At 29.3% G+C, this 68,515-nt stretch overlaps 2 protein-coding genes across 4 annotated transcripts; one reads left to right on the plus strand and one right to left on the minus strand.

Annotated features, from left to right (window-relative positions):
• Positions 1-16,770: 16,770 nt before the first annotated feature.
• Positions 16,771-37,992, plus strand: LOC107454256 (junction-mediating and -regulatory protein). Of its 2 annotated transcripts, none has more exons than XM_043040834.2 (8): positions 16,771-17,613; positions 19,612-19,784; positions 22,941-23,106; positions 24,648-24,805; positions 26,280-26,360; positions 26,455-26,553; positions 29,019-29,652; positions 37,562-37,992. In XM_043040834.2, exons 1-8 carry the CDS (start codon positions 16,812-16,814, stop codon positions 37,696-37,698), a joined length of 2,250 nt encoding a protein of 749 aa, XP_042896768.2. In that variant the 5' UTR covers positions 16,771-16,811; the 3' UTR covers positions 37,699-37,992. The 2 variants fall into 2 exon arrangements, with proteins under 2 accessions (XP_042896768.2, XP_042896767.2); XM_043040833.2 differs by lacking the exon at positions 37,562-37,992 and adding an exon at positions 32,375-32,672.
• A 9,694-nt stretch (positions 37,993-47,686) lies between these two features.
• LOC107454257 (cytochrome P450 307a1) lies at positions 47,687-63,995 on the minus strand. 2 transcript variants are annotated; one of them, XM_016071383.3, is made up of 6 exons: positions 63,872-63,995; positions 53,023-53,216; positions 51,932-52,156; positions 49,396-50,190; positions 49,150-49,249; positions 47,687-48,180 (listed from the first exon to the last, which is right to left on the minus strand). In XM_016071383.3, exons 2-6 carry the CDS (start codon positions 53,180-53,182, stop codon positions 47,901-47,903), a joined length of 1,560 nt encoding a protein of 519 aa, XP_015926869.1. In that variant the 5' UTR covers positions 53,183-53,216; positions 63,872-63,995; the 3' UTR covers positions 47,687-47,900. The 2 variants fall into 2 exon arrangements, with proteins under 2 accessions (XP_015926869.1, XP_015926868.1); XM_016071382.3 differs by lacking the exon at positions 63,872-63,995 and adding an exon at positions 56,669-56,792.
• Between the last annotated feature and the right edge of the window lie 4,520 nt (positions 63,996-68,515).

The raw sequence follows: 68,515 nt of genomic DNA on the forward strand, positions 1-68,515 counted from the left end.
TGAGGGGGAAGAGAAACAGCAAAAGGTTTACGAAAGACAGTAGTATGGAATGAATTATCATTCCGAGTCACAAGCACATCTAAGAAAGGAAGTTTTTGATCAGACTCTAATTCAAAGGTGAACTGAATGCAAGAATCAATGCTGTTCATAACATTAAGGATTTGATCTAAATTACAATTATTATCCTCTAACAAAGCAAAACTGTCATCAACGTATCTTTTATAAAAGGGGAAAGTTAAGATTTTGAATAGTTTACTCTCAAAATAATGCATATAGATGTCACTAAGTATAGGGCTTAAAGGATTTCCCATGGCAAGACCATTGGTCATACGGTAAAATTTGTTGTCAAACGCGAAAGTATTTTGTTGCAAACAAACACGGGTAAGGTTAACATATTCAGCGACCTCATATTGGAAAAATGATATTCCGAAAGTCTAAGTTTTAGGCCCCCTCAACAGGAACATTAGTGAACAGTGATTTTACATCAAATGAGGCCGTCAAATAACCATTAGGTTTTAGATTTTTAACTTCTTTAACAAACTCAAGGGAATTTTTGGTAGTAAAAGAATTATTACCAAGGAGAGGGGCGAAGACAGAAACCAAAAATTTTGCGAGTTTGTAAGACGAGGTACCAATGTTGGAGACAATTGGTCTAAAAGGAGTGCCAACTTTATGTACCTTAGGTAAAGTATAAAATCTAGCGCAATGAGAAACAGAGGGAGTCAAAACAACCTTAAGTCTATTGGGAATTAACATAAAGGATTTAATAGTTGATTTTATAACATTTAATTCTTTAGTGCTCGGATCTTTGGGAATTTCTTTATAAGGACCTTCAAGAATAAGTTGTTTAGATTTCTCCAAATAGTCTGTTCTCCTGTTTGGAAATCTATGATAAAACCTCCCCCTCCCCCCTTTTTGTTCCTTGCTTCCTATTCGTCGTCTTCCATTCACCCTTCCCTCCTATTGGCCGTTGGTCTAAACCCTCTTGTGACGTCATCTTTCTATATATATTTACTCTGTTCTCTTATTGTTTTCTGTTGCACTGATGAAGGTTGCCCTTTGAGCATCCGAAACAGCTGTCTGCTTTTAATAATATTTTTGTGCTCTTTAACGTTGTCTACCTTATGTTCGTATTTTAGCACAAAGGTCGCCCACTTGTGTATTTATCTAGAATACAAGCTTAATAAAATTAAAAAGATCCTGAAACTAAACTTAAAAAGAATTATATTTTATCTGCAGACAAGCTTTTCTGATTGATGAGAACATTAAATAATCTCTTTCTCATAAGTAACTAAGCTCTTCGCGTATATATTAAGTTTCATTGAATAGCGATGAAATCTTTATTTATAAAATAAGTCCATACTGCGCAGTAAAATATCTTAATGAAGCCGAATTCCCATTAAAATCAAGAATTATATGATCTTGTGACGCCAATTCTAACAAAGAAGTCTGGATATTATAGATCACATGACATGAACGAATAATTATATGGTACACGTAAAAAAGTGCGCACTTATCTTTTGGAAATGGTACTGTAAACTTGTGTCCAGGAGCTCTGCTCCATGTATATAATTTGTAAATAGATTTTTCTTAACTGTTTTTCTCAATAAATGATTCATAAAGAGTATGGAATCAGATAATAACTGCTTTCAAAAAATGACTGCAAATTAATAATCAGAAGAACAACTGTTAGAAAATTAACTTTCATCTACTATGATTAAATAAAAGAATCGGTTCGAAAGTTATGCAAGAAATACGAGAGGATGTGTTACATATATATTACTGCAACGTCAATAAAGCACCTACCTACGCTACCTACCTAACGAAATTCAACTTTCGCATAGGTATACATATCAAATAACCAATCAGATTTAAGAATTTTGGTGGTGTGATCGGACGTTTAAAATTATCTCCGGAAACTTAGTTTGGTGCGATTTTAAAAACCTGCTTGGCAAGTTTTAAAAAAATCGCCACGGGGTGGACTATCCTAGGAACCATCCACAATAATATGCGTTTTATATATTGTCTTGACTTTTAACTGTACGATTTTAAATCTTGAAATGCTTGAGATTCTACATTTTTTTAATAAAGTGGGGAAGCTGGTTGCTGAAGGTGGCTAGTATTCAATAAAAGAGTTATTAAAACTTGTCGAAATTTTAACGTGGAAAGCGAGGTTAAAAGCATCGAAACGTGAAAAAGGTAAAAAGCAATTATTAGAAACACCTTTAAGTTATGACTAGAAATTTATAAAATTTTGTGCTTTTATTGCTTTGTTAGTGGTCTATGACATTTGATGATATTTTTTTTCCTCGCTTCAAATTCGAAACTGTCAAGATTTGCAACAGTCATTGTCCCAATTCTCGAACTTAATGGTTAGGCAATATTTATATAATCATTATGGTGATTTAAGAGTCATTGTACTCCTTATTTGTTTTTAAGCATTGCATGTTGATTAGACACTTAGAATAAAATTTTCTTTTCATTTTTTTATTATTTGCTGTGCTTACTGGTTAGTTTGCATTTTTAAATTCATCAGAACAGAGGTTTTCGAGATTCAACTCACCAAAAAAAAAAGATAAACTGTCCATCGAATTTTTTGGCATCAAAAATGATATTAATTGCGGCGAACATGTGATAATCATTTCACCACATCCACTGAATTTTCAAAAACTGGGTCTTCTTTGTTTTAAAGTTGCTCTGTCATAAAAACATAATCGTTCCGAAGAATTTCAAAAAAATAGAGAACAATATCTTGAGAAAAATGAAATACCTAATTAACGATCATAGTTTAAATGCTGCAGTGCTAGAGACAAATATGTAAGCTGACATACACAGAAGCATTGGCGATGTAATAAATTTGGCTGTAAAAATATCCTTCGCTAAAAATTATTTCAAAGATTATCCACACCCCAAATAGTGAATAATGACCCCTGAAAAAAATCAAAAAATATTTCTTAAATATCTAGTATAAAATTACAAAATTTTATAAAATATTTTTTAAAAAAAGTATTCCCTCAAAAACGACTATGGAACTTGCCCTCCTTGGCAACCAGATGTGATTAACCTTCTGTCACTGGCGTAACAATAAACAATTAGTAACAAACAAATAACTATCAAAATATTAAATCCGCGACGATATTCCAACATGTAATGAAAACTATCCGTATGATTTTTCTATTCTTGATCAAGTATAAATTTATTAAAATCAGCCAAATTCTAAATTGCAAAAGTTTAGGCACCAACAGTGATTAGATGCATTAAACGCATATAAATCATGTGTTTGTGTACTCACATTCAAAATCTAAACATTTAGCATAAGGAACCAAAGATGAATAATTATTAAAAACGTGCATATAACTTTAAATTCATTTTCGATTAAATAGGGCTGTCATACGCAGACCTCTTTTAAAATAGAGATTCATCTGCAGTAATGATAATCCTATGAGAAAATTCGTTTTTAACAGACAATGTTCGAACTGTTTGGTATAGAATGATCCAACATTGAAAGTGTCCTTCCCCGTAATTCAAACTATTTGAGTATGTGTCCAATTTTATTTCAATCGGATGAACAGCTTAGAAGATTATACGAGAGGCTGATTTACAATCCAACAGCCTTTAACGACTCGTTCTTATTTTTGGAGATTTTTCTCTTGGTTGTAGTCGGTCGCAATTGTAGTGCAAAGTTTTATTCCTTTTAATATTTGTTACCTGAACTAAAAAAAAGTTAGGAATCAAGTTTTTTTTTTTTTATTTGAAAAAAATGCCAAACAGGAGTGTAAGTCATTAAACGCCGCTGGATTGAAAAATCGCATACGGGCCATGCAAGCTAACAAACAGAAAAAATTCAGTTTTATATTAGATTAAATTTTTTTGATAGATGCATTTCGGATTATTAGGATTTTTGTTATTATTTAATCAACGCATATATTTGTAAATTATCCCAGAGATTTATCTAACTTTTTTATTTTTAACTTAGGGTTAAACCTTTTTGTTCTTATTTCATTCTTGTTTGTACTCATTTCATTTGCTAAGTCCTTCCTTTCTTGATAACTCATTTATTCTTTCGCCTTTATTTATCTAATAGCAGAGATCCTGGTGATAAACAACGCCCATCCTGACATCGGCAATAATTGCCAGTGATTTATCAAGATGTTTTATTTGTTCTTTAAGCTTATTCTCATGATATATCAATAATACCCTAATTTAACAATGAATAATGATAAGAAAATTTCTTACGTTAGCTTTATTTTATTTTTTAAGAAATCTTGGACAATTCAGGACACTTTCCAATCTTTTTCGATGCGTGATAATTTTCTTTTTTTTTGTATAATTTAATCTACATAGGCAGCACATTAAAAATTATGGACTTAAATAAATAACAAATTATTCTTACAATGATGCTATTGTCAGACTTTAAATTGTTGCATTTTCACAGTAAAATTTTAAGAAAATCAATTTATCATTAATAATTTTTTGTATGTGAAATAAAAGAAGAGAAATTCTGTAGTTTTTCTATAACTGATTCAATAACGTTAAAATATGGAAATTTTAAAATCGAACTTTATTATAAAAAATAAATAAATAATAAAAATTAATCGCTGTTGCTGTTTCTGAACATTTTCGCAGCGCACTTCTCATTTTAATTACGCAAAAACTATTGGATAAAAAATTATTAAATTTCGCACATTTCTTTAGAATAATGTTTAAAGGAACATTCTGTAATGAAAATTGAACTATAAGAGAAGTGTGACATTCTTGTAACAGCGTACTCTACTGTCTAGAGCAGAGGTTCCCAAAGGGTTCCACAGATGAGTAGGGCAATCGTAAAATTAGTTCTGCAAATTAGCTCTTTTTATAATCATAGTTGATTTTTGAATCATATGATTATATTTAGATCCGACCTATAATTCATAATTTAATGAATCCTTCCTTTAAGAAATTATTTAAAATAAAATGCCAATGAAATAGAAATGACATTTTAATATTTCTAATAATTATAAATAGAAAAAATTATGAAAGGAATAATCATTCATAAAATATTGCATTAATAATTCATATTGCACTTTTCAAATTAAAATAAAAGAACTAAATTCTGTAATAAAGAAACATGTTTCCTTAATAATCGTTTTCATCGTTGAAAGCAGTTCTTTTTAGTTTTCATGCCGAGATAAACCATAATTCTGCTTATTTTTATTTATTTTCAGATTATGTATATGCGCCGAAAACAAATTCATAACTAGACTAGATACAGCACAAGGACTGCAAATTTTACTGATGCACATAAAACCTACTGTACGATCATTTATGATATAACGATGAAAAATCTACATTCCTCAAATTAAATATTTTAAAAACAGTCTCTTTTATAGGTTAATGCTAACTATTATCTTAAGGTAATGTTTCCCAAAGTGTGGTACGCGTACCCCAGGGGTACGGGAACAGTTTAGCGGGGGTACGCTTTCTTATGCGAAAAATCTTGCAACAAACGAAAATTTCAAAAAATTTTATTTAAAAACAAAGCTAGGTATGAAAATTTAGGATTACGTATTTTTCTGTTGGCTATTTTTTGCAGAGTTAACAGTTAATAATTAGTGGTGTCAACAGCCAGTTGTGATTTTTAACTTTTGTGCAATTTTTTTATAGTAAAAAATTCATTATTTTTTTTATTAGTGGTACTCAGCATTACGAAAAATTTTGAAAGGGTACACAAAAGTCATAAGTTTGGGAAACACTACCTTAAGGGAAGTCGGTAGGGTTAATGTTAAAACTGACGTCAATAATGTTAAAAGTGACCTTTATAGATGTACTTTTTCTAAGAAACTACTAGTGTCATCACTTAGAATTTTTTTTTTTTTTTTGGGGGGGGGGGATATTTGAGATTGTATCAGTTGTAATCTATGATAATGTTTAGTGTTAACAGGAGTACTGTTTGAATTACGAAAGATTTTTGCTCAAATATGATTAAACTTTTTTCAAAAATCAAAATTTCCTAGTTCATAATTTTTTAAAAAATTTCTACTAAAGATACGTATTGACAGTTATCACAGTGTAAACATGTATATGCCAATACTCTGTGGGTAAAAAAAACTGAAGAAAGATCTTGTTTAGATGCTGAGAAAAGGTACACCGAAAAAGGTCAGTTTCAGCATTATTGGTATATGCCCTACTGACTTCCCTTAATAAAGTTGGGGTTTTACCGAAAGATAACTGATTATTTAGGGTTCTATACCCGAAAATAATTGTGAACCGCTGGTCTAGAGATCAGAAATGTGTGTTACTTCGTTCAAATATCGATTTTGTTTCGGAGTAATTAAATTAACTAGTGGGCTGCGCCCCCTGCTCGCTAACACTCGCCAACCCCCGAAAATTGCTACGCAATCTTCGCAAACCAAGCTCGCTTCGCTCGCTACTAACTTAGTTACATTGCAAATGCACAAAATTCTAAGAATTCAAAACAATCATTCAAATCCATATAACTACTTTTTTTTAAAAAAAANCCCGCACACTGACCGCAGCCAGTGATGCTTGACTTCGGTGATCTGCTGGGAACCGTGTCTTAACGATCAGTCCACTGCGGGACAAATAAATTCGTAATATATAAATTTATGACAAAAAGCGCTTTCGACAAAATACTGAAATAGAGATCTATCGACAAAGACTACTCACTTTTGTCTTGCTTATGCTCTCTCTGGTTATTTCAGTTTCCGCTTTTCGAAGTGCTATATGTTGAGCCACCTCATCTAGATTTGGCATGTGACATTTTTTAGCGGCAATCATTGGTCGATTTTCTAGCGTTGCCATTCGGGGAGTTGTAATGAGGCTTTTTTTGTCGCCGTGTAAGAGAAATATATCTATAGATTATTATCGTTTTTTAAATTTTGTGATGTAAAGGAAAAACTAACCGAAGTCAAATTAAATTTTTAAATTTTTTATCGCTTTATTATATTTAAATCCTTTTTACCGTCTCACTATTGGTTGGACAAAAAAAATGAGTGACTTAAGTTTTTTTTTAAGGCTTCGTAGTCATGTGTAATTATGCTTTTTTGCGAATAATATGCTTTTCATAACTGCTGTGAGTTTGCTTCAGTTACTAATAACTGTTAAGACAAGTTTAGCACCTATCTAAAGCTATCGATCTCTATATTTTTTCCTAAAATGGCTCAAAGCGTAAATATGGAGAAAAGCCACAGTTTTGTGGAAATGAAAAGCGTTTGTGGTCTAATTTTCTTAACACTCAAAAATTTACTACAATGCTGCATTATCTGGGCTCATAAAAATTAGCAAAAGCTGAGAATCAGGCAGTGAATTAGATAATTTTCATCTAAGTAGAAAAATGTCGCCAAATTGGCGATTTTTGAAAAAGTTTAATAACTTTCAAAATATTTAAGTTATTTGTCTGTTCTAAAGCCTAGATAATTCTTCACAGCAAAATGATATTTATAGTTTAAAATCATTGTTTTGCTTCATGTTTAAGACACTTAAAGTATGGTTCTTTTTGTATTTTCCTTGGCGACACAGCTTCGAAAAACCATGTTAAGCCAATACCTCCTAGAAGAGAGGCCTCTGCACAGCAAGAAATTTGATCCTTTAGTGGTCTAAACATAATGACATCTTTCGTATTATTGCCTACTGAGCAACTAAGTACCCCGAACGTCGTGACATATTTCTTATTTTTCCTCCAGTACGCAGTTCATGTTCGATAGGTCGGACTACTAAATTGATCAGTGCTGAAGCCTTCTATCTTCTATGGGTGTTACTTAAACAAACTGAAATCAATAGCAATCTGAAAATAATTTCAAGTTTCACAGGAAGTTCCGAGGCATGGAGAGATACAAATTATTTCTCGCGTCAAGGAAAAAAAAATGAAAGAGAGCAATTTATTTCTTAATTGATATATTTAGAGTAAAATTGTCTAAGCCTTAGACTCTTAAGGAATATGATTGTGGACTTTATTTCATAATTCATTGCTAAAGAAATAGCTACAAAATTTGAATGAAGTTAAATTTTCATGACAAATTAAAATTCATGTTTACAACCTTTTAGACTCGTAAATGCTTATAGTAATTGTAACTATGAAAATTGAGTATGAAATATCATTTAATACACAATCATAATACAGTATCATAAATTAACTAAAATACATGTTATAAAAATATAAATTTTTGCATATTTCTACAGTTTGAAATAAAATAAAATATTTTTATATAGCTAAGAGATAGACAAGATAGAGTAAAAAAAAATTCCCTGCTTTATCAGTCAAAAAAGTTGACAATCGTAGTTGAATAAGATTTTAAAATTAGATGCGAAAGTTTGCAAAATTGGCTAATAAAATTTTTATATTTCTGGTCGGCTTTAGCATATTTATCTTATTATAATACTACATTATTAGCCGATTTTATAGCTCAAAATTATTAGCCGTTTTTTCCGTTATTAAGCGGAAAAATGTAAAAAAATTAAGTTACATAAATGAGTATTTACTGCTAGTTCAAGGCTTTCCGTTTAACAAATTTGAAATTTGTTCGCAAAGAAGAAATATCAATCCACATCAATATCTATTTTTCTTCCTCATTCATGCTATGCACAGGTTGGAAAGCAGACTCTCTGATATGTTCAAAGTAATGTGTAATAGAAATTATAAAAGCTAAGATAGGAAACAAGACTAGGGGTTACCAAGCGAAAGCGAGCGTATTCTCAAAGTTATTAATCTAATTTATCTCTGTTATCAATTAAAATCCCCATCTCTTTTGTTGTGAAATCCAAATCAAAAGATAAAAATATTTTTTTCAAAATAAATCGGCACTGCCCTATTATTTTAGCATTCATTAGGCTATTCATGGATTTTACTCCTGCGGTATGATCACTTTATACGATGTACTTTTGATTATATACCGGTATGATTATATATGGAGAACAATTTTCACATTTTTGTTTCCCGTAAGTTCTGAATGAGCATTTTATTGAGATACTATTTCGTTACTCTTAGAATTCTCTAGGATTTTATTTCTTCTGCTAATTCTGAGAACTACGGCACAAGGACGATTTACAGTTACTATCATTCACTAATGAATCTTAATGAGGCTATTAAGTCAATATTTCTTGGAATTTAATTAGTTGCTGTGTAACACTAATAGCTGAGTTAAAAGTATTCTTGAAATTACAGAACTTATTTGGGTTAAGTTCTTTTATTTTACTTGTTGTGATTTTTAAATAAAAACTTTTTTTCTAGGTCAAGGTTTACAACTTAAGAACTATTTGATACAGTTTATTCCTTCAATTGCAAGTCTTTCTTTGCATGAAATTATATTTCCAAACAATCTTAAAATGCTTTTTTGAAAGTTTTTATAAAATGATCAGCAACAGTTAATAATATATGTACCACACAAAAACACACAGCAGGGATGAATCTCACACTCTTTTTTCAAACTTTCACACCACAATCAATAAGAGGACTTTCGGCACGGTGCCACTTGTTATATTTCATTTTTTAAAATCATCTACTACTTGCTTTGATTTTAAATTATCGAAACATTTTTCGTAATTATATTTGCTGTTTTTTATTAACTTGCATCAAATATAAAATAAATAAACAGTATTTTCATAATACTCAGTTATCAAAGCAGAAGCTCGAAGCAGGCACCTAAATGTTAGTGAAGGGTTAGTATTGCTAAAAGTTTTAATTTTTTAATAGTAAGAAAAATTATATGCACCAATACAATTCAAACTATAGTTATAATTCGTCTTTATTTTTTCTTCATTCAAAAAAAAACTGGTCCTCTTTAAGATGTTTTCTTAATGTAGTATGCATAAAATAAAAAACGTGCCACTCTGAATAACTTATAATGTAATGATCGGATCTTCACGCTTTATAACTCAATCTTAAGTTCGAGGGGGTGACCTCAAATATGCTAAATTAGTGCAGATGATATATTAAGTTACTAAACCAGACACAAAAACTTTGTCTGAATAAACATACCTTTTTTTCCGACAGACTAAGAGTTTTGGCCCCAGAATATGGGGGTAGCCGTAATCTGAAAAATACGGTCCCAATAGTTTGATCAGAAGAGCTTTTTAAAATTTGGACCCTTTATGTTAATTGTACTTTTTGCGTATTTCACCATGCGAAAAATAACATTTAGTAAACTTTTTATTATTTTGTTTAATTATAATCGAAAAACTTTTTAACTGTAAGATATACAGTTTTTACACCATTTTAAGGAAAATAATTTTACATAGAAAAATACAAAAATTGAAGGTAATCAGTCTAATAGTTCCTGAGAAATCGAGTTTCAAAAATAAATTTTTAAAATTTTTTCTTAGGAGATATTCGACCAATTGCACTCAAATTTTGTATTTTGTCATTTAAAATTGCATTCTTTGAAATGGTGTAAAAAACTGTATGTCTTACAATTAAAAAATTTTCGACCGTTATTAAATAAAATAATAAAAATTTATAAATTTTTTCTAAAAGTTATTTTTTGCATGAAATTATCTTTAGACAAATGAATTTTATAATCCAGTGCAAAAAATTTTCAATTCGCTTAAAAAATTCTCTAAACATGGTGAAATAAGGAAAAATAAAAAAACATTAAAGGGTCAAAACTTTTGACACCTCTACTAACGAAACTATTGGGACAATATTTTGGGAATCAAAAGTCCGTCGAAAAAAAGGTATGTTTATTCAGAGAAAATATATTTATTTCTGATTTCGTAACTTAAAATATCGTCTGCACTAATTAATTAGAAAATTTGAGGTCACCTTTTCGAACCATCAAGATTGAGCCCCAGAGCGTGAAACTCGATCATTAGATCGAAAATTATTCAGGATGATTCGTTTATTTTTTGTACTTTTTTTTTAAATTTCAAATACTTTTATTCAACATTGCAAATAAATATACATTGGAATAATCTAAAACAATTGGGTACTTAAATGAAGAAGATCACTGATACCCACACATGTGACCTATAGCCTCGCTGATTGTTTATAAGCAAAATAACGTGTTAAAGTTTAGCTAAGTTTTTCCAACTAAGTTAGAATGTTAAATAACATGAAGTTAATTAAATACAGCGCCGTATCAGACATCGAATTTGTTGAAATAGAATTCTTTTTCATCAGCGTCTTTTACTTGAATTAGATTTATTACTTGTTGGTGTATTTTATTGTAATCATGATATATTTTTGTTTTGAGTACCTGGCAACTTCGATGCATAATTAGTTTATGTTCTACATGGCTTCATGCCTGTCTGTGTGTTAAGTAAGAAATATATTGTGTAAGAATTGAAATCTTTGTGAAAGAATATATATTGTGAAAGAATNTTAAATCTTCGCCAAGACTGTGCTTAAAATTATAATTATTTAGAATCATTTACACTCAACAATGGCCGGGTTAGACTGGCAGGTAGGGTGTTTGGCCCATGTCCGAGAGGTCGGTAGATCAATATTTGCCAGCCGAAGACTCCCCGTGAATAGAATAGTGATTGGTACACGCTAAATCGGTTCAGGTTACAAAGTACTTCAAGTTCACATAACAAATAATTACCTCTAGGGGTACTGGGTCGGAGATTGATTGTGATCCTGTTCAGGTCAAAATTATGATCTGCGGATAGATAGTGTGTGAATGTGTTCTCCCTGTAAAACGGGATGTGACGTATGTATGTTGTCTCCGGGGATGTTTCCCAGACCGTCTCCAATAGCCCATTGTGCAGCTCTTGAGCGACGTAAATGAAAATACCGTACAGGAACATTAAATAACAAATTTACTTTCTTTGCATGCGCTCAAGCAACTGTTATTTCTAATGGAGGGTTACGGGTCACTGCACGCGATTCGCATATGTGATAGTACATAGATGCGATTCACACAGACACGAGCAATTCATCATACATGTAGTTGCGAAAAATTCCCACGTGCATCTAGAGCTGAGGTTGGCAATCTGCGGTTTTTCTGATGTAAAATTGCGGCTCTCCTGTTCCATACGAAAAAAATTAATAATTATCAAACAAAACCCTTCAAAATAAGAAAATATATTCATAAGTACCTAATTTCTCAGATATCATATACCACAATTTCAAATAATGAATTTTCTCACGAGAGTAGCTTTCACTTAATATAATAAGATCTTTTAAAATGTAAACTTAACAGCATTTGTAGTACATGCGATGGCACCTTTGAAATGCCTCTCATGGTCAGCCAAACAGATATGAAAATCTAATGTATAGACTATTTATTTCTGGATACATCTAAGTAAAAGCATAAATGTCAATGACAAACTGTCATAATAAGTTTAATATTTGACTGCTTGAATTTCGAAAAATTAATGCAGCTGCTATTTTGATAGAGATGGTATATGATGCTATCTTTATAACTTTAAATATGTAATAAATATATTTTCATCGCGAAATGTTTCATAAAGGAAAATTAGTTAATGATTTTAAAGTGAAATTTCCACAGTTATTCTTACAAAAATCGAAAATAACCGTGTGTTAGGTTAAATAAGACTGAAAATACCAAAATCCAGTTGTGAGATTTTTTTTTTTTTACTTAGCTCTAGCTTAAGCATTTATAAGGAAAAGAAGTTATGCCGTTCTTATTAGTGAACATATTGTAAGATATTTTTATACTAGCCGTTTTTGGCGACCAGCTCAGTCACTTTTCAAAATTATCGTGCACAATGTATAAACTTTAATGGTAATCAAGTCAAATGCGCAGCACAACAGTATTTAAATATTTTCATCCTTCAAACATAACTCCATAATTAGTTTCAAACAACATATTAACCAATTTTTTTCACCTTTCAGCTGTTGCCCCAGTGGAAGTATTTTGATTGTAATTTTAACTAAATACTTAACACAGAGAAAACTCTGGAAAAATTACTGTACTGTATGGTTATGACATTTCTGGTAAAAAAAAAAAGATTTTAAAAAAAAATCCTCCCATAATTCTGGTTAATAGTACTAAAATATACAGTATATTTATGTAATTCATCTTGTAATTTTCCCATTCATACGAAAACGATTTACCGGAAATTCTGGTTTTCAAAATTATACTTCTTATTACAACATATTTAGTAAAAAAACAATTAACTGAAAAATAATTTTAAGTGAGTAAATTAATTTTATGCCATGCTCTAAGGTATCACGATAAATTTTCAAATTTTACCACATTTACCAAACTTTATTACATATTATAAAGCGATATTTTATTTATTACATATTATATTTTATCTAAAATCATTACCAAAGTGCATTGGTAAAAATTACAGAGTTTCCTGGTGTTCCCATAGATCCAGAAACACATTTTTCCACCTGGTAGTATTGACCATACTTTATTCTCAGTGAAGAGATGTCTGCGATATTGTCAAAGCTATCTATGCATTAAATTTTCGTAATAATTCAAAATCTTTTCAGCAGCCATTAAATCACAAGGATCAAAATTGTGATGGCACGACTTCGGATAATCCTATTCCTCAGGCCATGGTAAATAGCACATGGCGCACGTCTAGTGCGAGGTAAATAAAGTATTACTCCCTCCTGACAATATTACGGAGTTTATGCTCCTTTAAATATTCTTATACATTCATTTATATATCTGAAATAAATATAAGTAGGTAGGTAGGTATTTTATTTACGTTGCACTTGAGCTGCACAATGGACTACCGACAACGGTCTGGGAAACAGCCCCGAGGATGATTCGAAGACATGCCAACACAATTTTGATCATCTACAGAGAAAATGGCTTCTCCGTTTTGGTAGGCTGACAACCTGCGCGCAAAGTCGAGCCCTTTACGGTTGAGCAATTTAACGAGGACCGATACCGCATACTTTCGGTCCCTATCCCAGAAATCATGTATACATGATACGTTGCAGTAAGGTTATAACCTTACTGCAACATTGTGTCGGAAATTTCTTTTTAATGTCACGAAAATGTTTGTACTAAAAACCTTTTTTCAATAAAGCAAAAATATTGTAGTTTCAAACCTTTCATCTTAAAAGGATTGAAAATTATTTTTAAATCTTTTTTAAAAAAGATTATCACTTAGGTAGCTGAGCATACAAGACGTTGCGAAACGAAACCTTATAATAACCTAGATTTATGATTTTTTTCACCTCAAGAATAGCTTCCTTCAAGGATTTTTTTTTCCACGCTTGAGAACCCTAAGACAACCTCGATTTATAGGTTTTTATACAAAAGGTTGCTTTCCAAAGTTTTGGATTAGTGCAATGTGTGTAGAATAGAGCAGATTGTCACAGATCTCGTTTAAAAGGTTAGAAGGCTTACACGTAAACTGCATAATTTTTTTTATTTTATGTTCACATTAAAAGGTTTCTGCTGAGTGAAAATAAACCTTAGATCGTTATCTGGGTATGTAGGCTGATCAAATTGCTCATCCACCATCTTTCTGACCGCAACCTGTGATGCTGGATTTCGAAGTTCCATTGGGGATCATGTCCTTACAATCAGTCAACTGAGGAACGAAATAAATATAGAGTGAATGAAATTGAAGTCTCCTGATTCGCAGAATTGTTATTCATGAATTGGGACTTTTGCATTGGAGTGAGTTGCAGTTCATTTACGTCACACTAGAGCTACACAATGGGCTATTGGTGACGGTCTGAGAAACATCCCCGAGGATGATCTGAAGATATGCCATCGCAATTTTGATCCTCTGCAGAGGGGATGGCACCCCCGCTTCGGTAGCCCAACGACCTGCACGCAAAGTCGACAACTTTACAGTAGAACAGTTAAGCGAGGACCAATACCGCACATCCTCGGTCCCTATCAGTCTAGCCCAAGTGGTCATCTACCCACACACTGATCGCAGCCAGTGATGCTTGATTTCGGTGATCTGAGACAGCTAGAGAAGGAATTTTCAGCATAAAAGGTCATGCTCACTGAATACAGTTCGCTCTCTTCCGATCACCGCAGAAAAAAGTGGGGAGTTCCACAGTGAACTGATCGTTTAGACACGGTTCCCTGCAGATCACCGAAGTCAAGCAACACTGGCTGCGGACAGTGTGCGGATGAGTGACCATTTGGATTAGTCTGCATAGGGATCGAGGGTGTGCGGTATTGGTCCTCGTTAAACTGTTCTACCGTAAAGTGCTCGATTTCGCGTACAGGTCGTCGAACTACCGAAGCGGGGGTGTCATCTCCTCTGTAGAGGATTAAAATTGCGATGGCAAGTCTTCGGATCATCCTAAAGGATGTTTCCCAGACAATCGCCAATAGCCCATTGTGCAGCTATAGTGCAACGTAAATGAACTACAACTACAACAACAAAAAATAGGGAACCTGATTAGTGAGTATTCCGCAAATCAGGTTTTTTAAAATCGAAAGTGCGGTAACTGTATTCAGTGAGAATGGCCCTGTGATGCAACTGCTTTTAAAAATGTAATGATCTAGACGGTTAAATTAAGTTTAACCGTAAGCTCAACTATTGTTATTTACAAAATGCAATCTTGAGAAATCACCTGACTATGAGAATGAGGAGTTAATGAGAATTATTTCAATTTTTAAAGAAATAAAATTGTTTACTGAAGTAAAATAGGCTCTGCAATATTTAAAACTTAGTTGCCGAAGTTTCTAAATTATGTGAACTTCTATTTAATGATAGAAAATATATTCTTAAGTACNTGTTATTTACAAAATGCAATCTTGAGAAATCACCTGACTATGAGAATGAGGAGTTAATGAGAATTATTTCAATTTTTAAAGAAATAAAATTGTTTACTGAAGTAAAATAGGCTCTGCAATATTTAAAACTTAGTTGCCGAAGTTTCTAAATTATGTGGACTTCTAGTTAATGATAGGTAATTTTTAGCATAATTATTTCTTGTCGAACATCACGAATTGCAAGAGATTTTCTGAAGTAATTTTAATAATGTAAATATACAGTCCTAAGCATCATATGTGTGGACCTTCTAGTAAACAAAATAAAAATTATTTTTCTGGTAGTAAGATAATCAATTATATTTTTCTATTTTAAGGTGTTATATGCATTTATAAAGTTGGTTATAAGACGTTTTATAAGTATTATGTTCGTTAACTTAGTCAATTTGTATTAGACTTAATTAATAATCTGTGTTATCAGATTATTATTTTTATTTGTTAGTTGAATACACGCGTGAAAAAAGATTTCTGATTAATATAGACAAATTTAATTTTTCAGATTCGGTGATTTTTGGATAAATTTTTAATTTAATGATTATTTTTTTATGAGTTAAAAATAAATTATTTATGGAACAAAATATTGTTATTTTTAATAAGTGGTTGGAAAAGAAAAACATTTTAGTAGTATATGAATTTCTTACTTAAAATGAACAAGGTTATGTTTAAATGAATTTTAATGAAATGAGTTAGCACTTTATATAGATTTTCGAAAAATTATCTCTTTTGATAACCAAGTTCCTTTTCTTTTTACTACTTTAAATAAATTTATACCACCTGAACGCAATTATGTTTTGGACAAAAGCATTATTTGGAGCAGCCTTATTTTTCAATTAACATAAATAAAGCGTCTTAAGACTACAGAGAAAGCTAGAAGTCTCTAATTTTTTCTTCAAAATTAATTAAAAAAACTTTAGAAAAGTTTCTTATTGTTATTAAAGTAAAGTACGAAACATTGTTCTGTCATTCCTATAACAGAAACCGACTGAAATAAATTGCAATATTTTTTATAAGGAACAAAGTTGTGAAAATTAACCAATAATTAAATTACTGTGAAGTTTAGCTCTCAAAATAGCTGTGGATACAAAACAAATATTAATCTTATTATTTTCTGATTCTGTAATACAATTCTCGTCATCTTTTACAGACATGGATTCTCCAGATTTAAGTGATTGGGTTGCAGTCAAAGCTGATATATTTTTGCCAGAAAGTGATTCAGACCGTCCTAAATTTATATGTGCCTGGAATGAAGAAGCCTCGAAAGTAGCCATTACACTTCATGAAGGATCTCGTAAAGCAAGTGATCAAAATAAGAAAAACAGAGTATGCTTACTCGCTTTAAAAGAGTTATACCACATACACAAACAATTTTGTTTAATTAGTGCTTCGTTGACAAATTATTTCCCTAAGGAAATTAGGTCGAAGAAGCCTAGCAATAAGCATGATATAATTTCTTCATCTGTTGAGTACTACCTCAGCAGTGCTGTTGATGCTGTTGGTAAAAAACTAGTAATTTCTACTATCTTTGGTGACGAGGACCCTCTTAGTGCCTATGAAGAGAACTGGAATGAATTTAAATTAGAAAATTTAGAGAATTCAGTAAATAAAACATACAAAGATTTAGAAGAAATTCTGACTTTGAGACAGCGGGCAGATTCCTTGCTCCAAATGAAAAGTATTTATGCCCTTGAGGATCAGGTGTGTCAAAATATATCCGATTGTCTTTCTGAGCTGTATAACTTTCATCTGCAGCCTTATTTGGAGCTCAGAGAAATGGCCCATATCCGTGTAAAGCAAGCTAAAGCTAAACTTTGTGAAGAAATTGGACCCACCATTAAAAAAAAAGCTGAAAAGGAGTTTGAAGAATGGACAGAGCAATCTTTAATTGCTACTGAAGCATTACAACAGTTATATCAAGAATTCTATCGTCGAACATTAAACCTTGTTTTAGGTGATAAAACTTTTCTAATTTATTAAAATATGTACTTTTAGTTGATATGGATGGTGTTTTCTACACTAGAGTGCAGTGCAAGCTCTTTAGTTATACTTCAGGATTCGAATATCATTATTAAATGATAAGATAATATATCATAAAATTAATTCCTCAGGTTTTTTTCTTCTTTCATTGAAAACTTTTGTAATGATAAAATAATTTGTGTTGCTTTATACCATAATTTAAATTTAGACCAGCAATTATATCTGTATCAAAAAACTTATGTATTTAAGAAAAAAAAATAGATCAGTGTAAGAAAAGGTATTCTGAAAATTTTTTTTTTAAGATGCTATATTAAGATTATTTCTGTTTATTTATATTTTGAGATTCAGAAAGAAGTTTACAACACTTATATAAAATGTGGTTTTGGAAATTGAATTCTAAACTGGAAATCAGTAGGTTTTTTGTCCCCAATATTTTAATTACTAATTTTTGTCAAATATAAATATGTTTTTATGAAGTGCACTAAATTTTCACTTTTTCTTAGTTTGTATTCTAAAAAATTTATTAGAAGTTATGATGAATTATTTACATTGTTATTTTAACTTTATTGTACACCAAGTATACTTACTATTCCTAAGATCATTTTTCAAATTGCAACTTTTTAACACACCAATACAATAAATTTTATAACCATTAAAATCAATAAAAGCTTTAAAAAAAACCTTATATTAAAATGTTTAAGTTGGTGATTTCTTTGAAATCAAATTCATTTGATTTTAATCAATATATATATATATATGTATATTTAAATAGCTGTTTTAAATCAATAAACTCAGAATTACTCTGTGTGCAAGAAATTTAAAATTGCAACTATTATGTTTAGCTTCAACCTGGGTTGCTAAAATAGTATATTATTTTGCTTAAAAATATATCCAAACACAATGAAATTTATTTTTAGTATCAACTATTTTTATAAAATGTTAGCAATTATTAAAGAGGTCATTCACATTGTTCATTCATTATTTCTGCATTATTTTTAAAGAAATTTGAGAAATTTTATTTCATTATTTTTAAGATTTAGGTACATAGTAAACATGTTAACGAGATAGCTATGTCCTGAATAAAATTTTAATTAGATTTTTTACATTGCAGTTGTTGTACAAAAAGTTGGCAGTAACTGAATTACGTTTAACTATAATTTATGTTATCTATTTTTAAAATATTCAATTGTAGAAAATTTTCCCTTTTTAAAACTCATTGATATATAACAATGTAATACAATTAGATGACTATAATAATGCAAATAGATTCATTTGTCTAATTAAATATGATCAAGTATAATTAATAAGCTTTTAAGTGTGTTACTTATTTTGATGGAAGTTTATCCTAGTTGCAACAAATAATAAATTTCAATTTTTAAAATGAATGTCTTTGGTTATGATGAATTAATAGTTAAACAGATTTTAATAAAAAATTATTATTTTAATCTAATATTCATTATTCATTCAAATATGAATAAATTTATTGAAAAAGGGAATATTGTTCATTTATTGTGCCAAAAATTGTATACAAAATTGACAAAATTTGCAAGATTAACTGTTCTGTAGGTAAAAAACTAGTAATGTTGATCGACAGTAGTTTTCAATTTTCACTGTGGCTGGTGCATTGCAAATGATTGAAATCTTTAAACTATTTCTGATCTAAAATATTTAGTTTGAAAATATGGAGGCCACATAGCAGAATATGTGCATGAGATCCTCCAAGAGCTGGCTCTATTCTAAATATTCACTGTGTTTCTTTCTTTTCTTCTTTTTCTTAAAAAGAAAAAACACCTTGTGTTATCGTTTTATCTAATTTGGCCTAAATTATGTAATTCAGCTCTTGCAGTTTTTATTATTGTAGTATTTTAAATTAAGAATTTTATTATTTCTTAAAATAAAAATTCTACTTTTGATATTTTTAAACAGAGTTGTTTTTCTTTAAAACTAATTTATTTTGATTAAAATATTTCAGGCCAGCGTGATCGCATGGTTATTGACAAAAAGAAATATGGCAGGGTTGCCTTTGGGCTACATGGTATGCCTCGTCTAATGAAACTGGAAGTTCAAGTTTGCCAAGAAGATTTGAAATTACAAAATGCCATGAAAGCTATTAAAGAGTATCAAAGAGATAAAATCAAAAGTCAGGTTTGTTCCTTTTTCTGTACATCTTTATTTACTTGTCCCTAGTCTTACAACATGTTGAAATTTTGTTTTTATTTTTAATATAAACATTTGTTTTAGCACCTGTACTTTTACTCACATTTAGCACTTTTTTTTGCCAAATACTTTAAATTTTTCTCTTGAAATATTTTTATATGTTTAAAATTCCCATTTTTCTGCAAAAAATTTGAATTAAACTTCCATTAAATTCATATATGTATATATTTTTTGGTGTATCATTTTTAATAAGTGCTTATTTTCAATTTTCGTTTTTTAAAAACCCTTAATGATGCTTTTTTCATGTTTTTTTTTGTTTTGTTTTTTAAGTGCTTAATTCTAATAAAATCTAATCTTCGAAAAATCTTAAAATCTAATTTTTGAAAAGGGAATGTCGATTTTCTCTGTATATTATGTAAAAGCGTGCTCTTCACATTGTTCTATTTAGTATTTTCGCAATTCATTCAACCATCATCTATTTCGGTGTACCGTCGGTCGTTAGAATATGAAAGCACCAATCATTTTACATGTTTGATGAAATACTCACAAGTTCGCATGCGCATCTACTAAACTAGGTTTGGTGAGATTATTGCACTATCATGTGCAACTCTACTGCATTTTGCAAGTTATTGTCTACTTCGGGCTTCATTTTCCACCCTCTGAAATCGAACCGAAAAATCTTTCTACCTTCTGAAATCAGAAAAATAAAATAATAATGATAAATAAAAATCTCTCTATTTATGGTGGCTAATATAATCAGGAAAAGAGTTTTTTTTGTCAGAAACTAGTTATTTTTATCATGATCATGTAAAGTCTTTGAAAATTATTTTGCATTTTGTTAATGTATATAGTACTTAAAAATATTTTTTAGTGCTTAAAAAGTACTTAAAAGGTGCTTATTTTTTGTTAAAAGATTTGGCTACGCACCCTGATGTATAATNATATATATATATATAATTTTCTAACATATTTTTAATATATATGTATCTATGTATACAGGATGATAATACTCATCCAGATGAGCAATATACATGACACTACAATAAAGGAAGAGACACTTTCAGTTTTTGACATTTTTTTAAATTTCTCAGGAAATATTTAAGGGATTATTTTGTAACTTTAGTGGACTTTAGTTCTTGTGATTTTTCATACTTAGCAATATGATTTAATGTTTTCAGAGGTTTAGGAGAACTTGAATAAATTATGAAAGAAGACAAGTCTTTTTGAATACCCTATGCCAAAAAAGTCTAGCAATAAGCTTGTTACTTGTATCGATTACTTTAGCTGTTATTTTTAATAACTGCATTAAGTGCTGGAATAGTTGCCTTTAATAGGCTTATTAACTTACAAAAGCTTTAATAAGCTTTTTAAACTTAAAGCGGAGAATGCTAAGCAAGCGTATTGAAAAACTCATCTTTGAACTTACAAAGAACTTTTATTTAGCAAGAAAAAAATATATAATGTAGTTTAAACATTGCATGACTTTTTAAAAAGAAAACACAATCCACGAGAGTATTTTACTCTACACAACAAAACACATCTAAAGTCGCTCCATACATTCTTATATATAAATCTAATCTGGATCTGTCTTATATATACAAACATATATTTAACATAGAATCAAAAAGATTTGCCTAAGGAGGGTGAAAGAAAAAGTAATAATACACTTTCTATTAATATGTAAATTTATCTTTAAATTTTTTTTAAATGTTAGATATAAATTTAAAAATAAAGAAATAAAAAGTCCAGAAAAGAATGAAACTTCCCTTTCTGAATCAATTTAGTCTTTCTCCCTCTTCCAGTGGTTTTTCAAACTTGTGATTTCTGACTCGCTTGTTTCTTGAAATTCTTTAGTCTTTCATAAAGTTCCATAAACCTAGAGTAAATGTTTATGGGAATATGGACATTTTTATAAAAAATTAATTTTTTCGCCTTACATTATTTTTGCTATAACTTTAGAAATATTCAATGTATTTAAACAAAAATTTTTGGAGCAATTTAGAACAAACTACAAAATAATTACTACTTAATTTAAAATATTAAATTTTTTTTTTTGAAAACTGTGCAAGATATGAGTATTTAAGATAGTTCTTTTATACTGCGCATGCAAAGAAAAAATTTTAAAAAGTTTTTTCATAATTTTGTTGTGAATTGTATTTGACCTTTTCCCCTTTCTATAAAAAATACTTTTTTCAACTTAATGTTCATCAGGAGTTTCTGTGTTCTTTCTCAATATTTTTGAGAAATGTCAATAGCCTTTCTGAATGATACATGCAGAAATATGCAAGTTTCAAAAACTAATGTATTATTAACATTATAAGAATATAATTTTTGACGGGACTGTTAAAACAAGATCATACATGCGGAAATGGTGAATCGATGTTCAATTGTGGTAGCTTTTTTGTTACATTTTAAGATAAGAATTAATTTTTTTTTTTAAAATTACAGTTGGCATATGTGAGTTATAACATTGGAGCGGTAAATGAATTACAGTGAATTGCCGTCGGTCCTTACTGTATGAAGGCACCAATCATTTTACATGTTTAATGAAATGCTTGCGGGTCCATGTGTCATGTGCAACTCTGCTGTATTTTGCAAGATATTTTCAATTTCAGGATTCAATTTCCGATATCGAACCGAAAAATCTTGATCTTTTGATGGTGGATAATATAATCAAGATAAAGAATTGTCAGAAACTAGTTATTTTATCATGATCATGTAAAATCTTAAAAAATTATTTTGCATTTTGTTAATGTATATGGTGCTTGAAAATATTTTTTGAGTGCTTAAAAAGTACTTAAAAGGTGCTTATTTTTTGTTGAAAGATTTTACTATGCACCCTGAAAGAGGCCAAGTCAGGACTTCCAAAAAAGCGAGTTCTTTCTAAATCATCTATCATTCATCAGGAGTTTCTGTGTTCCTTCTCAATATTTTTTAAAAATGTCAGTAGCATTTCTGAATGATACATGCAGAAATATGCAAGTTTCAAAAACTAATATATTATTAACATTATAAGAATAAAATTTTTGACGGGACTGTTGAAACAAGATGATACATGCGGAAATAGGGAATCAATGTTCGATTGCGGTAGTTTTTATTGTTGCATATTTTTAAGATAAGAATTGAACTCTTTTTAAATTACAGTTGGCGTATGTGAGTTATGGTGTTGGAGCGGTAAATGAATTACAGCGAATTGCTGAAGAGATCACCAATGCGCAAATAAGTGTCTTAGACTCTCACTTAGAGGTTTTAGAAGCTGAAGAACGTCTGTACAAAAGTCAACTAGCTGTCATCAATAAAGAGTATAAAGGTATGATTAGAAATCTCTCTTACAGACCTGCCAACTCTCCTGCTTTTAGTAGGAGTCTACTGCTTTTACCTAAAATCTTCGCCCTCCTGCTTTTTTCTATTTAGTGCACGATAGAGGGGGAAAAAAGCGATCATCCGCACTTAGGATACAACCCCCGTTTTTCCTTTGCCTCTTCACATTTTATGAAATCATGATTACGTCATCTGACGCGGTCAGAATCAAAAAATTGATTCAGATTTAGTGATGGTACCAAAACTAAGGAAATTGTTAATACTTTATGCACTGGTGACCAACAGATTTTTTATTCTGTTGTCAGAAATTTTGTTATATGTTGCAATTATATCTTTCAAAAATGTCCCTTCAAAAATGAAATTTTAACTAATGCTGAAGTAGTTAATTTAGAAAATATTTCCAATGCTTCTTTTTCTAGTATTAAGTTTTTAATTGATAATTATCCTGTGTTGGTAAAGGTTTTAGATCCAAAATGATACTCATTCATATCTTGATACTCTGGAATCACAATTCTGTGCTCTTCAATGTGATGCAAGTTCTCAAATGTCATTATCTACTGATAGGATAGACATGAAGTGGTCAAAAGTAGGTTCTCTAAAGGGAAATGCTTACTCTGTGTTAGCTAAGTTTATGCATGCTGTGTTAACTATTCCACACAGCAATGCAACACGTGAAAGAATATTTAGCCATGTTACCAAGATACAAACTCATTTTCGATCTTCATTAAATACGCAAAACTTAGGAAACTTGATGACAATTAAGGAAGATCAAAAAGAGTTATGCTTCCAAAGAGATTTTGATAATAATTTTTGAAATAGTGCTAAATCAGCAACATCTGCACGTTTAAAACAGTAGCAGATAAAAAAAAAAAGAGGATGAAATGTATAAAGTATTGTACTCATTATTGACATATTTTGTTAATTTTGAACCTCTTCCTAAATTTTAAAAAATCAAAAGATGTGTTTTAATATAATTCTAAAGAACCTTTTATTTTATAGTAAGAACACATATCCTTATTAGTCAGTGTCAGAATCTTATTGTGATCTATTATTGTAAATAATATATTTTGAAATAAACTTCTTGTAGGAAATTTGAATCAGGTTTGATTTTCAATATTGCGCTATGTCGTGATGCAGAAAGGGTCTCCTGCTTTTTTATTTTCTGAGGTTGGCAGGTCTGCTCTTATTTCTCATATTATGTTTTAAAAACGTTTTTTCATTATTATTGAAAATTTATTTCTAAATGTTTTTTACTGCGATATAATTATATAAATGAGCTATTTTTATATAGTGTTTGAATGCTATAGTACCTTTGATAATATTTTGAGGTCATTGGGGGTAACCCCTATGAACGACCAACCTCCATTAATGACCATTTTGCTGTGGAACAGAGATTGATTGCTCCCGAGAGGTTTCACTGTATTGCTATCAAAAGCACAAACTATATGTATACATATAATGAGTTTTACATTTTATTATTTTTAAGTTTTTTTTATAGGTTGCACTTACAATTTATTATTTTGTATTTAGATTCTTTAGAGAATGGCGTATTTTTTGATGCTGTGGAAAATCCAGATGAGTTAGAAGATGTTAATAGTGAGACACCAAGTCCAAATCCTAAAGTTTTCAAGTTGAAACAGAAGTTATATAAAATATATCGGAAGCGAGCTCAAATACGAAATAAAAGGGTAGGGTTTCAACAATATCTTCTATTTTTAATGTGTGTATCACTAATATTGGTTTTACCTTTTTGATTTTTATAAATATTGTAATGTTGAAATATTTAACAATAATCTAAAATTTTTATTTGGAGAAAAGTGAATATTCAGAACCCTGGAATTTGGCAAAAAACCATAATTTAGAATACCAGTTGAAAGCCAAAACATCTCATCTAATTCAAGGTTCCCACTCCACAATAAGAACAAGAAAAATACGGGAATTTAAAAATCACCTAAAATAAATAGGGAAAATATGAGTTATTCCTTGCAAACTGGGGAAATACAAGGAATTTTTATATATACGAGTGGCAACCCTGTAATTACTAAATTATATACTGTTTCTCTTTTGACAGCTGGTATAAGAAGAATATTTTCTGATTTTATATTAGTTCAGTTCAAACTGAATAGTTTCAGTTACATTTAAATATTTCAATTATAAGATATAGACATCTGATATTTTAAATTATTAGTTTCATGAAATTGTCATGATACTTGATTAAATTTATATTTTCCTTTTTAGCGAGTAACAAAAATGAATTTTATTTAATATCTCTGAATCTTAGTTTTGTTAGCTAATATTTTATTTCATAAAAATTTTGTTAATTACAAAAGAAAGATTAAATCATCAAGTGAACATATAATTATTTATTCATGAAATGGGAATGTATATTGTATATATTGGTTGATCATGATACGTTCATTCATACATAATTATTAATTAAATTTAATGAGCATTTCTGCTTGTTCATTAAAATCATAAATTATGAGAATTAGAAATCTCATATTTATATTTAATCTATATATATGTTTGCGTGTAAAATATACTTGAAAAAACTCATTATCTTCAGTCCAAATGTCTTATCATAGAGAAGAAGAAAAAACAATAAAGCCCACTTATCCCGGGGAAAAAAAAATTTCATGAGAAAACCCGCATAGACTGAGTTTTTTCTTTAAAACCCAGGTTTTTTGAAGAGGATAAAGACAGAATCACTATGATTGCTCGTCTGCTGCCCAGTGTCCAATTTTTAAGGCATTTGTTTAAATTTGTAATTAGAATTATTAATTAAATTTGTAATCAAAGTATTATGGGGTAATAATAAAAAGGGTATTTAACAGAAATCCCATCTTTTAACTGCCACTTTCTTTAAAAGTGATTAAAAATTAAAGATCTTGTTAAATCTAAGAGTAAGTTAAAATTTAAATGAAATCAAAAATATAACTGTTTGAAAAATTTGTTATTGGGAGACAAACACATGCTTATAGGGAAAAATTCAAATTGATGAATGATCTGAAGTTGAAAGATTCTAAATTATTCTTTGACAGTGATTCTAAATTTTCAGTGGGTAATTGCAGAATACTTGGATTTGTTAGATAAGTCTATAACCAACATCAGGTCAAACTATATTTTATAATAAAATTATTTTCACTTATTACTTTTTTGCAGAAAGCTATTTTAGCTGACTTTAAGAAGAAAAAAGCTGTAAAAGCTGCAGAATTGGAGAAGAATGAGAAAGCTGCAATTCTGGTATGTGTTAAATGTCTTTTATATCGGTTTTGTTTACCTTTGATTGTCAATCACTATTTCTTTATGTTTCTTTAATTTTTGTTTATTTTGTAAGGCTCGCAAAAGACAAGAAGGCAAAGCAAAGGAACTACCTAAGGACAAATTGGCTTCTGAAAGAAAAAAGACACTTCAAAGATTAAAAGAATACAAGAAAGTAATATATAAAATTTGTTTTGTTATTTATTTGCATGTGTTTGAAATTTTTTTTTTATATACATATAGATATACAGTGAACTTTCACGACTACGATATTCAATACAACAATAACTCCCTTTATTACGATAATATTACGTGGTCCTGTCAAACTTGCATATGAATTAATTGTCATGCGTCACAGGAAGCAAATTCAATAGGATCTAACAACATATTTATACAACAGGACCCTGTTACAGATAAAGATCTTTTTATCTGTAACAGGGATTGCTTATTTGCTTCATTTTTAATTTAAAACATTTTTTTTTTTAAAAGAAAAAATATTTAAAGGATTAAAAAATTAAAATGTCTGCCTAAAATTTCGGCTCATAATTGAAAAATTTATTTTTAGAGCGACGCATAAACGAAGGATGTTTATCATTATTTTTCTAATTTACAATATATTTATTTGGTCCCCAAAATATTGTTGTAGCAAGATTTTACTGTATATATATAATTGTTTGTGTATATAAAATTTAATCCAATTAGTTTATATCCAAATAAGGACCCAATCATTTAGGTCTTTGAATCAGCGTACTCATTAAACCTAGATTGGCAGAGATTATCAAAAATAAAAGCTGTTACAAGCAATAATGAATTAAAAAATGTTAAATTATGTTTTCTTGTCATTGGTATTCTTTTACACCGAAAGGAAAAAACTTTTCTGGAAACCCTTTAGCTTTGTTTGTGATTTAACTCTGGGTCTTTCTTTAATAATTTCTGAAAGTACAAAACTTAGAAATGCTAATGAAAGTACATGAGAAATAAGAAGTAGATTCTGTTAAGTAGTTTGTATTGCAACATTTTTTGTTAATTATTGCAATAGCCATTTGCTATATTTTATCTATTCATTTCCTTGTCTATTGCTCGGTTACTGAACCGCTCATGCAATTCATTTCAAGACAGAGAAGATACCTCATTTTTTTTACTCATAATTGTTTAGATAGATTGTTTTTTTTTTTAAAAATCCTTTCAAAAAATGAGTGGTCAAGTTTAATAAAATAAGTTTTAAAATTTTAAAGAAGTTTATTCAAAATTCCTTGTTAAATTTAATTTATATTCCAAAGAACTGTATGATTTTTTTTAACATTATGCCAACCATTTTTTTTTTTTTATTTGAAAAAATTTTTCCTTGATCTGAGATCTTTAACAAGTTCAACTGTTTTATTTATTTTTATTCTTAAATTTGACATATTTTTGCAACCTCTTTCTTTTCTTTTTGCATTTAATTTTAAATTAACCTATCAATGCCAGCTGCTTTCATGCCTGTCAATGCTTTTTAGGGATCACTTTAAAAGTGTATTTTAATGTCGCCACAATTTTTTTTGTTAATTTTGTGTTTCATTTTTAATTTGTTTCAGATTGTGCTTAAAAATAAATTGCTGCACAAAGTAAACATTTATATCATAATGTTGTTTATTTTTAAATTCGAGTCAAAAATAGTTTTGGTGTTGTCAAAAATACTTGTTTTCTACAAACTTGCTTTCTACAAATATTTTTAGTAATTATAAATGTAAAAGATAATCTTTTTTTTTTTGCATTTTGTTGAATATAAGAAACACTAAATTAATTAGTTAAAAAAAGTATATTTATACATTCTTAATTAAGATTTTTAGGCAAGTAAAGCAATCTTGCTAGATTAGCTGCTCTAATGCTCTAAAAATACTTAAATTTACAGTCTAAAACAGTGACTGCAGAAGTATCTCAAAAGTGAGTGGGGCTCTCCTCCCCTCTCTGTTTATATATATATATATATATAAACCAGGATACATATAATAAATGTATATATTATTGACCAGGTCCGAATTATCTGAACCTAACAAAAAAACGGTAATGTCTCAGGGTATAGAGTGTGCGTCTTTCAACGAGGTGAACTGAGTTCGAATTGCGCACCCGACTCGCACCGACCACAGTGCTGACGTAACATATACTCAGTGGTAGACAGATCATGGGTTAGAGTCCTCTTGCTAATGATCAGGCTAACAGTTGAAGGTTTTCGTGGTTTCTCTCTCCATGTAACACAAATGCGGATAGGTTCCATCAAAAAGTTTTTCATAAAGGCAAATTTATCCCAATACTTCTTTCAGGAGTTCCCTTGTCTTCTGTATTGGGTTAAAACTACAAGGCTACAAGGTTGAACATTGGTTGTCGTAAACCGAAAAATAGGGTTGGCTGTTCAATGACGGTTATAAAATAAAATTTAATTACACAAATATCAAGTGAAAAATTACAATGTTAGAAAGGGGCTGTGTCCCATCATGTATAAAATGTGAGGGGGCTAAAGTCTGCTCTGCCCCCCTCCCCCGGTTCTGCAGTTCTAGTCTAAAATGTGCTTTTTTTTACATTTTCTTTTTACATGTGTACCATAGTTGTGTAGCTTATAATTTTGGTTCTATATCTTAACAACTTCCTTTTTTTGTGTTTTAGAAAGCTCTGCTTCTAGAGACTAAAAATCCTGATTCTGAAGATGATGTGGAAAGTTTAATAGACTCATCATCCTCGTTGACTCCAAATGTTGCCCTGAAAAATGTTTCTCGCAAAAAAACAGTAAAATCAGCTGCTAGTGTGAATCCTTCCACTGAAGGAGGCAATAGTAATCAGAAAAAAGCCTTAGAATCTTCTACTTCAACTCCTTCGGCTACTAACTTAGAGTCTTCTTCTTCAAATCGTTCAGCTACAAACTTACGTCCTCCTGTACCACCTGATATAGCTCCTCCTTCTGTACCACCTCCTCCTCCTTCTGTACCACCTCCTCCTCCTCCACCACCACCTCCTCCTCCTCCTCCACCGCCTCTTTTAATACCACCCCCTCCTCCACCTCCACCACTCCCTCCAATTACTATTACTTCAGCTCAGCTTAAGCCAATTCCCTCTACCTCGTCGGAAAAACCTGCCAAACCACAAAGCCTTAATTTGGCAGATATTTCGCAAGATACTATTGCTGGTCAACTAAAAAGCTTAAAAAAACTTGAACTTTCGGATGTAAAAAAGACCACTACTCAGACTTTCAGTTTAAATGAAATCCTAGATATTCGAAGCAAATTAAAAGCTCCACCGCCAGGTATTTATTTTTTTATTTTTTCGATTTTTATTTCTTTAGATCTAAACATTCATCAAAGGTTCTCAAATTACAGTATCAGTAATTTATCTTTGGTTCATTTGTGGTTCATCCTTGTACTCACTGTACATTTTGAGGCTATTTTCATATGGTATTCTTATATTTTCTCTTCTAAGTATAATAGAAATTTAAACAGTCAATATCTTAGGTGATTGAATATTCGGGATCTTTTGGTGATTGAATATTCGGGATCTTTTGGTGATTGAATATCCAATCAATATCTTAGGTGATGAATATATGATATGCATTTCTCGTGTTCTGTAGATAGTCTATGGTATTTTAATGTAAAATTGTGAACTTTTTTTATTTATGACAATAATAATTAATATTATGCTATTAAAACTATCATGCATTCACTGAAGGCCATATATATATATGTAAGTTAAAAATATAGAGAAAATATGTAAAATAATAAAGATTAATGAAAAGAGAAGAAGAAAAATTTTTAAAATAAAATATTTTTAAGAAAGAAATCTAAAAAAAGAATAAAAAATTTATATTAAAAAGCCGGAAAACCTTAGAATGAAGAGATATAATCTCTTCATCACCTCCTCCTTATCAGCTCACACGATTATATCCGCAGAAAGGAGTGCTTTCTAATATATCAATTTAGTAAAACAAAATATATCAGTACAATAGTGTGAGGAGCCCTAAAATAAATTGAAACAAAATAGAACACACATATATATATATATATAATTAAGCTAATTGTTTATCTTAATTTTTTTCATGTTTTTTTCTTTTTGTATTTATATATTTTGATATATATGTAAATGTATGTATATACCTTGTGGCAGAAATTGTTCAGGCTTTCTGTGATAAAATTCTCTAGCACTATAATCTTTCTTCCAGATACTTTTAAAAATAACAAATATGCATGTTACTAATTTAAAACTTTTGGGATCAAATTAAATAATTTTTTTAATTGAATATGTAATATTTTTTTATTCTGTTATTATGAAAAATATTCTTTTACTTTGCTGGTAGAAATCACAGTAATATTTTTTCGCATTTTGTAAATCATCACATTAAAAAAATAAAATAAATTTTTTTTAAATCCGTAGCAGTAATTACCGAGAAAAAAAAAAGATCATAGGCAAAATCACGCGAGCAATCAAACTCTTCAAAATAGGGTTACTTAATGCATGTTTTATTTTGAGATTCAGTTGTTGTAATAATATTGTATAAAAATATTAGGTTTTATAAGGTTTGTAGAAGCCGCATAAAAAAATGGAACGTAAATTTCTGCAGAAAAGAGAATTAATTTTTTTACTTCATTATTCTCAAATAAGAATAGAAAAATCACAAGTATTTTTTTCCGCTCGATGAGCAAGAAAGGCATCTTTTGAACATAACTCTTAAGAAAAGATAAAATCTTTAAAAAATTTCTGCAGAAGAGAAAATCTTTCTGCAAAAACTTGGTAACGTTCTGCGACAATGTCGTCGTGTGGCCACAATTCTGCCACGGGGTGTGTATATATATGTATATGTATCTATATGTATATCTATACATATAACGTCATTGCCGAGTAGAAGGATTAAAACAGGTCTTAGGCCGGGAAGGAGGGTACAAAATTTATTTACTAATTATTAGTCAGAACAGTCATGAGAGTATGTAAAAGTGAACACGAAAAGTTGCGCTCCTTGGTTATATGTTAGGGAAAATCTTGCAAAGTAAAATCCGTAAAATGTCTCAATTTAGGGAAAGAGGGAAATCTTAGTAGTTGCTATTGGTTTATCAAATAGATTGAGCATTTTCCACAGAGTGCAAAGGGAAAAATGTCCTGCTTTTACATTAATGCATACTTGATCCAAATATAGATTTAAGAACAGGATGTCGCTTTTTAGAGTGTGAGAAAGTATTTCGCTTAGAATAATTAATTAGGATAACATAAAAATATTAATTGAAGCTTTTTATGTTACATATATATGTATATGTATGTATATTGTATGTATGCATGTACATATATTAATTAATGTAAGTTTAAAATACCAATTTCCAAATTTATTATATCTTAAAGGTACAAATATTAAAAAAAAATGAAATAAATTAGATTTTACTAATTGATCATTTAGTTAAAAAGGCTATTAAACACAAAACTGAATATCCAAAAAAACAATAATTTTTTGATATAAATGATCGATCATATGTTTCTGTAAGTTAATATTTAACTAAATATTAAAAATTGAAATTAATAATTGTTAATTTTATAATTTTTTATTTGTTTTACCCCTTAACTTAAAAGCCTAAGCTAACTCAGTACGAGATAATAGTTACATACATTATGTAATCATTTAATGCTGGAGACGATCTGAATTTATTCGAATCTAAGATCTAAGTCACCTTCTTATTTAAGTGAAATAATTTTTCAGTTAATATTTATAAATGTTAGAAATTTAATATAATAAATGCTGTATTTAGTTATTAGTTCCTAGAAATATTAATTAGTTGCTACCAATGAGTTTTATGCTTGTTTAAAAATCGTGATTGAAAGTTTCTGTTCCGAACAAAGTTTTCTAGTGCGATAGTTATTTATTTGATTTAAATGGGAATAATTTCATTTAATTTGCTTTCTTATTAATCATAAAAGGAATTAGAAAGGTCTTTTGACTGAGGTGATAAAACAAGTTAAAATACTAAAATTTCCTCTTTGTATTCTGTTAGTAATTATTATGGGGTCTCACAGTGGACTGATCATAAAGAGACGGTTCCCAGAACACCGAAGTCAAGCATCACTGGCTGCGATCAGTAAGCGAGTGGATAACCGCATTGATCAGCCCGTGAAGGGACCTAGGGTGTACAGTATCGGTCCTTGTTAAACTGTTCTACCGTAAAGTGCTCGACTTCGCATACAGATTGTTGGGCTAGTAAAACAAGGGCGCCATCCCCTCTGCTGAGGATCAAAATTTAGATGCTATGTCTTCAGATCATCCTCAGGGATGTTTCCAGGACCGTTGCCAATAGCTCATCATGTAGCTCTAGTGCAACATAAATAAAGTACCTGTTAAATATTATGAATTATTATATTAATGAATTTCTACAAACAATTATGCTTGTCAAAAATTGAAAATTAAAGGTTTCTATAAGAATCTAAAATAAGTTTTCTGCAAGTATTTTAGTGTTACAGTTATTTATTTGATTAAAAGAGGATTTATATTCAAATTTTTTTAAGTGATAAAAAAAATTGGCAATATCTTTTCCCCAAACTGTAAAACTAGTTAAAATACTAAAATTGACATTCTCATTTGTATTCAGTTATCAGTTCCTAATAATATTAAAGAATTGCTGCAAACAAGTATAACTCTTGTCTATAAATCACAAATTAAAAGTTTCTGTAAGAAATTAAAATAAGATTTTTATGATTATTCTAATCAGGGTTGGGTTTTTGACGTCAAAAAGTGGTTTTTGACATGACAAGGGTATAATACTGGTTTAAACCGTCAAAAACCCGTCAAAAATNCATTAAAAAGGGAATAAGTTAATTAAATATATTCATACCTTTTATAAGTGATAAAAATAAAATTATAAATGTTTTTTGATTGTACTGTAAAACTAGTTAAAATACTAAAATTTAAATTTACTTTTGTTATCAATTCCTAACATTATTAATGAATTGCTACAAAAATATTGTGCTTGTCTGAAAATCACAAATTAAAGGTTTCTGTAAGAAATTGAAACAATTTGGAGGTTTGCATGCAGTCTCTATCACAATAATTGGTTTATTTGAATAAAAATGAATTTTGTTATTTTTATTTGCATATTTTTGTAAGAGGAAAAATTAGAATTATTTACAAGTTTCGGCTGAACTGTAAAAGGAGGGACAATAAAGTTGACATTCTCATTTGCCATAGTTTTATACACTATTTATAGCTATTCAATCTCTCTTTAGGAAATATATTCTTGCTTTTCTGATAATGGTTTTAATTTTTACTTAACAATTTGATTTTATAATGGTCTAAGATACAAGTTTCCTTTTTTCTTTAAATATAGTAGATTTGTTAAATCCTGGCAGGCTAATTCTCTCACTAACTACCTTTGCCTTCAGTGAAAATGAAACTAAATTAGTTTTCAATATTGTCAGTTCTTATTATTTAAAATATAATGAAATCTTGTTATTATGTACTTACTTATCCTTTGTACTCCTTATCTTTCATTTGTGTTACTTGTCCTGTGAGACGCTCCTTAAGTTAGTCTCAAGTCCTCATTATTATATGCTCTAATAGTTTAAAATTAATTGTTTTGAGTCTAGTAAATGCAGTGGAATGACAATTAATTATCCCTTTTGAATAATAATAGTGAAAATTTTAAAATCATTGATCATTAACTGAAATTCTTATTTAAAAGTGTCTAGGTGATTTTAATTTGCAATAACACGATTTGTTATTATATATTTTGTTATTTTACAAGTATTCAAGATATCTGGACTGCTTTACCATGTTTTAATTGTTAATATTTAGTAATTTACCATTTTCTTGCATTAACAAAAGTGTAGTAATGCAATAAATGTTTAAACATAGATTGCTCTTTTAATCCTTTGAGATCTGAGAAATTTTGAATAAATAATTTTATTAAAAACCTTAGTTATTAGCAGCTGAAATTATCAAAAGTGCTTTTTAAATAAATGCATTTTTTATATATATATTATAGGCTTTTATTTACTTTTTGTTGTTTTCTCTTCTGTGCATTCATTGCAGCTTTTCACAAATTTTTAGCTTATTGCTTTTCTGATATAAAAACAGATTTATTCTGTTGTTGATCAATGTTCAATGATAAAATATGTATTTGGAACATTTCTGTATAATTGCGTCTAAGAGCAAATAATTTAAAGTAAAGATATATTATAAGCACTTGAAGTTTGTTGGCAAATAATTTTACTTTTCTAGTCATCCATATTGTTATTGTAAATAAGTGTGTTCAAACTCTGCATGTTGTCTGGCAAAATATAAAATGAACTATAATATATTTAGAGATTAAATGAACTATTTAAATTGAAAATTTATTTTGTTACCTTGTTAGTTTTTTCCTAACTCATTTGTATATAAATGTACGTTGTGTTAATTTTTTAAAATTATTGCATCAGTGGTGTCAAAAACTGTGGAATCGTGCCAATGTGAGTAGAAAATTACAATTTTATTTTGTATCTTTTTTCCAAGAAAAGGAAATAAAAATATGTTAAATACTCATTGTGTTTGTCTAAGTTTATCCTGACTCCTATATTTTACAACTATCTCCTGTTTACCCGTATATTCTCGAATTTCCTCGTATTTGTTGAAGAAATTTTAAGGAAAAATTTTTGGCAATAAAATATCTGCTGATGGCAAAAATACATCTCTTATTCCTCAGCAGATGGTATTCTCTGTGGTAGATGGATCATGGGTTAGAGTCCCCTATCGTCTTGCTAACCATGGGAGGTCCTCACCATGTAACGCAAATGCGGGTTAATTCCATCTAAAAGTTCTCCAGGAATGCAAAATTTCTCCCAATACTTGATCCAGGAGCTCCCTTGTCTTCTAGATTGGGTTCAAAATTACAAGGCTACGGAGTTGAACATTAGTAGTCGTAAACCCTAAATTGAGTCGGCTGTTCTACGACGGTTATAAAATATGTAATTGTACAAATAATGATTTAAAAAAATCTTCTTTAGATTAAGATTTTTATACATATTTTTTACTCCGCTAAATGTAAGTGCTTATATTATTTCCAATTTTGAATTTCTCTTTTTGACTTACATGATTATGCACGATGTTTCAAAACTTTACTTGTAGCCTTAAAAATGTCACTAAGAAAATCTCAGTTATTTTATTTCTCCAATGTTGGCAGGTATGAAATTGAAAATTTACAGTTTGTGCTATTACTTTTGATTTTCCAAAAATTTTACATATTTTAGTTCTATTACATATCTACATATTTTAATTCTATTTACAAAGCTGTTGGAAGCATGTAAGAAATACAGAAAAATACTATTTTTCTATAGTTTTTATTACTTTATTCTGTGTCTCTTATTTGTCTTATTTCCTTGCATCGTTTGTTAACAGCGTTTTTTTATTTATTAATTTTTTTAAAAAAAATTTCTGCTTACCCAATTCAATTTTGAAACAAATCTTTATAACTTACTTATTTGTTCCGTAATTGAATTTCAAGCAATCTTTTTTATGCTTTCATACATTCTGATTGTTAACCTAAATGTTACTAATTATATGGAAGGACGTTTTCGAGTTTATAAAAATTAATCTTATGGACTATCGATTGAACGTTTCATTTTGTCTTATAAGTAGTAAAGTAAATTGATAGAAACACTGATATAAATGATAAGCAACATTATAAGAAGTAAAATATTAAATTTAATTTGCAACGTTAATGAAAAGTGCACCATGGAAAATTTATAAATCTGTTTTCAGAGCCCTTATATTGATAGCCCTTTAAATGTGCATGATGTTCACTAACACCCAGATTTTGATGTCTTCTCTTTTCGATACTTTTTCTCTTTATGATATTTTTTTAAAAAAGAATTTTAAGGTACCTTTTGGATTTTGGAGCATTTTTAAATTTTTGGGATATTCTTTTTCTAATTTATAATCATTATCCCTAAGGCCCAGACTTCGATTATGTATTTTTAGAAATGTTTTTCTTTTTCAGGGCATTTTTTTTATTATTTTGGACTATATATTTTTTTGCATTTTAGAGTATTTTTTAAGTTTATGGGCTATTTTTTCCCCATTTTTGTTTATTCTTAGGCTTGAGTGGTGGCTCAGGGGATAAAGTGTTTGCCTCCCATTGATGGGAACTGGGTTTGAGTCCCACCGATGGCTGGTCGATTCGAATTCGCATCGACGTTTAATCGACGAAATTAAGGGCGTTTCACATCGACTACAGTGCCGACGTAAAATATTCTCTTTGGTAGATACATTATTGGTTGGAGTCCCTTGCCGTCAGGCTAACTGTGGGAGGTTTTCGTTGTTTTCTTCTCCATGTAATACAAATGCAGGTTAGTTCCATCAAAAAGTCCTCCGTGAAGGCGAATTTCTCCCAATACTTAATTGAGGAGTTTCCTTGTCTTTGGATTGGGTTCAAAATTACTAGGCTACAGAGTTGAACATAAGTAGTCGTAAACTTGAAATTGGATCGGCTGTTCAAAATATTTCTTTGGCTTTTTTCACTATTTTCAAGCATGCACCAATCACATCAGTACATGTTGAAAGAAGCTTCTCATGGTGAAGAAATTTACTTTCAGTCAAGAGATACTCATTTATATTTCAAAATATTTAATAATCCAATTTAGTTCTGGTATCTGGTAGTGTTGAAATGTTCAATGTTCTTTTTATTTTTATTTTAGCGTATAATATTTATTTAGAACATGCATTGTATTGTATTTTGACGCGAATAAAAGTAATTCTAAAGAGGAAAATATTATTTTAGTTTAATATTTTTAAGGGCATTTTCAGAGATTTTCTAGGTTATCAAAATCCAGGCTCTAAGCGTCACTAATTGTTGGCTTTTGAATATATAAAGCTATATTTTTATATATGTATATAAATATATTTTCCTTTTTTGTTATTTTAGCATATAATATTTATTTTTAGTTTTAAGCTTAGTATTTTGATTTTTATATATTTTGACGTAAATGAAAGTAATTCTAAAGAAAAAAACATTGTTTCAGTTAAATTAAGAAAAAGGAATAGGCTTTTCTTAAGGGTATTTTTAAGGATTCTTTAGGTCATCAAAATCTGTGCTCTAAGCATCACTAATTGTTGGCTTCTGAATATATAAAGCTGCATTTTTTTTATTTTATGCACACTTTGATAAACTCCCTGCACATGTGTTTATGTTCATAAAAGTGATTATTGTGTTTAGATTCTGATGATCCAAGAATGAAACCCCAGAGTGAAGCCATGGATATCAGCAGCATACTCTTGGCGACTGTGAAAAAAATACGCAACATCACAGAAGATTCTGATATGGAATCGGATAGCAACTCAGATTTTGATTGATATCTGCCTGTCGTGATAGTTTTGTCTCATTATAACCTATTAAGTTTGATTATTTTTGTTGTTTAATATTTATTATTTTTTTTAATGTTATTTACAAGAAACAATGTTAGTTAAATAGTTGAAATTTATAAATTTTTTCAAAGCTCAGATTTTGTATTATATTTTTTGTGGCAGGGTGATTAAGATTTAACTTAAGGAAGCAATATTCTGAGTCTATTGATTAATATTTACAATTTTTTTGTATCTGAGTTGAGCAATTAACAGTAAATACTTATTTCAGTTTCTGGGTGAAAATCTTGTCTGATGAGTTATTTTATTATTTATTTTTATTCAATTCCTATTGTTAGTTCACACTCTCCCTATATATCTTGTTCAAATTTTCAATCGTTATTAAAATACTTTTTATTTGCCCACTCAAGTTCAAAAAAATTTTTTTTTAACTTGTAGTCGATGACCCTTGATGTTAATACAGTTTTTTCAAATATTTATTCTTTAATTAAATTTAATTAATTTTAGTTTTATGTGGGAGAAAAATTTTAATTTTTTAATAAAAAGTAACTAAAATAAAAATTTTCTTTGTTGACCTAAGTAGGAATTGACTTTAAATTTTTTTTTATATATATATATATATTTTTTTTTTTAAACTGTTTTCAAAAGAGCATTTTTCAAGCTGCCAGAATTTCTAAAGGACACAATTTTCATTGAAACAAATATTAAATCAAAATTTGTTGTATTTTGAAAATTTAATAATAATTGTGTCAAGAAAACATAAAAATTGTGTCAATACAATACAAATTCAATAAAAATTATGTCAAAAAAAAATTCGTATGATAAGCTATTCTGTTAACTTTCATTCAAATATTTTTTTCGTAATTAATTTCAGACTCAGTCAAATAAGAAATAATGTTGTTTTAACCTGTATACAATGTTTGAATGCATTACTTGTGCTTTTCAGTTTTCTGAAAATTTAATAATATTTGTGTCAAAAAAGTTATAAAAATTTTATCAATACAATACAAATTCAATAAAAATTATGTAAAAAAAAAACTTTTTTTTTCCTTATGATAAGTTATGCTGTTAACTTTCATTCAAATATTTTTCTCTCAACTCCTTTCAGACTCACTCAAACAAGAAATAATGTTTTAACCCCTATACCAGGGATGGCGAACCAATGGCACACGGCGCAATATTTTGGGCACGCCACTGATCACACTTGTTATTACACTATGAAGCATATATAACAATTAAATTAAAATTCACAAAAAACACAAAATAATAAATAATTATTAATAAAAAAATTTACAATAAATGCTAACAAAAACTATTAATAACCATAAAAAACAAGCTAACAATAAATGACTAGCAAAAAAAAATTAACAGTCCTGCTTAAACTAACATCTTACAACCTAATGTAAGTTATCTGTCATCAAATCTGCAACAACAGAAGTCACACCGATGTTACTTTAAGTTGAATTGCGCGTATAACTTAGACGTTTTTTTTCCCCAATGTAAATAAAGAGTTTTGAGTTGATAGTATTTAGTATTATTATTTTCCCAATAATCACGAAGTCAAAATTGAGGCACGTCTATGACCTCGTTAAACAATTTTTTAGAAAAAATGGCATGTTGGTGTATAAAGGCTCGCCACCCCTGCCCTATACAATGTTTTAATGCATTACTTGTCAGTTTTCTAGATCAATGGGCTTTTACAGTATTTTGTTTTGAAGAAGAATTTATCTGAAATCCTAAAAACATATTTGAGTAAACGAACTATTTTTTTTTTCTTTCATGTTAAAAAATCTTTTGTTGATTATGTTAAACAATAATGATCATTAATTTATTTTTAATATGGTATTGAATAATTTTCAATATTGAAGTGTTCAAATAATCCTTAATCTATGCACATCAAGTCCTGAGATGGTTTTCATATTCTATCCTCACAACTAGGGTATGAAATAAAAGCAAGTTTTTAAATATAGTGTCGCCCCCTTCATTTCACCACCAAAAACAGAAACTTTTGATGAACAATGCTTGTAAAATTTGGTATATCCTGGAAATTTGATATACTTCTTAGTTTAGATTGGGTTTGAAAATGAAATTATTCAGTTTCAGGGTTGCCACTCTACAGGAAAAGCTTGGAAAATACAGGGAATTTCAAGTTTTTCTTTAGAAACTGGGAAAATACAGGGAATTTCGTTTCTTATTTTCGTCTTTTAAAAAATGGTAATCACTCAAAACACAATCTATGGAATATTTAAGGATGATATTTCAGCTATATTAAACTAGTTCATTTACTATAGCATTATTTGTTTTAAGTATGTTCAGCTGTTCGTTTTTTCCTTAAGTTTTGTCAGCAATTCTAACTAATATAGTTTAGCCCAATACAGCTCATACAAGAGAGCAGTAATTGTGTTTTTTTCTCTTAATATGTTGCGTATTGTATGTACAGGGAATTTTTTTCCAGATTTGAGTGGCAACCCTGCATCTGAACAACATTTAAAATTTTCCCCTTTATTGAAATGTTTTTAAAATATCGACTACTCTTCACTCAGTGAGGGGCCTTTGTCGTAACTCTCCATCTCTCCCGGTTGGTGGTGCCAGGCACTTTATTTCTCTCTGTTTTATTTATTATCTTTAATCTGTTTTATTTATTTATTATCTTTTCTCTCTGTTTTATTTTTTATCTTGGGGGTGTTCAGTCTAGTGCAAGTTTAACTTGAAATTTTTCCTTTTTTTTTCTGATTGTGTGTCTAATCCATTGCCATTTGCGTTCTCTGATTTCTAACTCTATTGGTTTTTGCTTACTGGTTTTGAGTAATTCATTGTTAGATATTTTGTGAAACTATATTTTATGTTGAGAATTCTTCTGATACAATTTGTTGATAAAAGCCTATAACTTATTTGTATTTGTTTTCTTGTTGAACTAGATTTAACGTTTGAGTTGGAATATTTTTATTTTTGTTTCAATTGAAGTAGTCTTGCATGCCCAAAATTTATTTGGAATTGCAAAAGTACTGCATGCTTCTATCAACTTGTTGGCGATATCTTTATCTGTATCTCCCCTGTCCTTTATTACATCTAAGAAAGAATGCATGAAATAAATGCATTGCTTAAGTATTAACAAAAACATATTATGAGAAGTATTACGCCAAATGCATGCTCATCAACATGCAAGGTTGCCACAGGCTCCTAAAATGCAACTATTTTCAGCCTGAGAACTTTTTTTTTGCCTGAAAAGGCTAAAATAAGTAACTATTTTCAGGAAAAGGAGACTATTGGGAGACTTTTCTCTACTCCTAGTAATGTTTTTTAGCATAAATTAGGTTGATAACTTGCGGCCTGCGGCAGCTTCTGAACACACTGATTTTTTTTTCTTAAAAAGTTACAAATTTTCAATTGTAAATTTGAGTCATCACTTTTTAATGCGCTCAGTTTGCACAGATTCCATTGTAAGTCTGTTTTGTTTCTTGATCGCCATTTCAACGGTTATTGTTACAGGATTCTGCATGATTTAAAAAAAAAAATCCCATTTTTAGTGTGATATTACGATGCACGAATTTCAAATTTGAGTGATCACTTTTCACAATATATATATATATATATATATATTTATTTCCCCTCTAAATCAATGATTGATGAAATGATAAATATTTAAAAAAAAGTATTTTTTGAATGAATTTTAGTAATTAAAAGCATTTAATTTTCTGCAGATATACTAATTTTTTTATGTAAAAATTTAGTGCAGAATACTAACGTTTATATAAAAATTATCATATTTGCCATCAACTTGACTAAATGGATCATGGTATACAACAATTAAGTCATTTAATAAAATTTTAGACATATTATTGAAATATTTTTGTTCTTTCTTAGGCAACTATTTTCATAATTTTTGGCAACTATTTTCATGCTTTAGGCTACTAAAAGCAACTACATTTTGTTCATTTTTTTCTGTGGCAACCCTGACATGGCACTTTATTTTGTATGAAATAATCAGTTTTAAATCATTTTCTAATGAATCAAAATTTGAAGGCTCTACTCCATCTATGCTTATTTGCATTAAATTGTTTGGTGCCTCGCAATAGAAAAAGCAGTTTCGCGATGGGATTTTAATTTGATTCATTTCACTAAATTCTCTCTTGATAAAATATTTACTTGCCTGGCTGGGCTTGTAAGGGTAAATATTACATGCACTCAGGCATGTTGAGCAATATAATTTTTGAACCACTTTTGATTAACTTCTTGTTTTAACTATTAGTCCGACAGCGTAGTCTGCTAGATTGGTATTTTACAAAGCTGCAACTGTAAAAGCATTGTTCTCATTCAAATGAATTATTTCCTTATCATGCTGTATATGTATATCTAATAATTTTGTTTAGAATTGTGTGTGAAATTCGCTTTGTTTTAGAGGAATGTTAAATTTTCAAACTTAATTTGAAACTAATCTCCCATGTAATTAGATCTGATTGTTTTAATTGTTTCTGATTTATTGTGATTTATAATTTATTAGTATTATTTTAAATAACTAAGCTTCATCTATTTATTGATTGTGCCTTAAATGTAAATATTGTAGTTATGAGTATATTTTGATAAGTACTGATTGCATTATTAAAAGTGACTGACAAATATTTATTGTGAAATTGATTATTTTTTATTGTCTGTGCTAGAGTTTCTATATCGAAAGTAGTTTTAAGAGTTGCAAACATTAGGTAACAGTCTGTGATTGGTTGAGAGCAAACATTTTCTGAAAAGAAGCAAAGTAAAATTATCCTAAAATGAAGTGCATCGATTACCTTTCATTACTGAAAGTATATAGATATGTAGTTTTTTTTCTTGATTTTAAAATTAATAGATTACATAAAGAATGAAAATTAAAAAAGCAATGTTTATTTTAAGAGCATTGATAGTTAAATGGCATTTTGATTAAGTACTTTATGTGCCAAGAAATATTTTTTTTTACAAAGAAGTTTTTTTTTGTAAAACATTTTGCAAACAAACTCAAAATAAAGTTTAATTTTAATATTTAAAAACTGAATCGATTAACTTTTGAGTATGCCCTTTGGTTGGTAAAAAATCAAATTAAATACAGCTAGGAGATAGTTAAAATATTTATTTAAAAAATTAAGAATTAGAGAAAAATTAAGTAAGCATCAAAAAGGGGGGAAGGTGATTTGCTTATTTTTTTCTGACAAGAGTAGAGCTTATGTAAGACGTTAAAATCACATTATTTTCAATTTTTTTTTTTAAATTAAAGATAGTTAACAAATAAATTAGGATTGCATTTGGAAAATTAGAAAAGAAAGTTAAAGCGGAGAAAGGAAATGTTGGGGAAAAATTTCTTATAGGAATTTCAGAGATTAAAAGTTTTAAACACACAAGAATTCCTAACAAACATTTTTTAAAATTTTTTTTATGTGAATTGAAACATAAAATTTGTTTTATACAAAATTACATGGTTCATATGAATTTAAGCCTAAAATTAGATTACTACTGCAAAAGTCGAATTTGCAGCAAGTAACAATGGAGGGAGAGGGTGTTGTGACATTTTTACGTAAGCATGGGGGGAATTTGTGATTTTTTTTGGGGGGGGCGACAAGAAGAAGGTCTAAAATTATCAAAAACATGTTAACTCAATATTTGAACAACCCCTAAACATGATTTTGATGTGGAATTGTAAAGAGAGTTGTGCTGGTTACTTCCCTAAGTGAGGTAACTGATTCTGCTAATCTCCTTATTATTTGGAAGCTTGAATCTGGATTATTTTTAAACAGCATAACTCTCTAAAAACCCATCTCTACCTAAGCAAAGATTTGCTCATAAAACTTGGAGCTTGATTTATTATATGTGTTATATTTTGATTCTATCCTGAATTACCTTTAATTTATTTCTGTAAATTCTGGTAATAAATGCATATTTGTATAAATTATTGATATTTAGTGTAGTAATGTAAATTAGTATTTTTTTTCTATTGAAGTTTCAGTGATACCCAATAAGCTAAAATATTTATTTTTGTATGGTCTAATAAAGTATGCTTTTCTATTCTATCATTTTTGTAATTCTTTATTCAGGAATTTTTCTTTTTTTTAAAAAAATAATCGATGAAGCATCGTTTATAAAACGGTGTTTCGTTTTATAAAACTATATCGAAAAACAGTTTTTTTTATGTATTTTCACCAGGTGTTAATAATTTTAAAAAAAAACACAATTCTAAATTCACGCTGTTTATTTTTAATCTTTCTTTATTTTTAAAATAATCTTACGTCTTTGCATACGTATTAAATTTTGTAATATTTAATGGGGATGCTTTGCAAGATGAAATTGAAGCTTTCAGTGAAGAACATGTGAAATAAAATATTGCAGAAATTTACTTTAGATCTATTTTAATTTATAACTGTCGTTGAACGGCCAACCCAATTTTTGGGTTTACGACTAAGCATGTTCAACTCCGTAGCCTTGTAATTTTGAGCCTAATCCAGAAGACAAGTGAACTCCTGGATCAAGTATTTTTGATGGAACTAACCCGCATTTGCGTTACATGAAGCGAAAACACACGAAAACCTCCCACGGTTATCCTGACGGCTTGGAGACTCCCACGATCCGTCTACCACTGAGGGTATTTTACGTCAGCACTGTGGTCGGTGCAAGCCGGATGCGGAGTTCGCATCGACCACCCATCGCTTAGATTCGAACCTGGTTCACCTCATTGGCAGGCGAACACTCTATTCCCTGATATCTATATCTATACCCCACTTATATCTATTTTTTCTTTAAAAAGAAGAAAAAAAATAGGACATAATTTATAAAACATAGTTTCCCCCCCCCCTATAGAAATGTTTTATTAATGCTGTTTTTCGAATGCTCTGTCTTCAGTTGAAATAATGCTTTTCGGTGAATAATATGTTATTTTCATAACTGTTGTGAGGTTGCAACAGTTGTTCATGACTGTTAGGTTAACTTTAACCTATCTTCTTTAGACAGTACTACGCTATTTCTGAAAATAGCGCAAAACGTCACTATGAAGAAAAGCCATAGTTTTGAGTAAATGATAAGTGTTTGTGATCTGATTTAAACGATAAGTGTTTGTGACAGAATTTATGATTTTTCAAATGTTTAATAACTTTTAGAATTAATGTAGTTTTCCAATTTTTAAATCTAAATATTAAAGAGTTGATTTGAGTATTCATATTAACATTATTTGTTTATAAAAATTAAAATGCCATTAGCAATTGCATATTTAACGTGTGATTTGTGAAAGTGTATATATTAAGTTAGCAATTTTTTAGTTTAGTAACATTCATAGAATTCGATTAGGATGCTTTGACAGTTTTTGATATAATTATAAAATAAGGTTTTACCCTGCTGATTTGCATAAAATGTTAAGAAGCTACAGTTATTTTAATTTTTTTAAAAAAATCATTAAATTTACTTCTTTGAAATTGTTATTTATTTTTCTCATTTTTAAAAATGGTATGTTAAATAGCGTGAAAGTAAGTCAATGCTATTGTTTAAACTAGTTTCCAATAATAAACTTTTTTTAAAATAATATTTCAATATTTGACAATTCTTTAAAAAAAAAATTTCTTCCACTTTGGTTGGTCAAAACCTATTTCTTCCCGGGCGATGTCTTTCAACCCTGATACATCACAACCCTGAATGTTTTAAAGAAGAAAAGGACAGTGTAGAAATGACTCACAATTCTTTCGGAGTTACAGTATTTATTAATTGCTTATAATATTTTATACAAAACAAAGAAATACATTTATTTACTTGCAACATATACATATATAATTAAAACATTATAAATACTTAAATATTTTTGAGATCAGTTTATAATACAATTTTACAAACACTGTAAGATTGGTGGTCTTTTACAGTTTTCACTATGCGTTAATTCCATCTCAAAATACATTTTTATGCTTCTATGATACACCAAGGTAACAAAACCTCTCTAAAATAAATACATATAAATTCGTTCAATTAAATAAAAATGCTTCCTTATCTGCACATGAAGTGCTTAGGGCGATATGATAAGCCACAGTTTTTCGAGAGTGACATTTCACATCAAACTTCCTTTGCATTGTATCCAGATATAGTCTGTCTGTGGAAAGAACTCCCCTCCTCATTCGTCTGAGGCATTGGTTTTGGTTTATGGTGACGAGGTTTAACTATTTAAAATAAGAGTGTTGGATTGATATTTAAGACGAGTCAGCTAGAGAAGGCAGACTTCCTTTTTTGAACTGCGCTATTTCTTGTTTCGATAACAGCAGACGGCCTTGGACTTAGTGGCTGGGAGAGTTCTTGCCATAGACGAACTATAGGTACTTCTCATGTTATCGAATTTCTGAACAATACGTTGGAGTATCTTATTGCCTGAATGGAAATTGAAGTGTTTTTGCCCCAAAAACGCTCCTTTGACCTATTTTAAAATGTGGCTTACCATTATATTGCTTCAAATCTTTTATATATTTCATAGCGTTCAGGTTTTTTGTTCGCTTTTTCACAAAGATTCATCTTTACATACTAGTTCTTTTTCTCTAATTTCAAATACTATTTAAGAAAATGATACATAACAATTTGCCAAATACATATTTTAATTAAATTACGTAATTGAAATAATAATTATTATTTCTCTATCTTCAATATAATATATTTTTAGAATATTTTAGTTGAACAAATTAAATGCTCTACATTTAATTTAATCTGTAAAATAAATTATATACAAATCAGCATTTACAATAAAATCGATGTATACTATTTTATGCACACAAAAAAAAAGGGTCTTGTCTATATAAAGTATTTTAGACATAATGATATAATTTGCTAAATGATTATATTATATGAGGAGATAACTTTCTATAAATACATAGCAAAATATATAGACAAAATATCTGTTATAATAAGTTTCAGTATAATTTTATTGAGATTAAAATTCAAAATCCTTTGTAAATATATAATAAAATACTAATAATTTTTTTTAAAAAAATATCTAATTTTGAACTATATCTTATAAAAAAATGTCAATAAAATCATAAAAAATAATTCTTTTAATTAAAGAATAAAGTATATTAATACATATAAATTTATTTTAATTGTATAATTATATTATGATATATTTAACTATATAGTACAAATACGTATCATGCTGTCGTTCTTGTTAAAGAAAGATAAAACCTTAAACATTATTTTCCTTTTTTACATGTCCTCTAATTTTCGATAGATTTATTTTATTTATTTATGTAAGGTAATGAGTTTTTGCCTTAAATCCTCTTTGAAAATTTAATAATATTGTACTTTCTGATGTAATACAGCCTTCAGATCCTCGTGTTCGTTCACTACTTCGTCGACATACAAAAAGCCCATTATAAACTTAACATTAGTGTAATCATAAGTCAATCTTAAAACTTCGCCAATTTAGTAGTGAAATAGTAATTTGGCTATAATATATCTGCTATACTGATTTGAAATACCCATGTTGACTAATATCGGTGGAAGGGATTGGTTGCCTGCAACTTTCAAATCAAGTTTTTTTTTTTAAATTTTTTACAAAAATAACAGTTTAATCTAATTAAAAGTATTTATGATTTCGTTTTCAGGATCAGGATTACATTTATTCAAACTTCGTTTAAAATACTGTGCAAATTTAGTTATTTATGTAAAGAAACATAGCTAATGGGTTGCTTGTTTAAAATCAAGAACAGTTTATCTTCCTCGCTAAACTATAGAGGATTTACTTCTTTTCATCAAAATTTATATTCAATGTTCATTTCTTTGGAAATATATATTTAGAATTTACAATATTATGGAAACATATTTAGAACATTCAATTTTCTGAAAATATATATTTAGAATTTTCAATATTATGGAAACATATATTTCGAGTCTTCAATTTTCTGAAATATATATTTAGAATTTTCAATTTTTTATAATATACATTTTATTATTATTATTATTTTGATTTAATAATATTGATATAAAATATGAATTTTGGATTAAAAAGAAATAGAATTTTATGTTTGAATACGTCAGTAGAGTTGAGCTTAGATTAACAATCCTGATCCTGTTCTCACTGAGGACGAAAAAATAATATGAAAAGGACTACAAATACTGGTCAAGTAGGATGAATAGGAATAAGTTCAACAAGTCTAAGGCACTTAAACGATCCTTTTTGTTGTTGAGTTGAGTTGCGCAAGTGCTTCCTTATTCTATGCTATGCTAATCGCTGTCATGTGATCTGTCTCCTGTTGTGTCAGTTGCCTAAAGACAACAAAAATATCGCTGTTTGGTACAACAATTGCAGGTATTTCGTACAAATTAGCTTCTGGAAAGCCCTCCGGGAGTGTGATGTCGAAGTTTTGAATCAGAGTGGACAGGCCGAGGAAGAGGGTGGACTTGACTAGGCCATCACCAAGGCACGTTCTCTTGCCTGTCCCGAAGGGGATGAAATAATCAGGTTTCGATACGTTTCCAGAGCTAGTAATAAACCTGGAGGAGAAAGAACATACCAATGAATGACGTAGCACTATATTTATGCAACATTAAATTGAATAGTTAATCAATCTCTATTAGTTATCGAAATCATAAGGATACAAACAAAAAAATCCTACTCTTCATGTTGTAATCCTACGATTAAAGTCTAGTTAATCTTTGCACCCACATTTTTTAATACAAAATGTCTAAAAAGTAGAATTTTTAAAGACTTGCAAAATGTTGCAGTTAAATATTTTATTATCTAAAAATATCTTTATGTTACTTATTTCATTGAAATAGTATATTTAAAAAGGGGCAATTCATATATTTTTAGTGATAAGTAGAATCACACTGGTCGATATTCAAAACCTGAAGACCGATCAAAATATTTAAAAGTGATGAATTAAATCCTTGAATGTGCCAAATGATTAAATTCCTACTCCAAAAAACTTTACAATGACTGTTTTTAATTTTATTTAATCTTAATCGTATTGCAAGTAAGTAACATCCTCGATCGATTAAGATAAAGCAACTACTCTTGATATTTGACTAAAATTATTGTTTTTCAAAAAAAATTTTAAATGCTTTTTTGTTCGAGGAATTTTTGCACACCTAAAATTGCTTTTTATTAAAAATGCATTTATTAAAAACCATAAAAAAATTTAACGATTTCTTTAATTTTTCATTTATTTATCTAAAAATGACTAAATATGAAAGGATCAGAATAATTTATAATTAAAGGGAAAATTTGTAATAATTGGAAAAATAATACGAACATACTTATTCATTGCATATATGGTGAGATTTAAATTAAAAATAATCGAATTTTCTCTTAGAAAAAGATAACAGATCTTTTAAATATATTTCATCTATCTTTTTATACATTTTATCACTTATGATTAGAAGATCTTACGATTTTCAAAAATAATATGTCTTGTCTAATAATCATAATTTAGAGATAAATTATTTGATAATTGTTCTTACCTTTCTGGTTTGAATTGTCTAGGTTCACTCCATAATTTAGGATCCATGTTCATGTCATATGTGTTGAACATAACCATTGTGTCTTTTGCAACATGGTATCCTGAATAAAAAAGAAATTGAAAGTATTTAGTATAAGATATCTAAATTCTGTTTAAGAAAGAACTAGTGAATATTGTAATTAAGATTTACAAACATCTAAAAAATAATTCTTTTTTAAGAAAAAAGAAGAGTCCATTGAAAACTTACCGTTAATATCGGTGTCTGTTGTTGCCACATGAGGTATAATTGGAGAAGCTATAACTCTCAAAAGTTCAAAGGTAGTTGCCTCCGTGTAGGGCATGTTCTTCCTGTCTTCCATGCTTGGAGCTCTCATATTACCAGTTACTCTGGTGACTTCTTCTCTAATGTTGGCTCTTACTTTTGGGTTGGAGGCTAGCAAATACAATCCCCACAGCCACAAATTACCCAAGACAGAGTGTCCACCAATCAGATCTTCTATGATTACTTCAACATCTTCGTACGTCAAAGATGATTCACTCTTTCCTTCGTTGTCTTTCAAATAGCTCAAATAAATGTCAACCAAATCCCTAGGCTTGTTGTGGTCGATGTTTACCTCGTGTTCCTTGACGACAACTTCTGTGACATTTGAGACGTTTTGAGCCAGGTCTTTCAGTTCTTGGAGACGAGAGCTGTTGAACACTTTGAGCCAGGGCATGAAGTCAATGGCAAAGCCTTTGAAGAGTTCGCGGAAGACCAGGTCGTAGATCTGAATGAGTTTCAAGAAGTTGGTGTCCTGATCGCTGAAGCGTTTGCTGCAGATGTACTGGTAGAAGATATTAGCCGTGGTGAAGAGGAGATAGGACCTAGCTGATAGTTTTTGATTCTGTACTTTAGATAGAGCTGACACGAGTTCCTGAAGCTCGTACATGATGATGTTGTTCATGCGGTTTCCATCAAGCGTTGCAACTCTGGGATGCATAAAAGGGAATGCCATCTCCCGTCGAGTTTTCTGTTTATCAGACCAGTCACATAATGCAATTGCTAGAAGGAGAAAGTAACGGGTTCAATATTGTGATGAAAGTAGTTCTTTTATAACACACTGTTAGACCATAATATCGTTCAATGGAAATGTGCTCAAAACCTTGACTTAAGTGGTCCCTTAGGGTTACATTACCATCCCAAATAGCAAAATAAGGTTTATTTTAACCAAGCATAAACCTTTTAATGTAAACCTAAAAAGGTTTTTTATGCGATTTACGTGTAAGCCTTTTAACCTTAAAACGAGATCTGTGGCAATCTGCTCTATTCTATGCACAGAACTCTGATCCAAAACCTTGGAAAATAGCCTCCTATATAAAAACCTTAAATCGAGGTTGACTTCGGGTTATCAAACGTGGAAAAATCCTTTAATAAAGCTCGTCTCTAGGGGAAAATAATCTTAAATCTAGGTAATTATAGGGTTTGTTTTCGCACAGTCTTGTATGCTCAGCTAAAATTCACCTTGTCATGAAATTTTAATGGGCAATGTAATTTGATGCTATCACTAGTGTAACGTCAGCTTAAACGTCTTTATGGACCTAAGAGACCATTTTTCCTAAGTGACAATACTTTTTAAAAAAGGGTTAAAAAAAACTTTTTTTTATCGTTTTTGGATTGAAAGTTTGAAACTGCAATATTTTTCCTTCATTGAAAAAAGTTTTTTGTACAAACATTTTCTTGACAATAAAAGGAAAATTCTGTCGCAAGGTTGTCGTAAGTTTACATGTCTTCTGGCCAAGATTCATTTTCTCATAGAATAATCGAGGAGAGAAAAGGTTCAACTTTACTGACTATTAATATTTTGGCAAAACTGCATTTGCTAATTTATGATTCTACTCTTTTGGTCGGGAAATATTTGTTAAATTTTGATACATTTCTTAAATTGCAGCCAACTAAAAGAATTTCATTGTTGAGATATTATTTCATGTAAACCTAGTTATTTACCGGCTGATATTGTTTGCATTATTTAAGATAATTTGTTTTCTTAAATAAAGAGTGTTACTAGTTATACTAATGATCAAGGAATATTCATAATGTCAACTTTTAGAGAGTTTTAAGTAAAAGTTTTTGACACATAAACGATTTCAGGATTTAAAGAAAAAAAAACTAATTTTAAATGAAAGAATATTTTTATTTTTAATGACTATATTATTTTATAATCGTCGTTGAACAGCAGACCCAATTTTATGGGTTTACGGCTACTAATGTTCAACTCCGTAGCCTTGTAATTTTGAACCCAATCCAGAAGAACACCTGGATCGAGTATTGGGAAAAATTTGCCTTCGTGTAGGACTTTTTGATGGAGCTAACCCGCTTTTGCGTTACATGTAGAGGAAGACCACGAGAACCTCCCACGGTTAGCCTGACGGCAAGGGGACTCGAACCCCTGATCCGTCTACCATTGAGGATATTTCGCGTTAGCACTGCGGTCGGTGCAAGCCGGATGCGGAATTCGTATCGACTGGGATTCGAACCCGGTTCGCCTCATTGGAAGGCGAACGCTCTATCCCCTGAGTCATAAATGACTCAGGGAAATAGCAATTAACTTCGTGGTTACAAATTTGATTTAATAATTATATATTTTATTATTTTCTAATTTTTTTTAACGATTTTTAAAACACGCTAAGTAGAAAAAGTATCATAAAACTGTAAAAATTACCATTTTACTAAATGACATATTTAAATAATATTTATAGGAATATTAATGAATTCTAAAAGTACATAACATGTACCGTGAACTTACACAAATTTCTGTCACCCCGAAAAATTGCATGGAATCTGAGAAAATCAGGACGATTGGCGAATTCTTGTCCTTTGGCGACAAGTACTTCTTTAATGAGAGACATGTTACTGATGACGACGCATCGACGGGAACCCAATGTCATTCCATAAATGTCACCAAATTGTTTTCGCCAACCTGAAAAAGCGTCCCATGGGTTCTTGAACCGACCCACAACATGAGACGAACCTAGAATAAAATTATTGATTTTAATAAAGTACGTTTACTTTAGTGTTACGTTTAAATTGTCGAAGGGAATTAAGAAGAGATTAGAAACCCATCCAAGTTTGATCAGGCAATGAAACTGTTTTTTTTATGTCCATCTTTTATCTCTAAAATTTCCACAGGTTTTTATGGATTTTTTTTCCTCTCAGAAATATTAATTTGTGCGCGGTCCTTCATGTTTTCTTGTTAAGATTTTATTTTTGGCAAGCATTCTAAAATATGTGCTGACTACTTTTTATTTTGAGATAGTTAATACTCATTCATCGGCAATCAAACGGGTTTTGGAGTTTTTAATCCCTTCTTCCATAGTGGTTCGTCAGATTTTTATAAGATTAGATTAATTTATGTTGTATTAAATATTTATTTTGGGTTACATTAACTATTTATTGCATTAAATTAATTAATTATTAAATTAGTAAACTAAATTATTTACATTGAATTATTTATTAAAATATTAATCAAGTAAATTTCTAATTTTTTATCTATTAATTATTAAATTGCTTATTTATGATAAATTATGATTAAATTATTAAGTACACAGTTTACATTTGTCAAATTAATTTGAGATTTAAGTAGTGAATTTGTGCATAGTTCTGCCTTCATTTTCGGTTAAGATTATAAAAATGTACACTAAGGGTAATGATTACAGAACGTCTTGTAATGTGGTTAATTTCTGTTATGTGATCAAATATTCTATGCTTAATATCCTTTTTTTTTTAATCTTTTAATACATATTCTTTTTATTTTCTTCAAAGTAATGAAATCAATTCTTATTTCTAAAGTATCTAGTATTTATTTTTCTTAAATAAAATACAAATGAGTTGCCTTACCTAACAGGGGCAAGCCCTTGGGACCCGGTAGAGTCTTTAGAGGCGTGCCCTTTTTAGGGCTCTTTCCAGCTCGGAGTCGGACTAGGAGGATGATCGAACCTAGAACCATGATGGCTGCACCCAAGAGCAGTGTCAGGGGAGACACAGAAATAAAGCTCATCTTGATGGGAAAAGAAAATAATCTTGAAGACGATCTGAAAATAAAATATTCATATTGTTATTGGATACCAAGCAAATAGTTTTGTCTAATGACGTGGTTGTGCAAGGAGTGTTCCATGGATGTTCTAATTCCATGAATAGTTAATTTCTAAGAAAACCTTTTATATTTAGCTGAAACAACTGAGATGCATTTAATTGGGTATTTGCACTTCAAGAAGAAGAAGAAGACCTCCCAAACCCACACATGTGATTTATGACGTCAGCTAATTTTTTTCAGTGAATTAGCGTATTAAAATTGAGCTAAGTTTTCCAACATTAGTTTGAATGTTAATTAACGATAAGTGAATCAAATACAGAGCCGTATCGCACATCGAATTAGTTGAAATATAATTCTTTCTCTTCCACTTCTTTTAGTTGGATTTATTATTTATTTAATGTATTTTTTGGTAACTCTGATATATTTTGTGTACCTACAAACTTCCATGCCTAATTAGTTTGTTTATGTTTCACATGGCTTCGTGCCTGTCTTCGTGTTAAGTCTCTGTGCAAATATATAGTGGAAGAATTTAAATCTTTGAAAAAAACTTTTTTGAAAGAATTTAGAATGTGTCTATTTAGAGAATTGATACTTGGCGGGCTTGGCCAACGCCTCCTATAACTGAAAGCCTCCACACGACTTTTTATAGGTAGTACGATCAAATCACTGTGACGGTAAACTAGTTTACGAAAGAGCCATTTCATAGAAAATCTATTAAAAATTGGAAAGTGGTTGAAAATACATGCCTAAAATTTTTTTTAATTTATGAATTCGATTGTTTTGTCTTATTAACTTGTCAACCACTACAGATTCAATTCTCAAATATATATGATAAATTTCTCTCAAGTAAGTTTAAAATAGAATTTGGGTGCATGCACACAACTGGTTCGCATTTTAAATAATCTGCCCAGACTACTTATAAAATCCCGTGTGGAGGCTTTAATCCCGTGTGGAGGAAATAGAATGGAGAGAACAGTTGCTAACATAAACAAACGCCACATTTCAACAACCAATCATGATCGAGATACCCACCCAACGTCACTTGCAGATATCCCATTATTAAAAAAAATCCCTTTATAATCAACAAACACAATATTTTATGAAGTCTTCATAGTTTGTTATAATTATGTCTATAGTAAAGCTACTTTAAAATCAATAATCCTATTTTAAAGTCTTTCTCTCATTAACGGAATAATTATAATTAACCGAAATAAGTCTTTTCCTTTGAAAGAGCCTCTTTGCAGTAATGCTAACTTCAAGAATTTGTTTTAATTATCAAATTTGTGAGTGAAATTAATCGTCTGAAATATCTCCATTACTTTATATGTTTAGCTTTAGTTTGTTAAAATAAAGAATGAAAAGTTAAAAATCACAAAATTTATTTTTAACTCCAAATTATGTTACAACTACTTTCGATGGCGGTAAAAGCGTATCTTCTCACGCAGCTTTGAAAAATCTTATTGACGAAATTTCCCCATTAAATTGTCTTTTCCTTTGAGTTAGTTTTATTGCCGTGATGCAAACATGCCGAATGTATTTGAATAAACAAATACCGCATTTCAACACTTTCTTTAGTGCTACGTTTTAATAATTAAAAATTAAATACTAAAATAATTTTTAGTGTCTAAAATTTAAATTGAATTCCAAAATGTTTTCCGTTCATTTATTAAAACATTAACAGCGATTGATCATTGCAGACGATTTATAAAGCGGTTGGTCCTCAAGTTTATTTTTTTTATTTTTTACGTAACGTAAAAATTCAATTAGATATTTATATGCAATCGAGTACATATAATCAATTTTTAATTAAATTATTATTAACTCCTAATTTGATTATACGCTTACAAAGATAGAAAGGAAACAAAAATGTTTTCGAGAATATAATTAATATAATTTTAACCAAAATATTTATTCTATAACAATAATATTAAGAATCTTTAATTTAAAGAAAAAGATAATTTTATAATTACTCTTTATAAATTTATTTTTTTTAAAAAGTGTTTTCGTAATAACGAAATGAACCATTCTAATATTATGCACTTTTAATTTTAAAAACATGTGATCTTTATAGATTAAAACATTTAAACCAAAAAATGTTTTTTTCTTTTTTTAATGTTATTTATGAAAAAGGATTTAAATAAAGTCATGAGTGGGAAGTGAACTAGAAGAAAAATTATCAGTAGAAAATAATTTCGAAGTAATTTTTCAGAAAAGAAAGGATTCAAAAACGTTGTTTGATCTTTTTTAAATTGTTATTAATAAGAAATGAACCAAAAAAAGTTATCAAGTGGAAAGGAAGTGGAAGAAAATTAATTTTAGGAAAATTATCAATGAAAAATTTTTTTAAAACATTGTTGGCTTTTTTTTCTTCTTAATATAGAAACGAATCTAATACTCTGCATTTTTAATTTTTTAAAAAAATATTAGCTCTATACATTAAAATCGTTATTAACTAAAAAAATCATTATTACTAAAAAAAAGTTATGAGTCGGAAATGAACTGAGAGAAAATTATCAGTAGGCAATTAACTTGAAGAAAGTATGAATTTTTTTTTTTAATAACGTTACTGCTTGGAAACAAATCATTAGGACATTTATAGTAGGAAATGATCTAAAAAATTATTATTTTTTGAAAATGAACTAATGCGAAAATTTTAAGTTTTCATAACTATTCAAAGTCCATAAAAACAAGTTCTTACATTATAGTATACTAGCAATAATACTGTAAAATATTTTCCGATGAAATTTTTCAAAAAATTATGGAACAATATAGATATTTAGTTTATTTTTCTTTCAAATATTATTTAGTACATATTAAAACCTATTTCAAAGCTGTTTTTTTTTCTTTTTTGATAAACATGCCCATTAAACTCGGAAGTATACATTTGTGTACCCCACTAAATACAGAGTACCTACCACCTGGAAAATTTTAAAATGGGTGCCTAATTTTTCTAAAGACTATCTAAAATTTAAGGAAATAAACTTCTACTCTTTTAGTTAATCTCCGTTAAATAATTTAACTTTTCAAACCGATAACATTTTCGGCAGATATGAATAATCAAAACATGTACAAAATTTAGCTAACACTTTAACACATTATCTAGAATTTGTTTTTAAGCAGTATTAAAAAGATTATATCATTTTTGAGAGGTTAAAAATAATTTTCTCAGTCAAAGATTGATAACAACATAAGAATTCAATTCTTTCATTATTATTATTTTGTTTACTCATACAAATAAAATTGTTTTAAAATGACAAAAGAATATGAATAAATGATGTGATGCCTTTTATGGATCAGAACATATATCAAGGCTGAAAGGGTTAAAATACTATCATTTGTACAGATAAAATCATTTTATTATATTAATATTAATCTTTAATAATTTTTCTATATATATATATAGATAGTTAGATATTAATTTAAAAGAATATAAAGTAAATGATGTCATACCTTTATTAGAAAGAAGAAACACACTAGCTAAAGAGTATATTTGCTACTATCTAGGCTGTGCTCCCCTTTTAAAAGGCTTGGAAAGCTACCTTACTCCCCTCTCCCATAAAATCTCATCCTTTTTATACTTGTTTTAATCCTTTCTGATTGGCTGTCGCAATAAAAAAAGGCATGTTCGCGCAAAACTGTCATTCATCTGAATGGCTAGATTTCATTGGCTGAAAGAATGTTATCTCTATTTTGATTGCATGAGATACGAAATAGGAGGTTACTTCAAAGAAATAAAGGATTCCTTATTTTTTTCTTCCTTCTTTCAGTTTTTGCTTTCGATTTTATAGCCCCCATTCCCCTCCTGATTTATAAGGTTTACTTAATGGATTTTTTTTTACCTCTATGTGGATATTTACGAGACCTATTGAGTTAATGTCATCTCAAGGATTTTATTAGATGGAAAATGAATAGTTTTTGTATAGAAAAATCATTGAGATTTTTACACGCAGGTCTTGAAAAGTTAGAGTATTTTTAAGTATACATATAAAAAAAAAAGGCCGATAGTTGACTTTAAAATGATTAAAAAATTCTGTTTTTATTTTAACTTGAACGCAATAAAAGAATTAGTTTCGTTTTTCAATTATTTTCCAACTTTAAAAACGGTAGGTATATCTCAAAAACTGTAAAAGATAACTCCATGTAATTTGGAATATGCATGTTTCGATAAATTATTTTAAATTGTCTTTAGAAAACTAAACACTTTGTGTTTAATTTAAAAATAATATTTTAAATATTATTTAAATGAAAATAAGTAAAAAAATAAGTAATTTTTAAATTATATTTTTTTACATTTTTCTTAAATGCTTATAGCAAAAAACGCTGGAAAAAATCAAATTTTTTTATAATTTGAATTAAAATAAATTAGAAAAATGCTGATATTATTAAAGTATAATATCTCAAATTTGAATTTTTTTAAAAAACATCACTTTTTTAAATTTTCTTTGAAAAATTGATTGCAGGAAGATAGTACAAGTTTTGTATGCTTATTAAATGTTACTGAAAAAAAGTTCAAACGAATGTCTTTCGTTTTTAAAGAGTTTTATAAGGAAAATTTGAAATCAAGATGCATGCTTTCTTATTTTATGATTCTTTACAATGTTTTTTTTTTTTAAATTTCATTTATAGAAATTAATTTTTTATATAATAATAGGAGTGTAAAATTGTTTTGCGAAACGAGTATCGGAATTTTGTCTTATTATTAACATAACATTAGTAGAATAAACTTTTATTGATAAAATTGAATGTAACAGGAACAGGATATTATGTATTAAGAGCTGTTATTGGAAAATTAAATGTTTTTAGTTATGAAAAGTTTTTTTTATGATTTTCCTATTTTATAACGTTTTTATAAGATTCGCTTCCAAGTTATCTCATACATAAAAACATCGTTCTTATTTTATAGTATTTTTATAGGTTTTGTTTCGAAGTTATCTCCAAGCATAAAATCATTGTTCCTATTTAATAATCCTTTTATAAGTTTCGCTTTTAAGTTATCTGATGCATAAAACTCATCGCTCCCGTTTTATAGTTTTTTTTATAAGGTTCGTTTCTAAGTTATCTCATACATAAAATCGTAGTTACTCTTTTATAATATTTTTATAAGTTTCGCTTCTAAGTTATCTTATGCATGCGAATCATTATTCCTGTTTTATAATATTTTTATAAGGTCCACTTCCAAGTTATCTTATGCATAAGGATCATCGTATCTATCCATCCCTTTTATTTTAATCGATGAAAATGTATTGAAAAATAATAGCCAAAGAAATAAAAAAAAATGTGTTGAGTTGTTGACGTATACCTGTTTAGGCAACGGGGGTGCGATTGTTCTTGTTTTCCAGTGGAGCCATCTATGGCCAAGAATTCGACTTCTGCCACACCATGCGTCACACCCGTTTATAGGACGGACCTTTCATACATCCAATCATTCATTCATCCATAGATCATAATTTTGACCTGAATCAGAGAACGATCGAACCAATCCAGTACCCCCAGAGGTATTGATTTGTTATGGGAACACGGAGGACGTTTTGCGACTCGACATATTTAACGACTGGGTTCGAACCCACGAACTCTCGGACGTGGGCATAGTGCCCTACCGACCAGGCTATCCCGGCCCAATCGGTTAAGTTACAATGCAAATATTTAATTTAAAAAAAACTAATTTTCAAAAGCTGTTTTGGTACCGAAAAAAACTTCTTTATTTAATAAAATTTAAAAAATATCTATATATTGAATGTTTTGATAGCAATGTCAACTTAGGAATCATTTCGTGTTTTAAAAACAGGTAAATTCATTTCTCACTTTTATTACGAATAATAAAAAGAGCAACATTTTATAACAACTAAATTACAGAAATTTTTGGTGGATATTTTAGAAAAATATTGGTACTTTATTTACGTTGCAGAATGGGCTATTGGCACGGTCTGGGAAACATCCCTGAGAATGATCCGAAGACATGCCATTGCAATTTTGATCCTCTGCAGAGGGGATGACACTCCCGGTTCGATAGTCCGACGACCTGCAAGTGAAGTCGAGCACTTTACGGTAGAACAGTTTAACGAGGACCGATACCGCACACCCTCGGTCCCTACGCAGGCTACCCACCCACTTGCGGTCAGTAATTGATCACCCAATCGCAGCCAGCGATGCTTGACTTCGGTGTTCTACTGGGAACCGTGTCTTTACAATCAGTCCACTGCGAGACTTAGAAAAATATTAAATTAAAACAAATATTGAAAAGTAACTTCGATTAAAAATTTGTATTATTATAAAATATGATCAAAATATTTCCTAATTTCACATGCATCAAATATTACTACTCACATTTGCAAAATCAGCATCTTTTAAGTTTTGAAATATCTTATAAAAAATATTTGACTTAGCGTTACTCTTAAAAATAAACATTGATCTATGGGAAATAAAACTTTAAATATTAGGGTATGAAAATTTTTTTCTATCCGTTTGATGAATTTTGGACTGAAATGAGGACAAAATTTTAAAATTTTTAGTGCATTGAGTTTCAGGCGGAAAACAATAAATTCACTCCAAAATGCAACTTGTGTATGAAATGTTCAAAAACGAGAGAATCAAAATATCTACAAATGAATTTCATTTCAACTGACGCGTTTTCTCACAGCTTAATAAAAAAAAATAATAGTAAAAAAAAAAAAAAAATAGGCGGCTTAAACGTAGTAGTGTGCAAAGGAGTGTAAGAATCTGGAGTAAACGCTTAGGTTAAATGCCAGTGAAAGGACCGTATAATCACAGAACGAGGCATATTAAACCTGTTAAAATAAAAGACGCAAACACAGTGAAAGGATGCATATTATTATTAAATTGTAAGTCTATGTTTTAAGTTTATTTTCTTCTTAAATTCCAGCTGTACAATTATGCAATTTGAGATCTTAATTTTTTTGCACTTTGATGCCATAAAATCACGAAATTGGTCTTATGTATCTTTTAATTAAAATGAAATTTGAAAATCAATTTTTATGATCCAGGTGATTTTAAAAAAAAATTTTGTACTGTGAAATTCGTAAAGTTTTATTTTATGAAATTTAAATTATGTAGAATGATTTGTATAAAAACATAAAACAATAAGGAAAATTCAACAAAAAGATAGTCAGCTTCGTTTTGGAATTTCTTTTCCTTAACCACTCAGTTAAATGCCAAGATAAAGTACTTGAATTTCAGGATATATAAAATGACTTTTCTAAAAATGAAAAAAAAAAGGCATACGATTTAAGAATTTCTTTTTTAATAACAGTCATTAAACAGTCGACCTTATTTTTTGTGTTTACGACTACCAATGTTCAACTACACAGCCCTGTAATTTTGAACCCAAACCAGAAGACAAAAAAGCTCTTGGATCAAGTATTGGATGGAATTCGCCTTCGTGAAGAACATTTTTATGGAACTAACCCTCATTTGCGTTACATGGTGAATAAAACCACTATAATCTCCCATGATTAGCTTGACAGCAAGGGGACTTACCATTTACCACTGAGGATATTTTACGTCAGCACTGTGGTCAGTGCAAGCTGGATGCGAAATTCGTATCGTTTATTTATTCTCATTCACTTTTTTTTTATGAATTTTTAAGATTGCCTTCTCTAAGTTTAGTTTAATTTTTCTCATTTAATTCTTGCGAATCTTTAAGATCGTATTTTTTAAACGCAGCTTATAGAATACTATCTTAAATTAATAAAATTTATCATTTACTTTCTTTCTTGAATCCTTAAGATCACATTCTCTAAATGAACTTTATTTATACCCATTCATTTTTTATGAATTTTTTTATAAGTTGCTAAATCTGTGTAAATTTTGGTATTACCAAAATCCGCCTATTTTCGTTGGTAAGAGAACGCTATGCAACCTGTTTGAACTGCAACTTTTTAGACCACAATTCAAAAAGATTTTAGTTTCTTTCATAGATGATTTCTTTCATAGGAGAACCTGGTTCAAGGGAAACATAAAATTACAGCCCTTTAGTTCCATTTCTTCATGAAACTGATTAATAATTGATTATCGATGATTACTGACTCATAAGTAATTTTGTGCATCACATGCGAGACAAAACCTGGACTTAGCGATTTTCTAATTAAATATTTTTTTCTCTCATTCTATTTCAATGAATTTTTAAAACAGCTTTCTCTAAATGTAGTTTATTTATTCTCATTCATTTTTTATGAATCTTTAAGATCGTATTCTCTAAATTTAGTTTATTTATTCTCATTCATTTTTTCTGACTCTATCAGATCAAATTCTTTAAATGGACTTTATTTATACTCATTTCATTTTTTGTGAATCTTTTCATAAGTTACTAAATCTGTGTAAATTTTGGTATTACTAAAATCCGCCTTATTTTATTGGTAAGAGGACGCTACAAAACCTGTTAGAACTGTAACTTTTTAGACCACAATTCAGAAAAGGTTTTAGTTTCTTTCATAGAAATGAACCTGATTCAAGGGAAGCGTAGCTGTTGCATAGTATAAAATTTACAGCCCTTTAGTTCCATTCTTTTATGAAGCTGATTTTTTTTTTCGATCACGCATACCCTTTCTGTATACAATTCTATTTTACAAGCTACACAATATTCACTATATTTGGGGTCTCGTTGAAGGAAAGGGGCGAACTTACTTTTCTAGTAAGAATTTTTTTCTTACTTAGATTACTTGATTTTTTTCCCTTTGTGAGCAAGTATTCATTGGTAAGCAGAGGCCAGATAAGGGACGCGTTATGGGGAAAGGGTGCAGATGAAGTATGTTTGATAGAATAGAAAACCTTTAAAGAATTTTTTTCTTCTCATTTTTACTACTACAGTGTATTATTGGGTGATAAAGGGGAAACAAGTCTTTTCTTTTCATATCTTTCAAAAAAATTTTTTAGTTTCTTTATTATTATTATTCTTCTCGGAATTTGTGATGAGAATAAGCCCTTCGCTAAAACCTTAGGACTTTGAACTTTTTCGAAATTTTGAATGTTTTGTAATTTGTTTAGATGAAACAAGATGTTTTTATTTCTAACCAAAATTGCAATTAGTTTTAACTATAAAAAGAAAAAAGAAACTTCCACAGTTAAAAAATTTAAAAAAAGAATAAAATGAAATGGAAGTGAATTTTTCTTATAGAAAATTTATCAAAACAATAAGCCTCACAATGGGCTAATCATAAGACACGGTTCCCAGTAGATCATCGAAATCAAGCATCACTCGGTGTGGTTAGTAAGCGAGTGGGGGATCATTTTGATCAGCCTGCGAAGGCACCGAGGGTGTGAAACATCAGTCCTCATTAAACTGTATTCTACCGTAGAATGCTTTATTTCGCGTGAGGTCATCGAGCTATCAAAGCGGGGAGCCATCCCCTCAGTAGAGGATCAAAATTGTGATGGCACGTCTTTGTATCATCCTCGGGCATGTTTCCCTACTAGTTCTCAATAGCCCATTGCACAGCTCTAGTGCGACGTAAATAAAAATATCAAATACCTCTGCATTTCTATGTGGAAAAAGAAATATATTTATTTTATAATTCGATAAAAAATTTAGTTAAATCATTTTTAAACTATTTGAAACACACTATCAAAAAAAGCAAAAAAGATTTAAATGAAAAAAAATATTCTGTGTTCTTTAATTTTTTAAAATTTAAAATTTTGTTGAATGTATACATTAAATATTATTTGAAACACTTGTATTTTGTTTCCTTTTTTGTTCAAAGTTAAAAAGCTTCAAATAAAAAATTAGAATAATTATTATGAAAATGCACTATTAATGCACTGAAAGTAAAAAGATATATGTATGCACTAATATATGCGCTAAAATTAGAAAACACACGTTATAATTTTTTTTAAAATTATTTTTTTCAGTCCCGTTCTGTAACACGAATTAATTTATAGTGTGGTTAATATAGCTAACCATAAATTAAAATTTTTGGCACTCAATTATAATAAAAAGCAATGTTTCAAAAAATGATCAAAAGCAATCTTTAAAATTAAGTGAACAACTTAGCAGTGAACTTTAAAAACAAACGTTTTATTTTTGTTGTTGTATCAAAAGCTATTTTTTTTGTGAATAAAATATCGTATAAAGTAGCAAGTTCCTTGAAAAAATTATATGGACATATTAATTAAACTATAATTTTTTAAAAATAATCTCCAATTTTTGAATCTTTCAAATAAGATTTAGAACAGCTCAATACATCGACAAGTGTGTTTTTTTACGCCGTCACAAAAAATTTATATTGCAAAAAAAAAAATATTTCATAAATGTCTCTAATATAGAATATGTGAATGAAAAGCTTCTTTGAGGTAACCTTTCAAATTCAAGACAACATTTTACATCACTCCAACAAATGAAAATTGGTGGCATAAAAATAACACAAGTTCCCGTTTTGAATCATCTTCATTGCTATTAAACAACGAGATTTAATGACTCGATATTTTAACCAAAAATTTACACGTCTATCAAAAATAATCAGTTGATTGATACTTTTGTTATCTAGACAAAAACTATCCAGAAATTCATTAATGACCATTTGTTCATTAATTAAAACAAAAAATCCTTTTCTAAATTTAAATTATTGAAATAAGTTAATGTTGTCTTAGAACTAATTTGCAAAAACAGAAATAGTCAAATACAATTTTAAACCATGTACTTACTCTTATGCTCAAAGTGTCTGCTTCGACGAAAAACAATTTTGTGGTACCTTTCACACAAAACTTGATTTTTTAAGGCTTTTTTCCAGTTCTTGTGAAATTCAGAAACTTACCTCATATGGTAAGTAGATAAGACTTTGCATTATGCTCTTGTTGTTAGATAACTTGCTATATAATCTACCTTTAACAATACTTTGCATTGTATCCTGAGACTTGTGCTTATCTATTGCTAAAAGCATTTAGATGGGTCTACCATTATAGTCTCACTTTGAGCAACCTACATTACTTTTTCCTTTTATCAAAATAAAAGCTTGAGCAATAACGGTGTTTAGAAACAGAAATAGAAGTTGAAACTCCGTAAAAGCTTAGATGATACCAAAATGGATTGTTATCAATGGCTTTCTATCTTTGCTCGAAAAGTATTTTTTTTAAAAATAGCAACTATTAGTGCTATTTTTAGTAAACATAAAAAGATCAATACACATTTAAACAAAACAATTAAGAAAGTATTTTATGAATGAAATAACACTTATAAATCGTAATTGAATATACTATTTCACAAATTGAACTTAGTTTATTTAAACGTAAACATACTTTCGTCATTTTGTGTATATTTAAATAAATGTACGTTTATTGAAACACATACAGTTGCTTCTTGTTGTTATGTGGGAGTATGAAAAAAAAACGTAACAAAGAAAAGGAGAAAGTTTAATTTTTTTTTCAAAAATTGACTTGAAATTTTTATTACAAGAACTGTTAACAGGAAACCCGAACCTCGTTCTTGAAACCCGATCACTAGTTTGAGAATATTAGAGTTAAGTTTGCTCTGGGGAAAAATAGTTAAAAATACATACATTACGCATGTAAAATACGTACGTAATCATTTTATTAGACTATATATCTATTCATAACACGTAATTCATAATGCATTGACCACTCTATAGAATGAATAAAGTATTTTTTTATTAAAAAAAAAGTTCATATCTTATTTATTCACCGTACCACTGCAAATTCATCAATATATGGAACCCAAAAAAGAAATAAACGAATGTCGATGAATGATCTGCAATTTTTTTTTAAAAAAAGGAATGAAATCTGCTTTATTGAACAGGTCTCAAAATTTATTAAACTGTGGCAATGAAAAATATTTTGTTTCCTTTTTTAAAAACTAATCACCAGTTTCGGAATATAAGCATTAGTTAGAAGGAATAGTTAAAAATATGTCCTTTAAATCAGACTTTTAAACAAAATTTATACAAATATTTGATAAAGTGAAATTCAAATAACCTTAACAGGCTGAAATGTAGAAGTTTTTTTTTTTAAATGAAAGTTAAGAAAAGTTTTGTTTCAGTTATATTTGATAATTGAAGAAATATTCTTCTGATTCTCTATGAATACTCTATAGATTAAATAACGTAATTTTTTTTTAAATAATGTAATTTTTTTTAAAATAATGTATATTTTATTTACTCACCATGCTATTGAAGATTCATTTATGCATATATATAGATAACGTAATTCTATAATTCTGGATAATGTAATTCTATAACCATAAAACCATCAATTTAAAAATAGAACTCGGATAAAATAGTCATGTAGTTATAGAACCATCAATGTAATTATAGAAAACCAAATAATTTAGTCATATAGTCATAGAGCCATCAATATAATCGTAGTACTCGGTTAATATAGTCCTATAATCATAGAACCCAGATAATGTAGCCATATAATCTTAGAACCCAGATAATGTAGCCATATAATCACAGAACCACTAATGTAATCATAGTACCCGGTTAATTTAGTCATATAATCATAAAACCACAAATATAATCATAGAACCCGGTTAATGTAGTCGTATAATCATAGAAACACAGATAATATAGTCTACTTAAAAGAACCACCAATATAATCATAGAACCCGGTTAATGTAATCATATAACCGTAGAACCATCAATATAATCATAGGACCCGGAAAAGAAAACGAACAGACGTGAATGAGTGATCTGCATATTTTTTAAAATTTGCATTTTCAAGCGCATTTCACACTTATTAAGCAAAAGAATTATCTTACTTTCATTTTTATAAATCGAATCACAGGTTTCTCAATATTATCGCAGTTAACTCTTCACAAAAAAAAGTTCAAAAGTATATTATTCACTTCATTAGACTTTCTAATAGAATTATTCAAATTTTCTGAAAATCAAAATTTTAATTCGAACTCTCTAACAGGCTAAAAAGTCTTTGGAATAAAAGTGATTTTTTTCATATATATTTGATAATTTTAAAAGCAAAATTATAGTAATACATTAACTACTTTAAGAAATGAATAGAGTAAATTTATGAAAAAAGAAAATGCATATTTTAATGACTCACCGCAGTATTGCAAATTCATCAATATATAGAACCCGGAAAAGGAAATGAACATACGCCGATGAGTGAGTGATCTGCATATTTTTTTAAATCTGCATTTCCAAGAGCGTTTCAGACTTATTAAACGGTGTCAGGGAAAAATTATTCTACTTTCGTTTTTTTCTATCTATTTCCAGCATGTAAAAAGCTTTTTCACCTTGTAATGGCGTTTTATATGTCTTGGTCAAGGATATCAACAAACAATCTAACAGACAGTATCAGAGACTTAAGTGAATCCTATAAACTATAAATGAATCGCACCAATACGGAACACCTGCTAATTAATCTGATACTTCTAAGTAAATTATTCTAATTCTTGCTAAATCCCGTGACTGCCAAGAGCTATTTAAATGTTCCATAAGTAATTCAAGTCCTACTTTTTAGGGAAAGTTTTTTTTATATTTTATTCTGCTAGGTTTTTATGAGATTCGGCGAAAGAAATCTGACTGCAAAAATAACTTATAATAACCCTTTTTAATTGGAATTAGATAATTCAGAACATAGGATAATTTAAGCATGCATTAATCGAACATGCATTGGAATATTCATTACATGGAATAATTTAAACATGCAATGCTCAATACGGAACTTAAAATAATTCAAACATGAATAACTCGAACATACAAAACACTCTTCGGAACAAGGAAAATTCAAATATGTAATAGATAAATAGGAACATCGGATAATCAAAACATAAATAATTCGAACAAGCAAAGAATAATTAGGAACAAAGGATAATCCAAGCATGCAATTGATAATTTGGAACATAGGATAATTCAAACGGGCTTAATTTGAACATGCAACGGATAATTCGGAACTAAGGACAATTCAATGGATAATATGGTACATAGGATAATTCAAACATGAATGATTCGAGAATGCCAAACATTTTATTCGGAATAAAGAATAATTCAAACATACTATAGATAATTCGGAACAGAGGATAATTTAAACATGAATAATTCAAACTGGCTATCACGGATGGCAGTTTTTTTCTCCAAATATAAATTTTTTAAATCTTAGAACAAAGATAATCTGCAATGGCGGAGGGTTTCTACTAAGGCATATCGTAAACTTAAATAATCACATTTTCAAAGATTTTGAGCTCAGATTTAACCAAAATATTGAAAAAGAGCACAGAAAATCAGTCTATTGAAAAATCGAGATTAATAAACGAGTTATTGGTAAGTTATCGTATAATTTATAAATTCCAAAAAACAACTTCGTTTAGGTAAATTGATAAGTTAATTAAAATAAAATATGCGAATGAATTAACAGTAACAGTGTCATTTATAATAGTTTATAAAAGGTATAATATATAAATAATATATTATTTCCGAATATACACTGAACAATTTCCATAAGATGTTTCTATTTATTCAAGAGTCATATGTATATATATATATATATTAGAGATAGAGAGTTTGGGCTCATTTAATGTTACCCGGAGGGCACCTGTGAAACGAAGACGGGCAACATTACCCAAGCCACACTGTTCATAGGGTGGGCCACATTGACACAACAGAGAACAAGACCTGGAGAGAAGCATCCATGCCCTGAGCTGGTTTCGAATCCGCAACCATTGGCTTCGTAGTCTGACACACTGACCGCTCGTTCACCCGGCCGGCAAATTTTTATATAGCCTCCTATAAAAATTAAGAAAACGGAAACCGATCTACTTTCAACTATCAAACAAACAAAGTATTTAATATTATGAAGTATATTGCTCTCAATGCAATTTAAAATAACATCGCATCTAATTTTAGAACTAAATGTCATTCTAGTAGTTTGCTTTGACCTATGTGAGAATGTCCATGTGAGATAAGTAGTTCTTTTTTTATAATGGTTTTGCACAATTTAAATATTTTATACAAATTATGTTTTTTCACATTTGCTAATGGGTTCCATCCCCTGCTCGCTGACGCTCCGCAACTCCTGAAGATTGTTATACATTTGAAATGCGTTCTAGTGTTAAATCTTAAAAATTTAAATCAAATATTAAAATTTTCAAAACTGATTCCTCTTTAAAAAATCAAACGTTTTAGTCAATATTGAACTATGGCCGGGATAGCCTGGTCGGTAGGGCGCTGGGCCCATATCCAAGAGGTCGTGGGTTCGATCCTCGCCGGCCGAAGACTCCCCGTGTAGTAAATGGTGACTGATGCACGTTAAATCTGTCGAGTCTCAAAGTCCTCCATGTTCCCACAACAAATCAATACCTCTGGGGGTACTGATCCA

The sequence above is a fragment of the Parasteatoda tepidariorum genome, chromosome 7 (genome assembly GCF_043381705.1).
Source record: "Parasteatoda tepidariorum isolate YZ-2023 chromosome 7, CAS_Ptep_4.0, whole genome shotgun sequence".
NCBI classification, from domain to species: Eukaryota; Metazoa; Arthropoda; class Arachnida; order Araneae; family Theridiidae; genus Parasteatoda; species Parasteatoda tepidariorum.

Bases quoted from the DNA above. Each gene is read 5' to 3' on its own strand.
- LOC107454256 (XM_043040833.2), top strand. From the start codon at position 16,812: ATGGATTCTCCAGATTTAAGTGATTGGGTTGCAGTCAAAGCTGATATA. The intron at 17,614-19,611 runs GTGATAAAACTT...AAAATATTTCAG, and splicing joins AACATTAAACCTTGTTTTAG to GCCAGCGTGATCGCATGGTT. The intron at 29,653-32,374 runs GTATTTATTTTT...GTATTCTGTTAG, and splicing joins ATTAAAAGCTCCACCGCCAG to TAATTATTATGGGGTCTCAC.
- LOC107454257 (XM_016071383.3), bottom strand. From the start codon at position 53,182: ATGAGCTTTATTTCTGTGTCTCCCCTGACACTGCTCTTGGGTGCAGCC. The intron at 49,250-49,395 runs GTAAGTTTTCAA...TTTTTTATTCAG, and splicing joins AACAGACACCGATATTAACG to GATACCATGTTGCAAAAGAC. The intron at 48,181-49,149 runs GTAAGAACAATT...TTTCTCCTCCAG, and splicing joins AGACAATTCAAACCAGAAAG to GTTTATTACTAGCTCTGGAA.